This window comes from Euphorbia lathyris, chromosome 5, assembly GCF_963576675.1.
Source record: "Euphorbia lathyris chromosome 5, ddEupLath1.1, whole genome shotgun sequence".
Taxonomy (NCBI): Eukaryota; Viridiplantae; Streptophyta; class Magnoliopsida; order Malpighiales; family Euphorbiaceae; genus Euphorbia; species Euphorbia lathyris.
In genome coordinates this window covers 37,368,617-37,440,705 of record NC_088914.1, presented here as the reverse complement: position 1 = coordinate 37,440,705, position 72,089 = coordinate 37,368,617, and the positions used below count along the sequence as shown (strand labels likewise).

Sequence of the window (72,089 nt, the reverse complement as noted above, 5' to 3'; positions counted from 1 at the left end):
AGTATATTTATAGTTCATATTGTGGATGCTCTCAAGGTTCTAAGAGTGTGCACGAGTATACCTCGAGTTCTTAAGGCTTTTGGCAAGGGCAAACTTGTTGGAAACCGAAAGCTAAAAGACCTTAAGCTATCTAAAAGGTTTGAGGTACAACATTCAAGATTGCATTGGTACTTAAATGATTATCCGGGTACAAGATATTCGTATGGTGGAAGAGAAGCTTCCAAGGGGAGTGACAATGGGAAGAACATGGCTAGTTTAAGTGGGGTAAAGGCTCGTATAGTGAGCAAAGTGAAGAAAAATAGATAAGCCTAGGCGCATTGGAAATATAAAATTTTATCTATTTCCCTTTTCCCAAGATCCGTTAATCATTATTTCATACAAAGAGAGATTTAAAAAGTGTACATTTTCTGATGATCTATCTACCATTGCAAACAAAGTGTCCACTAACTTCAACCGTGTTTCACAAATAAAGAAAACAATAAAAAAGAAAAAAGTTAGTAATCAACCAATGAATAGCAATCTAAATTGATTGCCTCTAAAGAAACCGACACGAGATCAAAGAGAGAGTAAACAAAATGAGTAATTAGACGAGTGGAGGTCAGAAGATTTTTCTTTTCTTGTTTTTGTTTTGGCCAAAAATCATAGGCATATGGGGCTATTTATAGCCTTCCAAACATTAACCCTAATCACATTAAGTTAAAACTCTTAATTAGAATCATATTCCGAATACGTTTACTATTCGATAAATAAATACAATTATTATCTTATCTATATCTAATATAAATAAATAATAATCCTAATCCTAGTTAGATATTTATTTATGTTAGGAAATCAATTTAATTAGAGATATAATCACATTAAACCTTCTAATTAATATTATCACATAATAAGTTAATTTAACTATAACTATAATCTGATTATAATTATCAATTAAATTAATTAAGCCCCAATATATATATATATATAAATTTCGGCCCCTTATTCTCCACCCTCTCAATTACTACTTCGTCCTCCGATTCCAAGTCTCATGTGTGACCCAATAGGTTCTTACCGCTACTAGCCGTATATATTTATTATAATCTAGCCAAACTAATTTCAACTAAATATATAATGCAATGAGTTCGAAGATTGTTACTAGCAGAATCGTAAACATTTCCCCAAAGCGATAAGGACGTTTACCTTTCCATATTAGGTCTAGTATAATTCGATCCTTCATCAGCTATATCCTTAGACGAATCCGTAACTATGGGAATATGACTCTATTCTTTATTGCTGAAAAAATTGAATTGAACTGAACTGGACTGAACTAAATTAAACTGAATGTTACTGAATATGGAACTGAATGCTACTGAATTTAACTGAATGCTACTGAACTTAATTGAATGCTACTGAAACTTAACTGAATGCTACTAACTTAACTGAACTTAACAATAATTATGATATTAGAGTTTAAAATAATTTTAATGATAATATTAGACATTAATAAGCTTATAATAATAATAATAATAATGATTCTAATAATAATAATAATAATAATAATAATAACAATCATAAATAAATATATTAATAAAAGATAAAACTAAATTGAATATCAAATAAAAGTCTGGCTCGATAAAAGCTTGGTTCGATAAAAGCTCGGCTCGATAAAAGCCTATGAAATTAAATAAAAATGAGTCTAATTTAAACTAAAAATACAAATTACATACAAACACAAATTTATATACAATTTAAAGCCTATGAAATTAAATACAAATAAAAATTCCTATATGAATACAAACTCTTAACTTTTTATTACAATTAACTATCCCATAGATCTAGTTTTTTCCATTAATTGAAGGGAAAAAAGATACAGTTCCGTTCATAAAAAAAAATATGCAGTTCCTAATTTTTAAATATGGATGCATAATAATAATTATAACTACAATAAAATAAAAAGAATATGAAAAAATTCAAATCATACTGATATTTTATTTATTTATTATTGTAAAAAAAGGGTTAAGGTACAAGAATACTCTTAACATTTTGTATCAGGAGCAACTTTACCTCTAACGTCTACAATAATGCAATTTTACCCCTAACATTAGAAGCCAAAATCAATTTTACTCATAACGTTGATAAATTGGGTCAATTTGAGAAATAATTCATCAAACTGTCTTCTCAGTCATGAATCTTGTCATCTATACTTCACACGTGCATCATTTTATCACTAACAAATCACAAACTCAGATGTGAAAAAATAAAAAATATACTGTCTTTTGTACGAATTGGACAAAAAAATCTAAAAATTCACTGAATTTATAAATATTAATATGCAATTCTATTATTAAATTATAAAAAAAATATGAAATCTTTTTTTTAGAACTAACAGATATGCAATTGGTGCAGAATAAGGAATAAAAATATGTGTTTTATAATAGTGTCTGAAATTGACCCAAATTATCAAACGTTAGGGGGTAAAATTGCTCCCTACTACCAATGTTAAGGGTAAAATTGCACCATTTTAGACGTTATGGGTAAAATTACTCATAACCCAAAATGTTAGGGGTATTTTTGCACCTTAACTCTAAAAAAACTATGTTATAAATTAGAAAGGAAAAAACATTATATATATATATAGTAACCATAATTTGGAACCCAAGAAAAAAAAACCATAATTTGAATGGTTACTAGTAAACGTGGGTGAATTTATATGTGGGTGAATTTATTAGGAACTATCAGTATGCGTCCATAATTTTCAAACGTGGGTGAATTTATTACAAATTTACCCTAAATACATTTGGCAATTTTACTGAACTAATTGTTATATAAAAAATTATATATAAATAATAATAATTATAATAAATAATGATAAATTATTGAATGCTGAAACTGAATGTTAAACTGAATTGATTGTTACTGAAATTAAGTAATAAAAAGCAGGGCCTATGTCAAATTACATATAATGAGACGCCTGTTTTATTTGTCCAGGTAGAATTAACTCTAAGTAGATAGGTTAATTGAAATCTCCATTTATACTCTTAACCCAATCACATTGCAAGGATTTCCAGTTAATTCTCCGCAAGAGGCCATGGATATATCTCCTATCTACCAGGAGTGACGGATGCTCAATCTAACATTAACTACCATGCAATTACTTTATGAGATATCCAATGCCCCCTCGCACACCCCAGAGTCATCCCTATTATGGATCGTGTTTAAACAGAGTCTAAGTATCACACTCCATAATCCATAATCACTAATTGATGTTTAGTTAAGCCTGAAGATTACTTATACCTCTACTAATATCATTTGAGATGAAACGAGTGACATTTAGATAAATCCATCTTGTTATCTCAAGTTGGGTCCTCAATCCTAATGAATTCCTTCATCGAATCCATATAATTGCTTAGATATCTCCATATCTAAAGCTTGTGAGATCCGCTATCTGTTCACAACAGAAGACACTAGTACATGCAAGTCTCAATAACACTATGTTAATCCAATGAGCATATTACTTGACTTGAGACTGTTTTAAGTTTATTGACTTATTATAAAGTATAGTCTCACTTCATGCTTGTAGGAACACTTTATGATTACTTAAATAAACTTGGGATTTCTTTTATTTAACTTAATTAGTTCTAATAAAAGATTAGTGCCTTTATATAGTTAAGCATACTGTATCTCATAAAACAAATGATAATGAGCGATTAATTTACAAATAGTTTATCCTATGACAATTGTCTATAGGACATAAAACCCCAACATCTCCCACTAGGATGAGAGCCAATTGTTTCTAAAACTAATCCCAGAAGAATTCAAATGACGATCATGAACTCTTTGGGTCAAGGCCTTCATCAACGAATCTGTAACGTTGTCCTCTATGGGTACTCTTTCTGTTCTCACATCTCCCCTAGCTATGATCTCTCAGATGAGATGGTATCGCTTGAGGAAATGCTTAGATGCATTATGAGACTGTGGTTCCTTTGCTTGTGCAATGGCTCCATTATTATCACAGTACATAGTAATGGCATTCACAATGTTAAGCACCACTCCCAATTTTATCACGAACTTCCTAATCCAAACTGCCTCATTTGATGCTTCCACAGCTGCGATGTACTCTAACTCGGTCGACAAGAAAACAACGATTCCTTATTTGGAACTCTTCCAACTGACTGAGCCCCTATTTAGGATAAATAAGTATCCTATTTGGGATTTGTAATCATTCTCATATGTTAGATGAATAACATCTGAAAATCCTTATATTTTCAGTTCTCCACCTCCATATGTGAGGAACATGTCTTCAGTCCTTCTCAAGTACTTAAGAATGTTCTTGACATCTATCCAGCGATCGTTTCCTGGATTTTCTTCATAGCGAATTGTCATGCTCAATGCAAATGCTACATCAGCCCTGGTGCAAAGCATGACATACATGATTGAACCAACCGTACCAGAGTAAGGAATTACAACCATGCATTTCTTATCATCTTCCGTTTTAGGACACTGATGATTAGTTAATTTAATCCCATGTAGCATGAGTAAGTTACCCCTTTTTGACTCATGCATGTCAAACCGCTTTAGCACCTTATCAATATAAGTAGACTGGGAGAGTCCAAGCAGTCTTCTTGATCTATCTCTATAGATCTTAATCCCTAAGATTTAAGTTGCTTCTCCCAAGTCTTTTATGGAGAAATTACCAGATAACCAGACTTTCACCGATTGTAGCATAGCTACATCATTTCCCATTAGTAATATATCATCAACATATAATACAAGGAAAACGACCGAGCTCCCACTGACCTTCTTGTACACACAAGCCCCTTCGAAGTTTTTCTCAAAGCCAAATTGTTTTATGGTTTCATCAAAATGTTTGTTCCAGCTCCTAGATGCTTGCTTAAGTCTATAAATGGATCCCTGAAGTTTGCAAACTTTTGTTCAAGTTGCATCATGTATACATCCTCAAGTAGGTTTCCATTTAGGAAAGCTGTTTTCATATCCATTTGCTAAATCTTATATTCAACTCCTTATGTTTGACGATAAACTTTCACTACCAACCTAGCTTTATAGGTACTAACCTTTCCATCCACGTCTGTCTTATTCTTGAAGATCCACATGCATCCAATGGGTTTTATCCCTTTGGGTGGATCAACCAAAGTCCACATTTAGTTAGTGTACATGGAGTCCATTTCAAAATTCATGGCTTCAAGCCATGTTTTGGAATCTGGACTGATAAGCGCCTCTTCGTAGGTTTTAGGTTCATCGTTTAACACGGGAACCTCTTCATCATCTCCCACTAAAAATCCAAATCTCTATGGGAGTTGATGAACTTTTTAAACCTACGAGGTGTTAATGCCATTAGAGTCTCATCTAATGGGACTGGTTCGGGTTCTACTATTGCTTCCACCGTTTCAGCTGATGTTTCTTCTTGAACTTCTTCAAGTTCAATCATGCTTCCAACTTGTGTTTCCTCTAGAAACTATTTCTCTAAAAATACAACATGCCTGGATACTATTAGGACATCCAACGAAGAAACATCTATCAGATTTAGGATCTAACTTATTTGATATTATGCGTTTAATATATGCTGAACAACCCCAAATTTTCATAAAAGAGAATTTGGATTTATTTTCTATGAAAATTTCGAATGGAGTAGAACTTGCAGATTTGGTGGGTACTCGATTTAGGGTAAATAGGGCAGCTTCTAAGGCATAACCCCATAACGTCTTTGGAAGAGAGGCCATGCTTATCATAGATCGTACCATATCTAATAAAGTACAGTTTCTCCTTTTAGATACACCATTATACTGTGGTGTATATGGAGGAGTCCATTATAAGCGAATCCCACATTCGTTTAGATAATTGAGGAATTCATCTAAAAGATATTCTCTGTCTCGATCTGATCGAAGTACTTTAATAGTCTTTCCCATTTCATTTTCTACTTCATACTTGAAGCATTTGAACTTTTCAAAAGGTTTTGATTTATGCTTCATCAAATATATGTAACCATATCTAGTATGATCATCTATGAAGCTAATAAAGTATCTGAATCCTCCCCTTGCCTGTATATGACCACATACATCTGAATGTATTAATCTTAGAGTGTCTGATACATGCTCTCCTTTGTTGTTAAAGGGTGTCTTCACCATCTCTCCTTCTAAACATGATTCACATGTTGCTATTGATTCACAGTCAATTGAGTCTATATGCCCATCTTGATGTAGCTTAGGCATGCGCCTCTTATTTATATGTCATAGACGACAATGCCATAAGTAAGTTGAATTATCTATCTTTTGTCTTTTGGTATCGATTGTGAAAACATGAACCTTATCATTCAATACATAAATGCCATTCAATGATATTCTTGAAAATAGAAAATCCCATCTCTATAGAAACATAACATGATTCACATGTTGCTATTGATTCACAGTCAATTGAGTCTATATGCCCATCTTGATGTAGCTTAAGCATGCGTCTCTTATTTATATATCATAGACGACAATGCCATAAGTAAGTTGAATTATCTATCTTTTGTCTTTTGGTATCGATTGTGAAAACATGAACCTTATCATTCAATACATAAATGCCATTCAATGATATTCTTGAAAATAGAAAATCCCATCTCTATAGAAATCATAATTCGAATTCTTTATTGAAACAATAAAACCATCATCAGCAAGACAACTAACAGAAATAATGTTGTCAGACATCTTAGGAATATATAAAAAAAATTCCTTAATTCTATTACAAGTCCAGATGGTAAAGCTAAGACATAATCTCCAATGCGAGTGCAACAACTCTTGCTTCATTTCCAATCGATAAGTTTATGTCTCTTTTCTTTAAGTCTCTAGTTTGTCTTAGTTCCTGCATATTTGTACAAATATGAGATTCACATCTGGTAATTAATACCAAAGACTCAGACTGTGAAATTGAATTAATTTCAATATAGAACATACCAGATGTTGAAGCACCTCCTTTTCCCTTCTTGAGAGAATCTAGGTACTCCTTGCAGTTCCTCTTCCAATGCCCGTCTTTATCACAAAAGTGGCATTCTCCTTTGGGCTTATTGACTTGCTTTCCCTTGGCTTGATTTGGTTTCCCGCCTTTGTTCTTCTTGGAATCTCTAGAAGTGGGAAACTTCCCTTTTCTCTTGTGAGATCCCTTAACAACAAGCGGAGACCATGCCTTTGACTGACATTTAATGTCTATGATCGGTGAAACATTCATCAGCAACCAAAGCACATACTAGTCTTTAGTTTATTATCGTACACATGATAACAACTAACTAGAGATATTTAGATTGGTATATTATTGTCTCACGGTTTCACTTGCACGGATCCTAAACCCGTCAAACATGAGCATATCACTAATCAATGATACTCTATCAGGTTATTGCCTTAAAATTAAGGGTACTATCAATATTCCAACGTCTCGGAACTAGAGCATACATCAACACATATAAAGAAACAAAAACAATTCATACCCCTCTAAAATCAGAAGACATCGATGCTTTGTCAGTTTTCATAGAAAGATTAAAATAATTTCGATTAACTAGACAAGAAGAACTACATAAAACACAAAACTAAATACAAGAAAAAAAATTGTACGGGTGAAAAATAAGAAAATACATAAACTTGAAAAACTAGAACATAATACGAGAGAAATATGGAGAAAGTAAGAGCGAAAGAATGAGAAAATGCCAAATCTATCTATTACAATATACTAAAGCTGTAAACAAATTGCTGACGTGTCATCTTCTTACTCTCTAAACGTTGATCTATTGTTTTCTAATTTTTTATGATTATTTAATTTATTCCCCAATCTATGTCACAGATATTGATGGTTTACGGTTTCAAAACCCTTATCGTGTCCACCTTCTTCATTGACGGTTTCAAAACCCACTCCCATCAACTGTTTCTCCCTCTCTATCTTCTCTCAAATTCATCCAAAACTATCTCTCAAATATCTAATACTGCTACTTCATTTCTGATTTCATCGATTGCTCCAGTCTCCCTCTCCTCGATTGCAAACTCCCTCTCAATCCAAATCAGACGGTAATTTCTGATTCATCACTATAACCGCAAGTTCTTTCCGCCCTCACTCTCCTTCATCCGTTCATCCTCCATCATTGGTTCGTACTCCATCTTCATCTTCAGTTAATCATCATTGGATTTCTCTTCAGTTCATCATCATTATATTTTCTCAACTTTCGTTTTAGATTTCATTCTTTTGGGGTTAATTTTGTTTGCACTAATAAGTGTTCGTTTAGAAACGATCTAATTAAATTTTGCAGCTGCACGCATCGCAAACGACAACTTCATGGACATGAACTCTAATTGAGGAAGCCAACCCAGAATTTTAAGACAAAAATTCCAGGCCGTTTTAAGGTGCGATTTTATTATATTTGGTCTTTTGGTTGCTTCTTATGTGTGGTATTCTTATTTGGTCTTTTGGTTGCTTCTTATTTGTGGTATTCTTTAATTGTTGTCATTTATTGGTACATTGTTTTTTTTTTGTGAGAAAATTGAGTACTTTCAATTTCTATTCAATTTCCAACAATAGAGGATTCTTGTGGATTCATTCTCTCTCAATTTTTGTTATATATAATGCCCTTGAGTTTCTCGTGATGTCCTTCTATAGTATATACTTACTCCTTGTGCCGCTCTTTCTTATTAGTTTTCCCTATGCATGTTTCTGTTTGAGAAATTCATTTCTTATTAGTTTTCCCTAGGCATGTTTCTGTTTGAGAAATTCATCAGTGATGGTGTCTTCTCTTTCGGCACCTGCAAAACATCCAAGCTGATCGCATTGATAGAGGGAGAGCCGTAATGGTTTTTAGTTGACAAATTGATTGATGCGCAGACTACGATTAGTGTCTTCATCAGCTGGTTTTTCATTTTGACACGGTAAAGAACTGAAACCACCATTGTGATTGTATTTGTAGGAATTTGTATGATTATAACAAGATTTAAAAGATATAATTTTTTTGTTTAGGAGATTGTATCTGGGCTCAATTGTTTGATAAAAAAGTTGATCTGTTTTTTTAAGATGAAAGTTTGGCTTTGTTCCTTTTTCAATTTAATGCTTCTATGTTGTTTTTAACCAGCTTCCATGTTGTAATGTCCTTTGCCATTTAGGTGTTGTAGTTTATGCACCAATTATGTTTATTTGCAGATTCCCTCTAATCATATTTTCAATTTCCTAAGTCCTTATAGACTATTTAATGAGCAGTCCTAATGATATTATTATTAATTTTTGATTAGGATATGGTTGTTTTTATATAGGCATATTGTTTCATCGATCAATCAAAACTGTTTCATGGGATGGATCGAGGCATAATTAATTTCAAGGATCACTAACGTATTCTTTTTCAAATTTTAGCCTCTCATTTCTGAATTGCATGTTGGAATATCAAACAATTTTGAAATTCCGGATCATTTGTTTATTTCCTTCAATTTTGTTCTTACTTTTATCCCTTCATTTGATGTTCATAATTTATGCTCTATGCTTTTGGATCATATTTTTGCAATGAATGTCTTCATTGGAGTATAAACTGAAAAATGAAGCTCTAAGGTTTGTTCCCTTTCTTGATTTTTTCTTTCCTCTTTTGGTTATGATTTGGTTATGGTTCATGCAAGGAGCAGTTCCATGAACAGTAATGGTAGTATGTTCCTGAACCTGATTGTTTCTCCTTATGCCAATAATAAGAAGTTCAATTAGCTATATCTTAGTTTAAGTTACATATTTTTGATACAAGAAATATACAAGTTCATTGAAGCTGGAAATGATAAATATTATTGATAATAATGATAGTCATGATGGTCTTAATTTTACTCTTGATGCTTTTTTTAATTGGATTGCAATCATGAATCATCGAAGTTAATGCACATAACTAGTGTGGCTACATTTTGTGAGGAGCTCCCCTAAAAAGTATAATGCTAATATACTTATCAGCTTCAGGCTATTTTGCCTCTCATCTTGCTGCTAAAGTTCAACTTTTCATATCTATATTCCCTCACTGAATCTCCTGTATAGGTAAAGGTGGTCAAGGTAATGTTTCTCAAATAGACAACTTTGGAGAATCAAAGAAGTCTTCCAAAACAAAGTTGTTGCAGGGATATCAAGGTAAACACTAATGGTTAATATATTGTACATTTCCTTACTTCCATGAGTTTCAACATTAATTCATATATATTATGATTTTTTTTATTTCCCTAAAATTTGCAATTGCTTGGTTTTTTTTTTTTTTTACAAATCGTTTTGCTTATGAAATTCTGTTGCAATGCCTCTTTCCATGAGAAAACATTCTTTTATCTTTATGTGGCTAGGTAACTTTTCTTTATTATTAATTTCCCTGTAAGTGAGCATCTTTAGGAATCATATATTGTTGTTCAACCTAATCTGTTTCTTTAGAATAACCCAAAATACAAAAAAAAAAAAGTATTGTTCAACCTTCAACCACTTTGAACTTAGTAGAATTAATGGTTTCTGGAACATGTCACTTAAGCCTGTTCATCAGTTGACAAGTTCAGAATAAGAAAAGCATGGTTGAGGTAGTTGTTGCTAAAGAATTAGAGCTTCTTGCTTAAGATCGAAATGGAGCCGTTTCTCGACTTTGTATCTGATGTAGCATGTTTTGACAGGTCTGGAAATAAGTTTTATAGTTTAATCAAACTAGAATTATACTCATCTAATTCATAATTATTAGTTGCACCTCAAATAAAATAGGTTGATGTATAATTGCTTTGATATTTAATATTTTTTTTGTATTTGTGATTATAGTATGCATTAAATTAAATGGAATGTAATCAGCACGACAGCTGTTTTATGAATCTCGAGAAAACTTTAGCTTCTTGGATGCCATGATATCACGTTATACCCAAAATGGTATGATAGAAAGAACAATTTCTCTTTTACAGGAGATGCAAATGTCTAATGTCAATCCAAATCATGTCGCAGTTACAAGCAGTTTGAAATAATTGGTTAAAGAACTTTCATTATTACGCAAAAAATTATAATTTGAGATGTATTTGGCTTCAAGTTTCAAGTTTATATGATCTACAATTTCTTTATATGATCTTTAATTTACTTTGTAATCGATCTCTCCTTGCCACACTCTCTTTTTTCCAGTGGCTTTGTCTTCCTCTGTCTTTGTCTTAACTTATTTATTGGTTTATTTTGTTTACATTTGTTTATGTTGTCATTACCCATGCTTATGGACAACGCCTACGATAATTGAAATAATTAGATGTATGGATTTTTGAACTTTTGATGTATATGGATTAATTTAAACTTTTTTCTTCTTTCACATTTATTGTATCACGATAATCAAATTGTTTAGATATATACATTTGATTGTACTTATCATAATCGAGAACTTGGAATTAATATGAGAACAACTTTACAATTTAAGTTAATGTAAGCACAATTTTATAATTAAAGGTTAAATAGAAAAATGAGTGCATTACTTGATGTTTAATTATAACTAATGGTGATTATCAAAAAAAAAAAAAAATTATAACTAATGGTAAACGCTATGCTTCAAATGCTTACTTTAATGAAATGACGAATTTGTGGTTAATGAACAAATTTGGTAATTAATAACCATGCCGAGTTTTAAATTTAAGGCTTTCCCAGTATTTAAAAATATATCCATATGTAAACCTTAATTAGAAATATAAGGTAAATTATACTTATGATCTTGCTTTCATTTTCATTATGGTTTTTGAATTTTAAAATTGAAGATTGTCATGTTAGATAAAATGGCTTTAGTGTTGAATAAGAAATAGCTTTAAAAGTGTGGGTATATTTGTCATTAACCTCTTTGCTCTCAAGAGCATATTTACAATCCCACATGGGAAACAAACAACCCTTTGAGTGGGTATATATAGAATTGGGCTTTAGAAGCCTTTAAATTGTGTTAAGAAGGTTTTAGCAAATATACCACACGCGCGCGCTCGCTCGTTCGTTCGCGCGACGCCCGACTGGACTGGGCCCGAATTTTATTTTTATTTCTATCCGTTTTAACTTGTTTGAATTTTTCTTCAACGTTTTAATCAGTCAAAAACAGAACCTTATTTTTCTCCTGGTCTTACTCCACCTTCTAACGTGTAAGTGAACGTTCCAACGTTCTTATTTCAGAAGGCTATAAATACATGAGTTTCCAGTTTCTTGAACACACAGTTTTTTCGATATTCCTCTTTAATCAAACTTTCTGGGCACTTAAAATAACCTTTTGCTGTTCTATTATCTTCGACCTTGAGTGCACAGGTTCGGAGGCTTCTGTGTTAACCTTGGGGAGCGACCGGAATTACAGATTGCACCTCGGTCTGCCGAAATCGCTTTCAAGGCAGTGGCAACCGCCACGGCACAGCTCGATTTCTGTTCATTCCAATCGTATTTTCTGTAACCCTTATATATTTTCTCTCAATTTGAAAGCGAATTTCTATTTCGCAATCATGTCTGCTTTAATTGCGAAATCCCTTCCTGACCTTTCCAAACTTGAACCTCTGGACGGTCTTAACTATAAGAGATGGTCGCAGAAAATTCTAATTTTCTTTGAACAGCTCGAACTGGACTATGTTGTTGTCCAGGAACCACCCACTGACCCAAACGCTCCTGCCATGTCTCTGATTGTTCAGCAGTACGACACCCGTTCTGCAAAATACGAAAAAGACAACAAAACTGTTAGGGGTCATCTGCTGAATCATATGTCGAACCCACTGTTCGATATTTTTGTCAATAAGAAATCTGCCAAAGAAATCTGGGATACCCTCAAAGAAAAATACGGGTCTGATGATGCTGGAAAACGTAAGTATGTGGTTGGAAGATGGCTCAATTATCAAATGGTTGATGAAAAACCCATCATTGATCAGATTCATGAATATGAGAATCTTGTTGCTGAAGTTCTGGGTGAAGGCATGACAATGTCTGATTTGCTGCAAGCAAATGTCCTCCTGGAAAAATTTCCACCCTCCTGGAGTGATTTCAGAAACCATCTGAAGCATAAGAAAAAGGACTTCAGTCTTCAGGAGCTTGTCAGCCACATGAGAACTGAAGAAGCAAATCGAATGAAAGATAAGCAACTTTCCTCTAAGTCTGTTTCAATTAATGCTAATATTGTTGAATCTGCTGTGGTGCCAAAAGACAGGAACAAAGGACCTTCAACCAAATTCCAAAAAGGCTCAAACCAAAACAAGCCTTTCAAGAAGAATGGAAGAATTCAGAAGAAGAAAGTAGTGGAATGCTTTGTGTGTGGTAAACCTGGCCACAAGGCATTTCAGTGCTACCAAAGGAAGAACCAACAGAACACCAATCATAATCCAAACAACAGAGCTGCTCCACAATCCAATCTAGTAGAAAATGAAGAAATTATTGCTGCTGTTGTGGTTGAAGCTAATCTGGTGGAAAACAAAACGGACTGGGTTCTAGATACTGGAGCTACAAGGCACTTATGCTCAAACAAGGACCTGTTTAATCACTTTGAGGACGCTGCCGATGGGGAATGCGTCTACATGGGAAACACCACTACTGCTGGTGTTGTCGGTAAAGGAACAGTTTTAATTAAGTTAACTTCTGGAAAAAGCTTGTCTTTAAATAATGTGTTGTATGTGCCTGCTCTTCGTAGGAATCTTATTTCTGGTAGCTTACTAAACAAGGCTGGTTTAAAAATTATCTTTGAGGCTGATAAGGTTATTCTCACTAGGAATGGGACTTTTGTGGGAAAAGGGTACCTAGCTGATGGCCTCTTTATTTTGAACAATGTCCATGTGAATTCTGTTGGAATTAATGCAACTACATCTGCTTCCGTTTACTTGAGTGAATCCATTGATTTGTGGCATGGTAGATTAGGACACGTAAATTTTGCCTCCATTAAAAAATTGGGAAATATGCATGTTATAAATGTTACTAATTCTGAAATTAACTCCAAATGCTCTATATGTGTGGAAGCAAAATTTGCAAAGAAACCTTTCTTACCTGTTGAGAATAGAAGCACAGAACTGCTTGGTTTAATTCACTCTGATTTAGCTGATTTTAAAAATTCTGTTAGCAAAGGTGGCAAAAGATATTACATTACTTTTGTTGATGACTTCTCTAGATATACCAAAGTGTATTTATTGAAATCAAAAGATGAGGCTGAGCATATGTTCATTAAGTTTAAATCAGAGGTAGAAAATCAATTAGATAAGAAAATAAAAAGGCTTAGGTCCGATAGGGGAGGAGAATATGGAACTTTTTTCCTTAAGTCCTTTTGTGAAAATAATGGCATTGTACATGAGACTAGTGCACCGTATACACCTCAACAAAACGGTATAGCTGAAAGGAAAAATAGAACTCTTAAAGAAATGATGAATGCCATGTTAATTAGTTCTGGGTTATCTGATAACATGTGGGGGGAAGCTGTCCTATCTGCATGCTATATTCTGAATAGGGTTCCTCATAAAAAATTAGATAAAACTCCTTATGAACTGTGGAAGGGGTTTGCACCAAATTTGAATTTTTTGAGAGTTTGGGGTTGTCTTGCTAAAGTTGCATTTCCATCCTTTAGAAAGCCTAACATAGGACCCAAGACCTTTGATTGTGTTTTCATTGGTTATGCCTCAAATAGTGCCGCTTATAGGTTCATGAATCTGAACGACTATAGCATATGTGAATCTAGAGATGTAGTGTTTTTTGAAAACACCTTTCCCCTAAAGAAAGACAAACAGTGCGAGGCAACTAGTGCTTCTACTCCATTACCTTTTCCTACTCCAATTGTGTCTGCTTCATCTCTACCTCAGGATGAGAATGAAAATGATGTTGCTTTTGAACCTAGGAGAAGCAAAAGGAGAAGAATAGAAAATAGCTTTGGACCAGACTTCATTTCAGCCTTTCTATTAGAAAATCCAGATAACATTACTGATGAGATTATGTCTGCCTATCTAATAGAAGAAGACCCAAAAACATATAAAGAAGCTGTTACCTCTATAGATGCTGATTTTTGGAAAGAAGCTATTAAGAGTGAAATAGATTCCATTATGGCCAACCATACATGGGAATTAGTTGATCTGCCAAAAGGCTCTAGACCTATAAGGTGTAAATGGATATTTAAACGAAAATTGAGGCCTGATGGATCCATTGAAAAATTTAAGGCTAGATTAGTTGTAGTGGGCTATAGTCAAAAGAAAGGATTTGACTATTTTGACACATATTCTCCTGTTACTAAAATCTCTACTATTAGAGTTCTTATTGCAATTGCAGCAATTCATAACTTGGTGATACATCAAATGGATGTAAAGACGGCATTTCTAAATGGGGATTTAGAAGAGGAGATCTATATACAGCAACCAGAAGGACACGTCATACATGGACACGAGGACAAAGTGTGCAAATTGAAAAAATCACTCTATGGGTTGAAACAAGCACCCAAACAATGGTATGAAAAATTTAACAGTGTTTTACTTTCCAATGGGTATGTGGTTAATGGATCAGATACATGTGTCTATTCTAAATCTTGTGATTCGAACTATGTGATTATATGCCTATATGTAGATGATATGCTTATCTTAGGGACAAGCTTAGATGTGGTTAATGACACAAAATCCTTTCTTTCTTCTCACTTTGACATGAAAGACATGGGAGAAGCGGATGTAATTCTTGGCATCAAAATTACTAAGACAGAAAATGGGTACTCATTAGGACAATCACATTATGTTGAAAAACTGTTGAAAAAGTTTAACAGTTTTGATGTAGTTCCAGCTAGAACTCCTTATGATCCTAGTGTAAATTTAACAAGCAATAAGGGAGGAAATAGTGTCTCCCAAGAGGAATATGCTAAGATCATAGGCAGTGTAATGTTCCTAATGAATCATACTAGACCGGACATAGCTTATGCTGTTAGTAGATTGAGTAGATATACTCACTGTCCAAATAATGAACACTGGAGTGCACTTTATCGCTTATTGAAATACTTAAGAGGTACCATGAATTATTGTTTGCATTTTACTAAATTTCCTGCTGTTTTAGAAGGATATACTGATGCAAATTGGGTATCTAACAATGATAAGGTGAGTTCCACCAGTGGCTATGTTTTTGTTCTAGGTGGTGGTGCAGTGTCTTGGAAATCATCCAAGCAAACTTGCATTGCTCGATCAACCATGGAATCTGAATTTATAGCTCTTGAACTAGCTAGTCAAGAAGCAGAATGGTTGAGGGCACTAGTAGCAGATGTTCCATTGTGGGGGAATTCTTCTGCACCCATTTCAATGCATTGTGATTCACAGGCAGCTATCGGTACTGCAAAGAATAGTGTCTACAATGGAAGGAGAAGACCTATTCGCATTAGACATGGAATTTTGAAACAACTCTTGAAGAATGGGGTAATTGCCCTAGACTATGTGAGGTCGGAAAAGAATCTAGCAGATCCCTTTACCAAAGGATTACCTAGAAGAGTTGTACTTGAGTCGTCGAGGGGAATGGGACTAAAGCCTGTTGAATAAAGGAAATATGGTGGACACCATTCGTGGTCAAACGAAGCCATATTGTCCTCGATATGCACTATATCTCTCCCATTCCTATGGCAAATAATAGTGATTGTGTAATCCATAGCCCGATTAAGTGGTGGTTCATGTTCATGGACTTGATGGATGTGTTTTGAAGGTTGAGTTACGAGAAACTCTTAATGATCTCATTTTGGAGATCACCTACTTGAGTGTGGAGGTGGGCCGCCTTCTATGAAAGACTTAGGCAGTCTTTCTAGAGCACTCATAAGATCCAAGGTGTACGCATGGCCTTCAAAAGCGTTGTAAAGTTTTATCGCGGAACAACAAAAGTTTTTTTAAGGTTATTTACGTGTTGTGGGGGTCTCAGATGAAGTTTCAGAAGTTCAAGAGCAATTCACTTCCAAAACGTCACTCTGTTGCCTCATCTCACTACGTATCAATTCAATCGAAAGACATTGATACTTAAGTTTTCATAACCTTGTCCTACTCGTTTTATTTGCCCAGAAAATTATTTCCTTTGTACTATTTTAAATGTTTTTATAAAGCCATTTGTGGGGGATTGTTAGATAAAATGGCTTTAGTGTTGAATAAGAAATAGCTTTAAAAGTGTGGGTATATTTGTCATTAACCTCTTTGCTCTCAAGAACACATTTACAATCCCACATGGGAAACAAACAACCCTTTGAGTGGGTATATATAGAATTGGGCTTTAGAAGCCTTTAAATTGTGTTAAGAAGGTTTTAACAAATATACCACACGCGCGCGCTCGTTCGTTCGCGCGACGCCCGCCCGTCCTGACTGGACTGGGCCCGAATTTTATTTTTATTTCTATCCGTTTTAACTTGTTTGAATTTTTCTTCAACGTTTTAATCAGTAAAAAACGGAACCTTATTTTATTGAATTTTGTATGGGAGATGGCTACAATTTTAATCACATAAATTGTATGAACTTACATACGTGTGGACAGGGAAAATTAATTTTTAATAGTATGAAAGAAATTTGTTATTGGAGTTTAAAATTGGACTAAGTTATCAACATTAGATCTTTAATTGTATCTTTTCTAACGGTAGAGGTATTATGGCTCTTAGATGCTAATGTTAAGGGTAGTTTTTACACCTTATTCCATAAAAAATAATTAGGTCTCTTATAATATGCGTGAATTCATATTACACATAACAAAATATGTATGAGAAGTTCTTCATTTGACATAGAAAACTGAATTCTTCTAATAGTTTTCCTTATTTCACACGATTTGTAAGTTGTCCATATTAACCACCTTGATATTAAAGTTACTTGATTACCTATTAGGCACAAGTTGCCAACTACAGCAAAGTTGTCGATTTTTTTGTTACTAGCTAAATTCAAATATCCCGTGCATTGCACGGGTGTTCATGCTAGTACTATACCAATCAAAGTATATATTAAAAACACACAAGAAAATAAAATAATATAAATAAAATGATATAAATAAAGCCACAAAAAATGAAATAAAACTTAAAAAACAAAGCACATTCACATATGGAAATACCATTAATTATATGCTCAAATCTAATCGATAAAAATGACATTTCATATTGATTCCCCTAATTAGATTTGGTTTGATATTAACTCGAATGGTTCGAGCAATTCTAGGTTTTTTAAGAGGTTTAAAGTTATGATCTCAAATATATCGTTAATAGGTAAAACTGACTTTTATCATTTCCGTTAAAGCGGATAACGGTCAAATTGAACTCAAACGTTTTAGGGAAAGTGCAGATTTATCTATAACATACGAAATAAGATAAAGTTAATATTAACGTTTTCAAGTAAGATCAATTTTAATTCTACATTACCGAAAATTTAAAAGACTGGTTGCTTGTTATTTAACTATCAATTCATACATTCTTAAAATCAATTATGTCTAAGATATGTAGTATATTACCAACACAATTATAAAAAACTTATTAAAATGATAAAAATGAAGTCTGACACACATTAATCACAGTTTTATATATAAAAATGCGTAAAATATTTATTATGTTACTAATATAGTTACTGAATAACAAACAAAAAGTACACGAAACTACTTCAATTTAAATTTGTTTGGAAGGTTTAATGCAGAAGTTAAATAACAATCAAATTATTTTTTTTTGTCAAAATTTCGATAATATAAAACTAAAATTGATCTTATTTAAAAATATTAGAAATAAATTTATACTATAGGTTAGACTAAGATGCTGTTTGATAAAACTGAAAATTAAGTGCTGAAAAAATAAGTACTGAATTTTAAGTTAAACATTATCAACTGATATTTTTATAATAATAATATCACTCAATATTTTTAACACTTATAATATTCAACACTAATTTTATCGGCACTTAATTTTCATTTTTATAAAACACTATCTTAAACTACAAATTTAATCGAACAGGGGAAGAAAGCAAACAAAGGGTGTGGAATGAAACAGTGTCGACGTGATAATGAGCAAAAAGTGGGGAGGCATACCACCAAAATTCGGTTCCTTTATTATATTATATTATATATGAAAATTCCCTCCAAAATTTGAACTCCCTCCAAATTATTCTCTTCTTTTTGTTTTTCAAAAATGGAATCATTAAAAAGGTCACATCTCATTCCATTATATTCAAGCACGAATCTCACCTCCATTTATTTCTCTCTTTCCCTCACTCCAATCCATGGCTGCTTTTAGATCTGCTATTTCCTTCAACTCTATCGAGGGTCACCATAAGTCACCTGCCGGTGAAATTCACGTCATCTTGGGCCCCATGTTTGCCGGCAAAACCACCGCTCTTCTCCGTCGAGTCAACTCCGAAGCCAATAATGGAAGGTCTGTCATTTTTATCTTTCTTTTTTTTTTTTTTTGTGGGGGTTTGTCATCTGTTTTCACTATCTGATGTTGTTTGTAGAAATGTGGCAATGATAAAATCAAGCAAGGACAATAGGTATGCTATAGATTCAGTGGTTTCTCACGACGGCTTGAGGTTTCCCTGCTTGGCACTGCCGGATCTCACTTCCTTTCAGAAGAAGCTTGGTGATGATGCTTACCAAAAGGTATCTAATTTTCACTAAATAAATTATCTGAAGATATATTTTTCTCGTTCGGTTTTTTTATTATCATTGATCTGTAGATAGATAAGGAAGAAATATAGGGATACAATCATTTTTTATTCTTTCTGTCTCAACAATTCCGGCGCAATTTTCAAAATAGTACATTTATTTTATCTGAATTAGAAGGCAAAACACTGTTTGTTTGAGCAATTTAGGATTGGACTTGTTTATGTATTTCTACTCGCTATAGTGTTGTTGAATTTATGAGTCTATGATTAATTGGGTATTGATAAAGCGTTTATTGTAGTATTCTCAATCTTTTCCTGTTGACAGATTGATGTTATTGGCATTGATGAAGCTCAATTTTTTGAAGACCTTTATGATTTCTGCTGCAAGGCTGTTGAAACTGATGGGAAGACTGTAATTGTAGCTGGTCTTGATGGCGATTATTTGAGGTAATTTTTAAATTGAATATCCAGTAGTAGTTGAGTGAAATCCAGTTTATAGTCTATACAGCTATATGCTACATTTTGAGCAATTGGTATAACTTGTGACTTAGTTTTTGGATAATGATGGAGCAAGAAACAAATAGTTGAGTTGTCAATGGAGGAAAATATATAAAACACTACATATCTATTTCTGTTGGGAATTAGTATCAACGATGCTTAGTTTCGTCTCAAATTCTGTCGTGATGCCAAATTTAGTACAAAGAATAGGAGGGAATTATAGATGGAAATTATACATACATCGGTAAATAATTATATTTTATTTCTCCTTGGAGTCAAATAGTTCGAAAGAGGCTTTGTGACCCTGTGTTCCTCGGCCCTGGTTAAACTGTAATCTTTAAAGGAAGACATTTGTTTGGCAGGAGGAGCTTTGGTTCAGTTTTGGGCATAATTCCACTTGCTGACAGTGTAACCAAATTGACTGCAAGATGTGAACTTTGTGGGAAACGAGCCTTCTTCACACTGAGGAAGACAGAGGAGACCCAAACTGAACTCATTGCTGGTGCTGATGTTTATATGCCAGTCTGCCGTCAACACTTTGTTAATGGACAAGTAGTCAAGGAAGCTGCAAGAAGTGTTCTGGAATCATGCAAACTTCAGTCTGAGCTACCTGCAACTTGCAATTAATGCTGCCCCAACTTCTAATTCTTTAACTACTTAAGTTATTATGTTTCTCCTGCCAGGCACTTTCTATCTGATCTCTTCTCTGTTATATAGTATAGTTTTTTCTTTTTCTGAAATAAGTTATATAGTATAGTTATAGTCCGGTGTTTCATATGGTACTTTATGGTTGTTGCTGAACAATTATACTTGTGCTTTATGTATATTATAATTTATATATACAATGTTATATTTTTGTAAGGTAAAATTAAATTAATATGAAGATAGATACAAAATTTAAATGTGGATTCAAGTCCGTTTAACATACGTTGAAAGATTTTGCTAAATATTCGGATAACGCTCCAATTCAAAGACAGATCGAGGATGCAAATCTATCATGTGTTTCTTTGGAGTATGATGATCGGATCCTTGAATTTTTAACTTTTGATTATTCAACTCAATAATTACTATGTTTGTGTGATTTATCATTTGAATGAAAATCATTTTTCCTCGGCTTTCACTAAAAAATATGAGATTTCAGAAAATAAAATTTAAAAAGAAACAAGAAACTCGTTTCAAAGAATAAACTAAAGCATTAGAAGTAAAAAATGATCATTTTTTCATTGGGTTAAACATATCAAAAGATATTTGATAAATTTATTCAATTGAAACAAAAAAAATTAAGAGTTGAAACGAGGATGAAGGAAGTTGAAGCTATTGCAAATCATGCTTTTTGTGAATATATTATACAAATGCTCAATAGCCATAAATGCATTTGTTATTTGGTATTAACAATTATATCTGTCACAGATATAATTGTTAATACCAAATAACAAATGCATTTATTCCGTGAAAATAATCCGGAAGTTTGCATGATTCCATAACACTTCTGCAAAGATTACATTAATGTCTCTGTTAGTTTTGGAATAACAGAGCCATTCCTAGACCATGTCCTGGCTTGTGTCATTTTCAGCTGCTTTAAGAACAATGTCAGCTGGCTTCGGGGTCTTGTCACAAGTTAGGTATCTTAACCTTGTTAATATGGACACCTCTTCAACTTCACCTTCTATTTGGGGTCCACTTTCATCGTTAGAGCTAAACCATACATTAACTTATTTGTCACTCAATGAATTCTTTGAAGGAGTCTTCCCATATGTCTACCAAAATTGTATTGTCCTCATTTACCAAATTCATCATTTGTTCAACACTAAAAAGTTGTTTTGCTACAACAGGGGCTTGCTCATTTGTCAGAATCCTATAAGACTCAACTCAAGTTGATGATCATTTGTTTGATCCGGATCTCTTCTTATTCTACAAGATTTTTTTCCTTAAACGACCTCATTAACCCATCCTCAATACGAAAACCACGACATGTATATCTCTTAAAGTGGTACATCAAGTATCAAATAGTGTGCACCTCAATTAATCCTTAAAAAATTATGTATCAACCTTGCAAATTTTGGATAATCACAAGGTATGACGACACATGAACATTATGGCGGTTAAAGGCTTCTCGGGATAAATGACACTAATCACGTCTTAGGAGATTCACTGATTTAAATATTTTGAGTTTTAATCCTCCTCATAGAAAATTATGAGATTCACACATAGTAACGACTATTCTTAAAAAACTTATATCCTTTAGGATAGGTCATATCAACCTTACTTAGAAATTACCCTTATGATAGAATTGAAATCTCTATTGGGGTTTTCGTTTCGATTTTGGTATAATATGTCGTATCTTAAAAGACAATTCGTTTCATCTAGTATGAGTTGTACCAACCTTAGTTTTCACCTTCCTTCTGGACTTAGAAAATAAGAGGTGAAATCTCCTTTTTAGATGGATAGAAACTTCGGGTATAGCATGTTATACTAAAAGATACGACTTTCTATTCTTTTGACATAATTATATCAAGTTGAAACCTCAATAATAAAAATATTTTAAAGAAAATTAAATATTTATAAATTAACTTTTATAAGATAAATTTGTATACATTAAATGTTTAATACCTATAAATTTAATATTTTATTTCTAATGATCGTAAAAAAAGTTATATTATTTAATTATTTCATAATGCATAAAATGTATTATTATTATTTTTTAAGGATATTAGAAAAATAGTATAACTAATTAAAAGATTACAATCAAGAAGTATATTAGAGAATCTTAAATCTGCATTTCCAATATCATCCATCATGATAGAACAATAGTAGATTCCTGAAACTATTTTTGATACAACTGCGAGAAACACAATCCATCCAGAATCGACTTCAGAGTCTTTTTTTTCTTGGAATGACTTCACGATCTTTCGATGAGCCAGATCTATATGATGATAGTCAAAACTCATATGTTTTTCCATGAAGGAAAATATGATGATAACACTGATATAGAGAGACATACGACTGTTAGAGATAGTGTTACACATTATCTCTTAATTAGATTCCTATCTAGGTAGTTGTAGACACCGGGGTCGGAGGACCGATGAAGAAAAATGATAAAAAAGGGATCCAAATCAGTCGATTAAGATAAATAATGAGTCAATAAAAATAATAAATAAAAAAAGTTGTTCAAAGGAACCGTGCAGACCGGTTTGATCGAATTCGGAAATCGAATCGAGATGACGGGCGAATCGGTTCCGCGAATGAAATATTAAATCATTTTGCCAAATTCGGAGTATTTCATTATTAATAAAATCTCGGGTAGATAGGAGTTTTGTTTTAGAATTCGAACAATAAAAAATAGTTTTGTAAAAAGATCGATTTTATAAAAGCTAATTTTATAAAATCAGTTTTGGCAAAAATCTTTTTTAATAAAAATCAATTTTTTGGATTTTGGTTAATTTTAGGGGTTTTTTTAAAATATTTTTATATACAAACGCGGTCCCGTCGGGGGCCGCTATGTTCGTCACGGGCCGTTAGACGACCCGTGATAGGGGCTGGGCCGCCTAGGCCCAGCCCAATTGCACTTGGCTTTGGCCAAGTGCAATTTCGCTGCAATTGGCCAAAAGCCAAGTGCTTTACTTTTTTATTATTATTTGTTTTTTTAGTTTATTTTTTTTATTTTATTTTTTTTTGTTGTTTTATTATTTTATTTAAAAAAATATATAAAAGTAAATAAAGAGGAAATGAGGAGAGAGTTTCCTTGGCTAATTTAGCTAATCTTTGGCTCAAAGTTTACTTGGAGCCAAGGATAAAGAAAATTTGGGAGCTCCATGCCTATAAATAGGATGGAGCTCAATGCACAAGAGAAGGAGGAAAATAAGACCCGAACCTCTGGAAAAATTTCACGAGACCCGAACAAAGCAAAAACACAAAGAAATCCGACTCAAAACACTATCAATCGACTTGATTTGGCATCCCCATTACCGATTGAGAGGTAATAATCTGAGGAACTAGACCCGTTTAATCTTTATTGCAATTTTATTGTTTAGATCTATTTATTTATTTGTTTTTTTACACTTTTATGGTTTAGATTTGTTAAGTTAATTTTTTTGTTTTGCATTTGAACAAGTATTTGGTTTTGGTTTTGAAATAAAAACTTCGTTTGGATCCCAATACGAACCGTGACCCGATTTAAGGGTAGTTCGGGATCCAAACGTCGTAGATCCGTGTGTTTACAAGTGTTTTGAACCATTATTTTCAATAAAATGTTGTTTTAGAATCCTCCGTTACAAACCATGACCCGATTTGGGGTAGTTTGGGGGCTAAAATGATGAAATAGAGTAGATCTAATAAGTTTTGATAAATCTGAAATTTCAAAGGGACTGTTTCTGAGATTTTTCATTTTTCTGTCACTAAAATCAGATCAGTGACGAATTTTCCGTCACAAAATCTGCTGGAACTTTTTTAAAATACCATTTTTGAAATTTTGCTTTTGGTTTCACATTTGGGGCCATGGGTATAGATATATATATATATATATTTATTTAGTTATTTTAATAGTTTTAAAATTAATTTATTATATATATAGGTGTATTAGGGGATGTGGATATCTATATACAGGTATGTTGGGATATTATATTATGGGGTATTTTATTCTAATTTAGGGATTGTGTCCATATACGTCACTAGTAAATTATTCATTATATATAGTATTTAATTTATAGGCATATTTATATTTATGTGCTTTAAATAATTTTAATTTATATATATATATATACACACATGTATTTATAGGGTACTATTTTGGGCTAATTGTTTGAGGGTATATAATATGGTATCATTTTGGTTTATTTAGATAACCTAGGTAATTATTTTGGGGTATTATATAGAGTATTATTTTTGGCTATTTGTTTTGGGATTCTTTTTTGAGTTTCGGTAAGAGTACGGACTGTTTTGATATTTGGTGACTTTATGGGCTATTTTGGGGAGTTTTTGGATCATTAGTATATTATTTGTGTTTATAGATATATTTGGGTTAAATTAGAGGTCATATATGTATATAGGAGTATATTGGGACATTAAATATAGTCTTTATACCTTTTGTCTTTCTAACTATTTTTTAATAATAATCCACTTATTATGTATAGTATAATAGTTATTTTCTTATAAAAGTATATGTTTTCTAATTATTTGAATATATGTATATATACCTAACTATATTAAGAGGGGTCCTTTTGGGGTGTTGTATATTGGAAGAAGTAACCATGTTTTTAGTTAATAAACTTCAAGGAGGGGGTTAGATTGTAAAAGAGATGGTTTAATTTGATTTCTTAACTCAAGGTTTTTAATGTTTTCAAAAAGATAAATAAAGTGTTTTAATTTCATTTTCTATTTCAAACGGTTTCTAAAAGTGTCACGATTTTGAATTTCCTATATATATATGTTTTAAAAGTATTTGGGTTGGGTGAATTTGAGTTTAATTCATTAATTGTTGTAGTTATATTCAAACAAAGGTTAATTGAGTGAAAAAGGGAAAATAAAACACAAAAAAGAGAGTTCAAGTTGCTTATTTAAATTAAAGCTTTTCTAGATATTCCTAAAGTGTAAATAAGGTTTTTTTTGTCATTTTAAACTGTTTCCAAAATATCACGTTTTAAAACCTTAATTTGTTCCAACGACGGATTAAGCGAACCTTGTAATTAAAATCGTTTTCCTTATACATAATAGAGTTTTGAATCGTTTTCCTAATTAAACGGTTTTGTACAAAAATAAATGGACTTGTATGAGTAATCACGTTTTTTTTTTGTTAAAACTTTTTTGTTCAACGTTTTCAAACGCTCGAGTCGTTCCAACGGCGATTCGAGTGAACATCATGTAAATTAACGGGGTTTGAAACGCTCCTAAATCGTTCCAACGGCGATTAAGGTACGAACCATGTAAATAAACTCGTTTTGGGAATGAGATTAGCTTAGAGTTAGTGTATAGTTCAAGGCATAAATCACATTGTAAATAAATCAATTCTTTTTTCTATCCCCCTCTCTCTCCTATATATTTTAAATTATGCAAAATGGGTGATTCTTTACTAAAATGGCTTTCACTGACATGCTCAAAATGGTTTTCAAAGCGAGAAAGAAAAGGTTTCAAATGAATTTTAAACTTAAAGAAATATGCGATTTGTCCGTTATCGCCTAACACGCTGAGTAGGAGGCCGGTGGTTCATGACCCTCACCAGTCTCCCGCAAGGGATCGGTGTTCATTTTTCCATTCGTGGGTGGCGACTCTTCCATACTCCGAGCTCCGGTCATGCCGAGCAGCTTGATTCCACGATTGGTTGCTTTTGGCGCCAATCACCGCTTACGTCGCCATGAGGTGTCCACCCCCCGGTCCGCCCGGGCGAGGCCGTTCGGCACCTTGTCTAACAAGTGTCGACTCTACTGGGGAAGCGAGAAATTTGAATCCAGAAGGCGTGTATTAAGCCCTTAACGGGGACGGATCGTATTATTTCTTTTCGTATGCATTCATAAGCATTATTGCAAACCTTTTGGGTAATTTCTGTGAAACCTCTAGCGAGAGTCCATTCGTCGCTCGAAAGAGGCTAGTGTAAGTTCCCCCTTACAGTAAGGCGCCAAAGGGTCCCCATCCATTCGTTAGGGGCGAATTTGTGCGGTCCTGTGAGGTCCCGCGATCAGCCGTGTCAGCATATAGTAGCCTTAGAAGTTGCCATAGGATTACCCGTTACCATTTTTGATGTGATGAATGAATCAGTTCGTGTTTTCAAATTGCCATGATACGTGTCTAATCCTAAAATATGTAAAGAAAATGAAACGATACGTTAATATATACTCTTAAACCGATGTACAAACTACCCTAAAACATCGAAACGATTCGAACTAAAGACGACTTAGTCATCTCGTATGAATGAACTTGTGCGACCCGCCTGGTCCCTTTCCGTGTCCCGAAGAAGGCACATGTTCAGAAAATGCGTTATGACGTAAGCACGTATTAGTATGAATCGGTTTGGTATTAAGGATAGTTATATCTCGATTCAAAAGACTATATTAACAGTAGCCGTTATTCACATTCTTTAAATAGGTTGGGATAAAACGAGATTATGACAAAACGAAAACAAAGAACATTTCTGTTTCGAATGACCCCGTTGTAACGTAAAGAGTTTCGCAAACGTGGCCCGTCCCTTCCGAATAAAAGACGAGCTCTTACGTTATGCCTTGTGTTGTTCTTAAGAGAAATGGACGTGTCCGTAAAAGTGACTAAGAAAATAAAAGAAAAGCAAAAATAAACAAACGACCAAAGTCATTCTGTATCTACGATATATATCCATCCCGAGGGTAGTTAAAGAAAATGAACCAATGCCGTTAAATACGTGCCTCGAGCCGGTATGTACGCCGTTTAAAATCATAAAGCCGAATTAAGCTAAACTGCATAATTGCGCCATATGGACGAGACTGTGGGTTTGACTAATGGCTCGATCATTTCGACCGTTACCAAAACTACAAGAAGTATGGCCCGATCTGCGTGTTTGCTCGACTCGTGCCTAAATGAAAAAAGGATGGTAATATCCCTGCTTCGAATAAGCATGCAATTCAATGAAACGTTGACTTTCTATAACCACGTTAGGGTGATATATCCCGTAGATGGGAAGAAATAAAGAGTTGTTGCTAGCCGAAATATTACCATGCGCTCAAATAAGACTCGCCGTCTTTTCACGTAGAAAAAACGAGCAAACGAATTCTTAACGCTAAAAACAAACATGTTACGCGATGAGTCCGTTCCTTAAAAGTGCTTTCATCACTAAATAAACACGTGGTTATGTCTCTCGATAGATCCAGAAAGATCCCGTTGTAATCCAATAGTCGAGACACGAACCCACGCGAATAAAAGGGAACGAGTCATTGTCAATAACGAACGATTGAACCAGAAGAATAACTCGTACCACGTCTAAATCCGAGATACGCTCAAAAGGGGTGTCAAAACCAGAACTGATGCATCTCGCAAAATAACAAAAGACGAGTTATTCGAAAGGACAATCCATTTGGTCGATATCTTAGTCACTAAACGTTGGTACGTCAAAACGAACTGTATTGTCTGATGAATGATTTAATTTTTCGCAATAATCGACGGCATCACGCGTCCTCTAGACCACGATGTGAGCCCATGCCAAAATCCTAGGAAAGAGACTTGGACCAACGAGTGTGTGGAGGAATAAGGAGGGAAGAGAGATGATGTGATGATTCTGATTGTTATCTAACATTTTCTTTCTCTTATTGCGATCTAATTACGCGTTATGTACGATTTTCGTTAACTAGTTTGTTCGTATGGATTTATATCTTGTTGTACATCAGTCGAGTCAGATTTAAGTTATAATGCATTCTATGCTTAATGAATCACTGCAGTCATACCATATAGAGCGTTGCATGCTGACCAAATTGTGTGCAGCCATTTTAGGTTTCGTAGACTTAGGACGTGTTTATTAGGAATGTGAGAAAGAGTCGACCCCAGCGTCGCGTGTCCATCAGGAGGCATACCAGTTATGTCGTGACGTATCCCATACGTCTTTGCCTTGTCGTACCTATGTGTTGGGATGCATCTTATGCGTCCTTGACACGTCTCGTGCGTCTTCACCATGTCGTTTATATGCTAGCTAGGAGGCATGTCCATAATGTCGTGATGCATCCTATGTGTCTTCGCCTTAGCATGCTTTACGTATGGTAGCGTACCTCGTACATTTCTCTAGTATCCTAGGCGCTAGTCAGAAGGTACAACACTTATGTCGTGGCATATGTTGCGACACCTCCAATATGTCCTTACCCTGTCAAGAGGCGTACCGTTCTCTGGTGACGTATCCGCTATATCCTTGCTGCGTCGTGTCATCACATGTCCACCTGTCAGGAGGCCCACCTGTCATGTGGTGATGTATTCCTTGCATCTTTACTTTGTCATATTCCATGAGACGTAACACACCCCATGCATCTTCCATTAATCATTCAGACACCGATCAAGAGGCGTACCTGTTATGTCGTGACGTATCCCATATGTCTTTTCCCTGTGGTGCCTCGTGTATTATGACCCATTCCTTGTGTCTCTACCATGTCATTACACATCGGTCAGAAGGTGTACTATGTGTGTCATAACGCATCCTGTACATCTTCGCCTCATTCCTTGCACCAAGCGAGGGGCATGAGTTGCATGCCTCGTATGTCATGGCATATCAGGTGCTTGTTCACCATGTTATATACGTTAGACGAAAGGCATACCATTTGGGCCGTGACGTATCCCATACGTCCTTACCTCGTCCCATCTTCCATATCGTGAAGTGTCCCATGCATCTCCATCACGTCAGCTATAGACCAGTCAAGACGTGTACTCGATGCACCACCGTGCATCATATACGTTCGGGTATTGTCAAGGTCGTACATCGCGATAGGTCGCATATGCATCTTCCATATCAGATACACTAGTCCAGAGCCATATCCCGTGTAACAGAAGACATACCCCGCATGTCGTGATGTATCTCGCACATCTTTACCATGTCTCACATACCCGTCAAGTGGTCTACCTTTAGACCCTGAGGTGTTCTCTACGTCTTCGCCAGGTTATACTTTGTGTGAGATATGTCGCACATATCTTTATCGTCCTGTTTATACCGATAGGGGGTGTACCGCCTGCATCGTGACCTGTCACATGCGTCTTCGCCATCGTGTTTAAGTCATCCGGAGACATATCCCATATGTCACGACGTACTCCGCCTCCCTCTATCATGGTTAGGAATACTGTTCGTTAGATATGCATCCTTGCCAGGTCCAAACTTCTTGGGGGTCATACCTCGTTTGTCATAACATTCGCATCGTGGGGCAAGTTCCGTTCACTTTCCGCATGGTCGACTCGAGACGTACTATGTGTGTCGCCACGTCGCCGACAACTTATCGATAGTTCAAAAAAAAAACATTGTCATGGCATCGATTCCCCCGAGACTCGAATTAACCATTCATCACATGTCTCATACACGTCCTACTTATGTCTCAAGACATACCCTGTATGTCACTACGCCTTAGCCAACACATCTCAAGATTGTGACCGGTACCTTGAACTCAAATAGAACCATAATCTCACGGGTCGTTGTCACGTCTCTTTCGTATCTCAAGACATACCCACGTATGTCACCGTGCTATACACAATGCTCATGTGATTCCAAATTACGTTGTTATATTATCCGGACCTCTCATCTCGTAAGTCGTCATCATGACCTTCGTACGCTAAGACATGCCACATATGTCGGTGCACCGTGCACCTATGCTCCAAAGTTACGTTCGGTACCTTATGGTCGAGTCAACTATTTCACACAAATCTCGCTTACATGTCATCATTCGCATCTGGGGATGTAGTCCATACATAGCACCTCCGCATTTCAGAATTGTGAGCAATACCCTGAGCCCCAAAATGATCCCTTAACTGGTGTGTTGTCCACACTTCCCATTTGTACCTTTAGGTGCGCCATGTGGGTCGTCATAATGCCCCCTCGTATTTACATCATCCCACTGTCCGGACCCCAGGTTGACGTTGACCCTCGGACGCACGTTTCATACGTAGTCATCGCGTCACATCCGCACTTTGACTGGCGCCTTATATGTCACCTCGTCACATCTAATAAATCCATGCGTCATTGCACTAACCTCTTAGCTAGTAGGTCATCCTCATGCCCCATTGGTACTCTCGGCCGTACCTTGTATATCGACACGTCATTGTACTAAGGTAACCCATGCATCCTTGGCCTTCTTGAGACACCTTGTGGCATCTTCAAAAATGGGCAAATCGATATGAGACATACCAGGTGTGTCATCATATATCGTAACACGTCAGTATTCCAAACATGTGACACTAGTCCTTCGAACACGTATCAGCTTTCGGTGCATATCCCGTATGTCACCGCTTGCGCTTTAGTCATACGTTGGGCCTTGTCAAAATGTGCCCCACATGTCGCCTTGTCATCGGCAATATTTGTAGTCCACGAATATGTCATTAGGCTATCCAATTCTAGACCGACCTTTGATGCACGTTCTGTGTGTCATCCCTCGCACCTTACTCACATATCAAAGACTGAGTCGTTTATACCATCCAGTCAGGGTTAAGCTTGTGGCACACACCCCCATGCGCGGTTTGGTACGTCCTGTTCGCAGGTCAAATGTCGAGTCATTCATGTCATTGAGTTCAAGTCGAATCTGGGGCAAGTTCATATATGTCATCACGTGCATCTCGCTTACATCTCCAATATCGAGTCATTTGTATCGTCAAGTTCGAGTCAAACTTTTGACACATACCTGTTGTATAGGGTGATTCAGGTCGTCGAGTCCAAGTCATACCATTAGGCACGCCCCCTATGGTCCGTCTCGAGCGTCCCGCTTACACCTTGACACACTGAGTCGTTCATGTCATGAGGCTCCTGTCAAACTTTCGACGTATGCCCCGTAAGTCGTCACTCATGTCTTGAGTACGCCTCAAACGACGGTTTGTTTATATTGTCGAATCCTCGACACGCTCCCCCTACATCGTTGCTACCATTGTCCATGCGCCCCAAACTCCGAATTGCCTTATTTACGAGTCTGAGACATATGCCCTATGTGTCGCTATTTGGGTCTCGCTCGTATCGGTAGTATCGAATTGTTCGTACCGCGTCTAAGTCCAACATTTGGCATTTGCCTCGAAAGTCTTGGTTTGCGCCTTCGTTGCCCCTCAAATTGTTTATAGTGATAGGTTCCAGTCTACCCTGTGTGTCGTTGCTGGTATCTCAAATATCGATGATGGACCAAATACGTCATACATATCCACGTAAGATCTTTAGGGATTCTCATAAAACATATCGTCGTCGGGTTTGCGCTATGAAACAAATTGACCATTGACACATACCAGGTAAGTCGTCATTTCCGTCTCGTTGGTACCTCGATCGGATTAGGACACCTCTCATTCCACCAGACGCACCGATGTCCGCAAATTCATCGAGGTATTTATGTCTCTAGCTTGAGTTAATCCTTAGGCTGCACCCTGCGTGTCGGTATCGTGTGCAGCTGACACCTCCAATGTTGTTAGGAGGTACCTCTTGAGTCATTTTTGTGCTTCATCTATGCCCAAAGTTGGTCAGATAATACGTGTGTCGTATGTGTACCCTATTCGTGTCTCGTACATAGCATGTTGGGTTTCCCCCGCGACGGTCGAAAGCCCAAAATTAGGCCATCATATCGCTCGTATAAGTCAATCGTGGGGGCACATCAAGTTGGGACTCCCATCATGCCTTTTGGCTACCTCTAAGGCATACCATGTACGTCATCGTATTTCCTGAACGCACCACGTTTCAAACCACTATGTCAAGATACTAGTGAGCCAAGTAGGAGTTAATAATTGGCACATACCTCGTACGTTGACGTATGCATCCTATTCGTACCTCGAGTGTCGGGAATTCCGTGTTCGTTATCCCGTCAGATAATACCCATCATTGTAATAGTTGCTTTCCGAGAGAAGCTGACAATTGGCGCACATCACGTATGTCACTCGCGTCTTCCTTATGCCTTAACCTGTTTGAGGCACACCCCGTGTGTTACCATTTTCTGCATAGCACACCAAGGTTCCGTTGGTACGTCTACGTATTTGTATCTTGGGTTTAAACTAACCATTGACCCACGCCCCATATGTGGTGGTCTCGTCCCGCTTGCTTCTAGTTTAGGACACACCCTCTATGTCGGTTTGTTTCAGGAAACTTGTGTTTCTTAGAAAGGCGGTTCCCTGCTATCAGTATCGTTACCAGGTAAACTATGGACACATGCCCCGCACGTCTCCATCATGGTCTGTTTAGGTCTCGGACATACCATGAGCGTCACATCAGCCCGTGTAACGCCGCGTATCTTCGAAGTACGTCATTACAACCGATGATGACAATCCCTAACATACACCTCATACATAGTCGCTTATGTTGTTTTTTTTAGATCGTGAGTCATGTCGATGTACCAAGTATGTCATTCCCCCCACTCATGTCGCTACCCCTCGAATGTATCTACACGTCACGGATATCATCGGGGTACACTCTCATCTACCTAGCGTCCTAGGGAATTTTACTCATCAGGAGGGTCGTCTCAATCTCACAAGTCTCAGTCGTGTCGAGCGTCATTTAACATTATACAGCTTGTGAAGCATTACGAGGTAAACTCGTAGGGTTCATACTAATGTGTGCATAACAGTTGAAATGGTTTCAGGCATTCACACTTCCAAACAGGTAAGTTAGCACAGACGACCGAAGTGCTACCGACGACTCTGGTAAAAAAGAAAAAGAAAAAAGAAGGGGTTTAGCTCCAGTCAAATCGTGTTTATGTTGTAAGAAATAAAGCGCAGACCACGAATCATGCATAAATCATACATCCATCTATAGGAGGCATAAGTAGATAGCTTTAGCATTCGTATTGCACGTGCATTGCATCATCAAAATTCATAATGCCTAAAAAGCTCCACTCACCGATCCTTTCTCTTTCCTTGTTAGAAACCCAACTCATGGCCCAGTCCAGCAATTCAAACCACAATCTTGAGAGCCGTGTGAAAGGGGCTTTAGCCAAATACATCTTTTCTGATGAGTTCAAACGTGCTCTTAATGATCCGGAGAATACTAAGCATGAGGGGGTTGAAAATTCCCAAGAGATGATAGGAGATTTCAATCTCAGAGCAGAAATCGAGCGAGTTCTTCCCGTATCCTTGCTTCAGATGAATTCAAGATAGAGCTGAAAAGGTTGGTCAGGGAGGTCCTGAGCGAGTCACTGGTTGCGGAGATCCCAAAAGCTGCTGTGGAGAAACCTATGTTCCAGCTCGCGTCACAAGTTAATCCACAAACATTCACTCCACCAAGGGTAGTCTCACACTATATTTCATGAACACAACAAGATCCACACCATCGGGGACATGAGATTACCATGGTTGTTCGCCCTCCGTCGCCCACTCAGTATAGAAGGGAGGGAAGGGAATTCTCCACTTTCACTCAACCCTTATTTGAAGTGTTGGAGGGTCTACGAATGCATGACATACTTCACCCTCTACCAGCCACGGGAGGTCAAACCACTGAATTAGTCAAACGCAGGGGCTACTACCACTTCCACCAGAAATATGGTCACGAAACAAGCACTTGCATGAGGTTGAAGTATGAAATCCAAGATCTCATCGAAGCTGGAAAGATAAGTGATCCAGATCCTTCTCAACAGATGAAGCCTTCGACTTGTTCCTTGAATGGCGAAGTCTACAACGGATCAGGATAATCTAAAGAAGAAGTTCTCGAGATTGAGGACACTTATGAAGTGGGAGAATCTGAAGCTTCTTGAAGTAGCATGAGAGAGAGGAGTGCACTTGTAGTCTTTATCCTTGTCTTTTATTTTATCTTCTATTCCATAAGATGTTATTAACCTCCTTTTGAATTCAATGAAATTTCGTTTCCGCAAATTTATCCTAAACATACGTACTTACATTTGATATCTACTCAATTGAGATATTCCCGCTTCTATCATGGCACGGACGTAAGCTCTAGAATATACTTATTTCTCAGTACTTAACCACTGAAGAGAGAAAATTAAGAGAGTAAAAAAAAAGCAAAATAAATCATGAGAAGCGATTCCCTGACTCTACGATGATAAGTCGGGCGTAGACCCATCAAACGAAGGGTTCTCACCGGCTTTTGCCAGAAAGAAGATTGAGCGACAATCAACAAAGTCCAAAAGAGAGAAAAAGAAAAGAAAATATGGAGCAAGCAACAAGCCCTCAGAACCATGCTAGCACTAAGGCATCGACAAAAATTCCTCCCCCCCAAAGGGGACACCAGTGCATGAGTGCACCATTCAGAACAAGACGGGGGCAACTAACCTATCAACGATAAAGGACCCTGTTCCAGGATCAATGAAAAGGTTCAGATCTATGATGACTCAAAGTAAAAAAAATGAAAAAGAAAAAAAGGGCAATGCTGAAAAGGCTCAGTGGCAAAGTCAAGCCAATCAGAAGTAAGAGAAAATTATCAAGTAGACGTAACTAGCCGAGGGGCGTCAAGGGGACAAGAGCGGTTGACATTGCCCAGCAAATGGGTGATCAAATGTATGAGAAAAGCTCACTTTAACGAAGAAAGATCAAATGCGTAGGCGAATGAAGCCGAAGGCGGCGACAAAGTTTAGAACTTTAATCAATCTCGAGGGAACTGAGGAATCCTTCTCATGAAAAAAGAAAGAAAGAAAATCCCGATAGGTTGAAAATCCGCAAAGGACGACCTATGCAACAATAAGGGACACCCCAATAAGTGAAAACCCCACGGGGCGCTTATTTGAAAATTCCGGGGATAAAAGGAGAGAGTTAAAATAACAGAAATGTGAAAACCCGAAAGGGCATACTTCGGTGACAGTGGTTAATAAACTGAGCAGTAAACAATTCAATGTATATTTGCCAAGTGCTTTATTTAAGCTAGACGGTTGCATTTACAATGAAAACACCCGCATCAATAGACACCCCATCTCAACTAAAGTCGCCTCGACACCCATGAACCGATCCAAAATCTATAAAAAAAAACAAAAAAGACTATTCTTCTCTCTCATGCTCCATGAAGTTTTGTTCCTCTGCTCCTCTCTTGTCCTCTCAAGAGTCAAACTTCGACCGAAGCAACTACTCCTGAATGGCAGTATCCCTAGCTTGAGCGCACGCGAAATTTCACCTCGAGTTGGCAGGGGCATGCGCTCGCATCAACTTCTAACCCACACCAAGACGGTAACTTCAATCGCGGGCACGACCATACAATCAGATCACCATCCATCTCGCTCCGAAAGCTTCTCCATTAACGAAGGCATCAGGCATGAACTCATCATCAAATGCTCAGCATAGAAGTGGCCCGTGGATGTAAACCCCCTGCGCTATCAGGTATCATTCACAATCAAGAAAGAAAAAAAAAAGAAAAATTGAACAAAAAGGTTGGATTGAAAACCTCAAAAGAGGCGATCCAAGCAAAAGGAGAGATAGAGAAAATTGGTGAGATTTAGAAAAGATGAATTGAAAACCCCTAGGGGCAGTTCATGCAAAAGGAGAGATAGAGAATATCGGAGAGATCCCGTTGAGTTGAAAACCCGAAAAGGGCGGCTCAGGCAAAAATTAGGGAAAAAATGAATACATTTAACTCTGGTTAAAAGCGAGAGCCCTTTTGACACGAGCTCATCAAGACCAAATCCTCATCCTTACAACCCTTAGTTTCAAACTTAACCTCGCCCTCATCCTCGCACTCCTTGGGGACGGCCTGAAACATCATTTCTCGATCTGAAGCTACAAAAATCCTCCAAGCCTATGAAAAGGGAATCCATCCGAGCATCTCATCCACATGTACATAGTTTGCATTCTCACATGTCCATACATTCGCATAAAGCAAAACGCATAGGCCACACTTACATACATTCAAACATTCTTCGTCCTTACAATCCTTAGTTTCAAACTTATCCTTGCCCTCATCCTTGCACACCTAGAGGATGGCCTGAAGCATCATTTCTCAATCTGAAGCTACTGAAATCCTCCAGCCTATGAAAAAGGGAATCCATTCAACCATCTCATCCACACATACATAGTTTGCATACCCACGTGTCCATACATCCATATAAAGCAAAACGCATAGGCCACATGTATGCACATTCAAACACATGCACGGTCACCTACACACACACACATAAGTGTTTACACGCATCCATAGACTAGGCTACATTCACCCATCTATATGCATCACTACACACCTGCGGTCGATTTAGAGACTAGGGTCGCTAGAAAGAGCCATTTTACCTGCGGTCAATTTAGAGACCAGGGTTGCTATTGAGCCATTTTGCCTGCGGTCGATTTAGAGACCAGGGTTGATTTTGAGCCATTTTACCCACGGTCGTTAACCAGGGTTGCTATTGAGCCATTTTGCCTGCGGTCGATTTAGAGACCAGGGTTGCTTTTGAGCCATTTTTACCCGCGGTCGTGGACTAGGGTTGCTTTTGAGCCATTTTTACCCGCGGTCGTGGACCAGGGTTGCTTTTGAGCCATTTTACCCGTAGTCGTTGACCAGGGTTGCTTCTGAGCCATTTTACCCATGGTCGTTGACCAGGGTTGCTTTTGAGCCATCTTTACCCGCGGTCGTTGACCAGGGTTGCTTTTGAGTCATTTTTACCCGCGGTCGATTTAGAGATCAGGGTTGCTTTTGAGCCATTTTACCCACGGTCATGGACCAGGGTTGCTATTGAGCCATTTTACCTGCTGTCGATTTAGAGACTAGGGTCCCCAGAAGGAGCGTCCGTCGATAGCTGATTCAAAGGCAATGACAGGACAGCCAAGGTAAAGATTGAAGACGAAGAAGGAACTTGCGACATGGAGATTAGGTATTTCTCCTCCCACTCTATATGTGTCTTTTACTTTAATATGTTTTACATTGCATGTGTTGTATTCACGAAAAAGGTTTTCGAAAAAGCACACACGTCACTATCAAAATAGAAAAGTAGGGGCAACTGTAGACACCGGGGTCGGAGGACCGATGAAGAAAAATGATAAAAAAGGGATCCAAATCAGTCGATTAAGATAAATGATGAGTCAATAAAAATAATAAATAAAAAAAGTTGTTCAAAGGAACCGTGCAGACCGGTTTGATCGAATTCGGAAATCGAATCGAGATGACGGGCGAATCGGTTCCGCGAATGAAATATTAAATCATTTTGTCAAATTCGGAGTATTTCATTATTAATAAAATCTCGGGTCGATAGGGGTTTTGTTTTAGAATTCGAACAATAAAAATAGTTTTGTAAAAATATCGATTTTATAAAAGCTAATTTTATAAAATTAGTTTTGACAAAAAATCTTTTTTAATAAAAATCATTTTTTTGGATTTTGGTTAATTTTAGGGGTTTTTTTTAAAATATTTTTATATACAAACGCGGTCCCGTCGGGGGCCGCTATGTTCGTCACGGGCCGTTAGACGGCCCGTGATAGGGGCCGGGCGCCTAGGCCCAGCCCAATTGCACTTGGCCAAAAGCCAAGTGCTTTACTTTTTTTTTATTATTTGTTTTTTTAGTTTATTTTTTTTATTTTAATTTTTTTTGTTGTTTTATTATTTTATTAAAAAAAATATATATATATAAAAGTAAATAAAGAGGAAATGAGGAGAGAGTTTCCTTGGCTAATTTAGCTAATCTTTGGCTCCAAGTTTACTTGGAGCCAAGGATAAAGAAAATTTGGGAGCTCCATGCCTATAAATAGGATGGAGCTCAATGCACAAGAGGAGGAGGAAAATAAGACCCGAACCTCTGGGAAAATTTCACGAGACCCGAACAAAGCAAAAATACAAAGAAATCCGACTCAAAACAATATCAATCGAATTGATTTGGCATCCCCATTACCGATTGAGAGGTAATAATCTGAGGAACTAGACCCGTTTAATCTTTATTGCAATTTTATTGTTTAGATCTATTTATTTATTTGTTTTTTTACACTTTTATGGTTTAGATTTGTTAAGTTAATTTTTTGTTTTGCATTTGAACAAGTATTTGGTTTTGGTTTTGAAATAAAAACTTCGTTTGGATCCCAATACGAACCGTGACCCGATTTAAGGGTAGTTCGGGATCCAAACGTCGTAGATCCGTGTGTTTACAAGTGTTTTGAACCATTATTTTCAATAAAATGTTGTTTTAAAATCCTCCGTTACAAACCATGACCCGGTTTGGGGTAGTTTGGGGGCTAAAATGATAAAATAGAGTAGATCTAATAAGTTTTGATAAATCTGAAATTTCAAAGGGACTGTTTCTGAGATTTTCCATTTTTCTGTCACTAAAATCAGATCAGCGACGGATTTTCCGTCACAAAATCTGCTGGAACTTTTTTAAAATACCATTTTTGAACTTTTGCTTTTGGTTTCACATTTGGGGCCATGGGTATAGATATATATATATATTTATTTAGTTATTTTAATAGTTTTAAAATTAATTTATTATATAGGTAGGTGTATTAGGGGATGTGGATATCTATATACGGGTATGTTGGGATATTATATTATGGGGTATTTTATTCTAATTTAGGGATTGTGTCCATATACGTCACTAGTAAATTATTCATTATATATAGTATTTAATTTATAGGCATATTTATATTTATGTGCTTTAAATAATTTTAATTTATATATATATATATACATGTATTTATAGGGTACTATTTTGGGCTAATTGTTTGATGGTATATAATATGGTATCATTTTGGTTTATTTAGATAACCTAGGTAATTATTTTGGGGTATTATATAGAGTATTATTTTTGGCTATTTGTTTTGGGATTCTTTTTTGAGTTTCGGTAAGAGTAGGGACTGTTTTGATATTTGGTGACTTTATGGGCTATTTTGGGGAGTTTTTGGGTCATTAATATATTATTTGTGTTTATAGATATATTTGTGTTAAATTAGAGGTCATATATGTATATAGGAGTATATTGGGACATTAAATATAGTCTTTATACCTTTTGTCTTTCTAACTATTTTTTAATAATAATCCACTTATTATGTATAGTATAATAGTTATTTTCTTATAAAAGTATATGTTTTCTAATTATTTGAATATATGTATATATACCTAACTATATTAGGAGGGGTCCTTTTGGGGTGTTGTATATTGGAAGAAGTAACCATGTTTTTAGTTAATAAACTTCAAGGAGGGGGTTAGATTGTAAAAGAGATGGTTTAATTTGATTTCTTAACTCAAGGTTTTTAATGTTTTCAAAAAGATAAATAAAGTGTTTTAATTTCATTTTCTATTTCAAACGGTTTCTAAAAGTGTCACGATTTTGAATTTCCTATATATATATGTTTTAAAAGTATTTGGGTTGGGTGAATTTGGGTTTAATTCATTAATTGTTGTAGTTATATTCAAACAAAGGTTAATTGAGTGAAAAAGGGAAAATAAAATACAAAAAGAGAGTTCAAGTTGTTTATTTAAATTAAAGCTTTTCTAGATATTCCTAAAGTGTAAATAAGGTTTTTTTTGTCATTTTAAACCGTTTCCAAAATATCACGTTTTAAAACCTTAATTTGTTCCAACGACGGATTAAGCGAACCTTGTAATTAAAATCGTTTTCCTTATAAATAATAGAGTTTTGAATCGTTTTCCCAATTAAACGGTTTTGTACAAAAATAAATGGACTTGTATGAGTAATCACGTTTTTTTTTGGTTAAAACTTTTTTGTTCAACGTTTTCAAACGCTCGAGTCGTTCCAACGGCGATTCGAGTGAACATCATGTAAATTAACGGGGTTTGAAACGCTCCTAAATCGTTCCAACGGCGATTAAGGTACGAACCATGTAAATAAACTCGTTTTGGGAATGAGATTAGCTTAGAGTTAGTGTATAGTTCAAGGCATAAATCACATTGTAAATAAATCAATTCTTTCTTCTATCCCCCTCTCTCTCCTATATATTTTAAATTATGAAAATGGGTGATTCTTTACTAAAATGGCTTTCACTGACATGCTCAAAATGGTTTTCAAAGCGAGAAAGAAAAGGTTTCAAATGAATTTTAAACTTAAAGAAATATGCGATTAGTCCGTTATCGCCTAACACGCTGAGTAGGAGGCCGGTGGTTCATGACCGGGCGATGTCGGGGTGCCTAGTAGCCTTTCTCCGGAAAGGAGCTAGCCTTCTCGGCTCGTACCTAAGTTTCCCGAACCCTCACCGGTCTCCCGCAAGGGATCGGTGTTCATTTTCCCATTCATGGGTGGCGACTCTTCCATACTCTGAGCTCCGGTCCTGCCGAGCAGCTTGATTCCACGATTGGTTGCTTTCGGCGCCAATCACCGCTTACGTCGCCATGAGGTGTCCACCCCCCGGTCCGCCCGGGCGAGGCCGTTCGGCACCTTGTCTAACAGTAGTGTTTATAATTGTTCATAACACTTATTGTGTATCCTAATACTACACTAACTCATGTATTTACCACTATAAATAGAAGTCTTTATGCATAACCCTAATTAAGGGAATTCATTATATTTCTATACTTCTCTCTCTATCTCCATTATACATATATTCTCACCGTATATCTATTATACATTCAACATAGTATCAATAGTCTTTACTTCTGTATCATCTAAATCAACCGATTTACCAATGTCTACCTCTTATCATCCGGCATCCACCGCTCCTACTTCAACTTGTATATACTTACATCACAAACTCAGGTTCTTCCCTTCAACCGAGTTCCGGTTGGCGATTTGATTCTCCCTTCAATCCAAATCAAACTGCAGTAGCAAATCTCAATGAACCGACTGCACCATCGACATTGACTGTAGTTGCTCTTTCGCTCCCGGCGTCAGTCCTAAACGCCCATTGCAGGGCTAGTGAGGCCGCATCACAATGACAGATGGTGGAATCAGCAACAACCGCTCCCTACGCTCTGTTGAACCATGCGCCTCTAATGACACAACAACCTTCTACCGACAAGTCGCTCCACTCGGCTCCAGCGTCCGCTAACCCGTCGGAGTCGCCCATGCCTCTATCAACGCTTGTAGCGCTGGTAGCATATCGGGTCATCGAGTAGGCCACCGTCCGCCATTCCACTAATTTTGTTTTCCTCTCCGTTAATAACCAACTCCACACGGTAGATCGGTACACATCAATAGCAACCCCTCAATCAGTCGTTGACTCATATTCGTTTGTGTATCCTAATAAGGATAGGCCTAATTTTGGTCCATTGCCATCTTTTTTCTCAAACACGGTTAGAAATCCTTTACCAATCCCTCCCATGCAATTTCAATCTAACCTTGTACCTCTTCCAGTTTATCCATTTAATTACTCCAATACAATTCATTCTGTCTATACGAGTCCTGTTGCACCTCTCTTTAATTTACCTAGGGTTCCTCCAGCTAATATTACCATTAATATCAAATTAACCCCACATAATTGTAAAGCATAGAGGATGTCTATTGAATCTACCCTAATATCTTATCATCTTTTTACTCATATTACTACACAGTCCCTCCTCCACCTCAATTTATTTCCCGCATTAGCTATATGACATCTTCTGCGGATTTAATCTTAAATCCATATTTTACTACATGGGATGATTTGGGAAATGCGGTTTAGACATTGCTTTTAAATTCCATCACTAAAGAGATTTTTCCTTTTATTACTTATTTTACCTTTTCACATGATATTTAGGTGGCTCTTGAGCGCACCTATGACATTATATCAGGAACTCAACAGTTTCCGTTAATTTTTGGACTATATGAATTAGAACAGGATGGGTTGTTTGTAACTACTTATATGTAAAAACTAAAAGGTATTTTAGATGATCTGGATGCTTCGGGTAATCCATATCCTATGCATTTGTTACATGCTCTCCTCTTCAAAAATTTGGGTGAAGAATACTACTTCACTATTCAGAATTCCATCACTCAGAAGGTCACACATATTGATTTCTATGAACTCCTGAATAGCTTAAAAACTATTGAGTGCATGCTTCAAACTACAAAAAAATATGAGTTGATATCTTCTATTGGTATATCTGCACCTCGGGAAGCCGATGTTTCAATTATTGCATCACCTCAACCAAAGAAATAGAATTAGAAGAAGAGGAGGGGTGATACGTGCTTTAATTGTGGAGATCCTACTCACTAGGCTTACAAGTGCAAACATCTGAAGAATTTTTCTACTCAGAACTATAACCTAGGTTCTCAAGCACATATGGCATGGCAGCAACCTCAGAATCCATTTTATGGCCCTCCTCAGCCCTAGTATCCTGACACTGGTGCCACCAATCATATGACAGGTGATCCAGCTCAGCTCCAACAGATGCATCCTTATCAGGGTTATGACACTGTGCAATTCGGCAATGGTCAAGGTTTGAATTTTTTTCACTTTGGACATACTCGCATAAATAATCTTCAAATCAATGATCCATTTTCTTGTAAATGACCAAACTATTGGGGAAATCCTGTTACACGACCCGAGTAAAGATGTGTTATATGTACTTCCACCCACCCTAAAGGAGGTGCTTATAGGAGAAAAGGTGTTTTGAAAGGTGGCATGCATGGTTTGGACATTATTAGAATCAGACAGTCAGCACAGTTCTCAAAGAAAACAATTTATCCTCTTCAAGTCCAGTTAGTAGATGTTCTTTTTGTCCTTTAGGCAAGCTAGCTAGAACTTCTTTACCTTCCATTAATCGTTCTTAGTACATTTATTTTTGAAAATTTACACCTTGATGTTTGGGGGCCAGCTCTAGTGTTATCTTATCTTGGCTACCGTATTTTTTAATTATCATTGACGAATTCACTAGATTTGGATGGGTATTCTGTTTAAAAAATAAGAGTGAGGTTTTTTCCTACCTTTTGTGATTTTTATGCCATGATTTCTAATCAGTATAGTGCAAGAGTTAAAAACTTCTATTCTGATCTTTGGGGGGTGGAGGATTTCAAAACTTACAACCTTTCCTTAGAAGCCATGACATTGTGCACAAAATTGCGTATCCTTACACACATGCTCAAAATGGCATTACTGAAAGAAAAACCAGGCATGTAGTTGACACTTGTCTTACCCTATTAGACAATGTATCTCTACCATTAAATTTTTGGAACTATACCATGCTTCACAATATACGATTAACCAATAGTCTACCTACTAAAGTTCTAAAAAACAAATCACCATATCTCATGTTTTATAACAAACAACCTGATTATTCATCATTGCGTATCTTTGGAAGTGTAATTTATCCTCTACTTCACCCATATAACCAACACAATTTTGATTTTAGATCTAAGTTGTATGTCTATATGGGTCCCTCTCCAAATCACTCTGGGGATATATGTCTTCATTTTGCTACTGGTAGAGTATACATTTGCAAATTTGTTCAGTATAGTAAAGATGTCTTTCCTGCCTTGTTAGCTGTTTCATCAACATCATCTACTAGCATCCCGGTGGAAAGCACATCATGTCAACTTCCATCTTTACTCAGTCCGTATCTAGGTAATCTCTCTACTCCCAGTCCTACACCCTCTTCTTCTACTTCTTATTCTTCTTCTTCACATCCAACTACACCTGTGAACTACTCATCTGGTTCCGCTAAGGACTTCATCACCTGTTATGCCATCCACACTCATGCCAATCTATGGGTCGGATAACATGCTTGCCACACTTATCGATTCTCCAGACCTCACAGCATCAGCTACAACTAATTCATCTACAAACCAGAACTGAATACTTCAATCGCCCATGTGACACTTATCACGACACAATCTACAGTCCACAAAGTTGTACCAACTCCATCACACATTCACCTCCCTACTATTGGTACTCAGTCTAGTTCCACAACATTGACTGGTCTATTTTGTCAGCATAACGTGCAACTTTTGTTGAAACACCTTTCCACATGATTTTGATTTGACAAAATTATTTAACAAGAATTAAATCTCCATGATAAAAATATTCCAACACATTAAAGTTAAATGCTTTGATTTATTTGTGCTAATATGTTTGTTCAATGTTGAGTTATTTAAATCTATAAGACACCAAGTGATAAGGCCCAAAGGCCCATAAGAGAAAGTCAAGCCCAAGTCAACGTGTCAATGCCTCACGGCCCAAGCAGATCAAAACACAAGTCGTACTGAGTAAAACACAAGCCCAACAATGAGAAGGATCGAGAAGCCTTCGAACAAAAGCTTCAAGACGAAGCTGCTGAGTTAAGCGACAAGATAGTCAGGTCAGCAGCTGGCCTGAATAAACTTGGAGACAAAGTATTTCTACTTCGGGTAAAGCTCAGAAGACGCAGAAAGCTGAGGCTAAGTGGTCAGAGGATGACCTCAAGAAACTGCAAAATCATGCTGATGCTATAAACATGCTTCACTGTGCGTTAGATGCTGCAGAGTACAATAAAATCTCAGGTTGAGAGTCAGCACAGGAGATATGGAAGAAGCTGGAGGTCACCTATGAAGGAACCAGTAAGGTCAAGGAATCCAAGGTGAACCAACACATGAGGCTGTACGAGTTGTTCAAGATGAATGATGGTGAAGGAATTTCTGACATGAACTCAAGATTCACCAATAATATCAACGAAATCAAGAGGCTTGGCAAGATCTTCACTGAGGAAGAACAAGTGAAGAAAATACTGAGGAGTCTTCCCCAAAGCTGGCAAGCGAAGAAGACAACCGTTGAGGAAGCCCAAGACCTAACCACCTACAAGTATGATGAGCTCATTGGATCTCTCCTGACCCACGAGATATCAATGAAAAACTTTGAGGTGAAAGAAAAAGCCGAGGACAAGAAGCAAAAATCTCTTGTCATGAAAGCTGACTCCACTGATGGTGACTCATCTGATGATGAAGAAATGGCCATGTTTACAAGAAAGATGAAGAAGCTGTTCCGCAAGAATGACAAATACAGCAGAAAGCCATTCAAGAAATATGACAAATACAAAGCTGAGTCAAGCGACAACAAGTACAAGAAGGAAAGCTCAAAGCCTATCACATGCTTTGAATGTCATCAAACTGGCCATATCAAGTCAAGCTGTCCTACCCTGAAGAAGGACAATAAAAGTGGGAGAAAAGCAATGGTGGCCACATGGAGCGATAGCGATGAATCATCCTCATCAGGAGCTGAAGCCACTGAGTCAGCAAACATCTGCTTCATGGCAGATGAGTCTGCTGACCCCTGTCTTTCTGAGCAAGCTGACTTATCATGTGCATCTGACAATAAGGAACAACCAACTAAGGTAACAACTCTACCTCTGCTCAGAAATGAAATGATTAACGCCCTGAGTGATCTTTACACACTTGTCAAAAAGTGTAACAAGAAAGTGCGTGCACTCAGCAGGCGATGTGATGAAATTGAGGAGGTCAAACTCAGTGACCTTCGTCATCTTCTCCAGGACAATACTAGGCAAGATGAAAATCTCAAAATCATGCATAGTTATGTCACTGAGGTCAAATCAGACTCTAAGAAGCTGAGGAAAGACATCACATCTATTCAGAACCAGCTAAAGTTTCCGAATAAGAAAAATGTCCATCACTACGCTGAGTACTCAGGTACTAGTCAGTGGAAATGGACTCCCCAACGAAATGTCCAATGTGACTTTTGTGGGAAGAAAGGCCACACTACCAAGGTGTGTTGGCATGCTCAGCACAATGGTGCTGACCCGCCAATAAGGCGTCCACAAAGAAAGGTCCACTGTGACTTCTGCGGCAAGACTGGCCACACCACCAATGTGTGCCGTCATAAAATGAAATATGATGTATCACCTGCTGTGCCTAACAAACGAGGACCCAAAAGGACTTGGGTACCTAAAGACAACTAGTTATATTGCAGGTCGGCCTGAGGTGTGCGGAGAAGTCAAAGTTGTGGTATACTGACAGCGCATGCTCGAGGCATATGACGGGTGATGAAACTCAGTTCATCACACTTGAACTTAAACGAGGAGGAAGCGTAAGTTTTGGAGACAACAAAAAGGGTAAGATAGTAGAGTCAGGAACCGTTAGTGGTTATCCTACTATTGAGTCAGTCTCCCTAGTCAGAGGACTTGAATATAACCTACTGAGCGTAGCTCAGCTCTATGATAGCGGTAGGAAGGTTATATTCGATGCCACTGGACGTAAAATACTCGAGGGGAAAACGAATGAATTGATTTTAACCGCCCCTCGCGTTGACAATGTCTTTATGCTAAGTTTAGAAAAGAAATTTTCAAAAAATATATGCTTAGTGTCAAAGGAAGAAAATTCCTGGCTATGGCACAGGAGACTTGGTCATGTAAGCATGGACCTCCTGGCCAAATTAGCAAGAAAGCAATTAGTTGAGGGACTGCCCGAACTAAAGTTCGAAAAGGATCAATTGTGCAACGCTTGTCAGCAAGGAAAACAAACAAAAAAATCTTTTCACAGTAAAAACATCGTCTCAACTAAGCGTCCACTTGAGTTGCTACACTTGGATCTCTTCGGACCAGTCCAGCCGCTGAGCTTGGGTGGTAGAAGATTTTCCTTGGTCATTGTAGATGACTTCTCGCGGTACACTTGGATTATCCTGCTAAGTAGGAAGGATGAAACCTTTGAGAAAATGATAAAGACCTAAAACTAGCTCACATCCGAAGTGATAATGGTGGAGAATTCAAAAACCAACAGTTTGTTGAGTTCTATGAAGCCAGCGGCATTGACCACAACTTTTCTGCTCCTAGAACTCCTCAATAGAATGAGGTAGTTGAAAGGAAGAACAGAACCTTGGTTGAAATAGCCCGGACAATGCTAAGTGAGAATAGGCTTCCAAAGTACTTTTGGGGTGAAGCTGTCAACACAGCCTGTTATATACTCAATAGGGCTCTAGTCAGACCCATATTGAAGAAAACTCCCTACGAACTTTGGAAAGGACGAAAACCCAACATTGGATACTTTCGTGCCTTTGGTTGTAAATGTTTTATCTTAAATACTAAGGACAACCTTGCTAAGTTTGATTCAAAAGCTGATGAAGCTATCTTTTTAGGTTACTCAACAAACAACAAAGCATATAGAGTTTTCAATAAACGAACTCAGGTCTTAGAAGAGTCAGTACACATTGAGTTCGATGAAACTAACCCTGCAGGGAAAGTCAGTCAAACAACTGAGGATGATCCATACTCAACAGGAGCTGACCAAAGTGGAGCCTTTGAGTTACCACTTCAAGGGCTGACCAAAGGTAAGAAAGACACTCAAATTATTTTCACTGACCAATCCATACCTGCAGAGATTGTTGAAACACAACCATCTCAAGACATCACACTACCGAAAGAAATCAGAATCCCAAGAGGACACTCTGAAAGCGCCATTCTCGATGCTGCTGAGAACACCCTGATGACAAGAAATCAACTCAGGAGATACCTCAGCAATGTAGCATTCGTCTCAGTTCTGGAACCAAAGAATTTCTCAGAAGCTGAGAACGACGAGTACTGGATGGGTGCAATGCAAGAAGAGCTTGATCAGTTCAAAAGAAATGAAGTTTGGTACTTGGTGCCAAATCCAAGAAGTCAGAAGACCATAGGAACAAGATGGGTCTTCCGCAACAAGCTAGATGAACAAGGGAATATGGTCAGAAACAAAGCAAGACTTGTAGCTCAGAGCTACAGTCAGCAGGAAGGTATTGACTACGGTGAGACCTTCGCCCCAGTGGCAAGGCTTGAAGCAATTAGAATATTGTGTGCATATGCGAGTTTTATGAATTTTAAATTGTTTCAAATGGATGTCAAGAGTGCATTTCTAATGGAGTTATAATGAGGAAGTTTATGTTAATCAGCCTCTAGGGTTTGAGGATCCAAAATTCCCAAACCATGTTTATAAACTCAAAAAGGCTCTGTACGGTCTGAAACAAGCACCACGTGCTTGGTATGAGAGGCTGACCAGTTTCCTGCTTACTAGAAATTATGTCAGAGGCAAATCTGATACAACCTTATTCATTAAGAGAAAGGGTAAAGACACCCTACTGGCTCAAATATATGTTGATGACATCATTTTTGGTGCTACTAATGAATCTATATGCAAGGAGTTTAGTAAGCAGATGCAGACTGAGTTTGAAATGTCAATGATGGGAGAACTCAACTTCTTCCTTGGACTTCAAATCAAACAAGGAAAAAATGACATCTTCATCAGTCAATCGAAGTATGCTAAGGAGGTATTGAAGAAATATGAATTAGAAAATTGTAAGCCAATATCTACCCCAATGGGCACTGACACTGTCCTCTGTGGTGATGAAAGTGGTAAGTCAGTAGATAGCAAATTATATCGAGGTATGATTGGCTCTTTACTTTACTTAACAGCGAGTAGACCGGACATTCAGTTCTCAGTATTTTATTGCGCTAGATATTAATCTAACCCCAAGGAGTCTCACTATATAGCTGTAAAAAGAATCCTTAGATATTTGCAAGGCTCAGTGAATGCAGGCTTATGGTATCCCAACACTCATGACTTTACACTTCTCAGATACACTGACGCTGACTATGGACGAGATAAGCTGGAGCGAAAAAGCACTTCAAGAGGATGTCATTTCTTTGGAAGCTGTCTTGTGTCTTGGTTCAGTAAGAAGCAGTCATCAGTAGCCCTGTAAACCACTGAAGCTGAGTACATCGATGCTGGAAGCTGTGTTGCTCAAGTCCTTTGGATCAAGCAACAGCTAGAAGATTATGGTGTTCAGACCAAAATGATTGAAGTCAAATGTGACAACAAAAGTGCCATTGACCTATCAAAGAACCCAATCCAGGACAGCAGGATAAAGCATGTCAGCATAAGGCATCACTTCATTAGAGACCATGTACTCAAAGGGGAGATCAAGCTGACCTATGTCCCAATGGATGAGCAGCTTGCTAATATCTTCACCAAGCCACTGGCTCGTGAGCAATTCAACATACTTCGAGAAGCTATCGGTATGTTCAATCCTCTTCAATAAATTCTAAGTATAACTCATGCTGAGTGATTTGATTAAATGCTGAGTGGCTATGCATGCTGAGTGCTTTTACTATGCAAACTTATAAAACTGACCTATACACTCAGCACTTGAACTGCTGAGTAACTATGTTGCTGAGTAAAGCAACTCGCACAATTAGGGTTTGCACGCGTATTTAAGTAGCCTCTAGGATGACGTAAGCGTCATCATTAGTAAAACCACGCGCCGTTTCTCAAAATTAATGTCAGTAATAACTGACTATCGATGGTTCAAATTCCCATCGTTCTCCCCGACCTATCAAATCAACGCTTACCAGCTATAAATAGTGAAAGATTTCTCACTATTTACTTTCTACGCTTGATTTTCGCACTCTCTCTCTCTCTCTCTCTCTCTCTCTATCTCAAATCCCAAATCTCTAAGCATTTCCAAAGAAGTCTTCAAGAACACCATGTCTGATTCCCAGAATCTCTCCGATGACCAATACGAAGACAATCTATCAGATATCAATCCTGGCTCTCCAACTGAGCAGGAGTATGAAGAAACTTCTGATGATGAAAATCAAACCGGTCACGGTCAGCACGAAAAACCTATGGGTGAAGTCAGCATCCTCGGAATTGACCCCAACACGGAACACTCAACTCCGTCTAAGAAAAAGAAGAAGGACAAGGGAAAGAAGCCTCAGGAGAGGACCTTTCTATTTGTATTCTCTGATGTTGAGAACCTCGAAGTCATCCCTTCACGATGGTTCTCCAAGAGCTTCGTAGAAGCTGAGAAACCCTACAGCGACTGGATATCCAAGAACGGATGGACCAAACTCTTCTCTCTCATCAGCCTGACTTACCCAAGGCTAGTAACTGAGTTCTACACAAACCTATTGGTCGCTAAAGACAATGTTGATTTCATGGTCACATATGTAAACAAAAAACAAATCATCATCGACCCCTCATACCTGTCCGTTCTCTTAGACCTAAAGGCGGAAGGAGCTGAATTAAGGAAAACCAATGACTATAAATGAGTTAAGTACAAAGCTGAGTTCTGTAAGCCAGAAGGTCACGTCGGTGAAGTATCGTGCACCTCACTTAGTCAGCATCAAAGACATGCTCACTACCTCCTGACCAACTACCTGTTCCCAAAGGTCAACGCCACATCTTCCGCATCCAACTTCGAGCAGTGCTTCCTCTGGCATATGCTGAACTACAAACCTCTAAACATGCCTGTATTTCTGATCGGAGCATTTCAACGAAGCACTGGAGCTCTTCGAATGGGATCACTCATCACCGAAATCCTCAAGGATCATAAGAACAACTTCAAATGTGAAGAGAGCGTAGTAGAGACAGAAATCACCGTTGAGATTCTAGCTGGACTAACACACAGTCTTCCTTTCAAATCAAAATCAAAGAAAGGAAAGGAAACAATGATAGAAGATGAAGAGGAGGTTGAGCTTCCCCAGTAAAGGGAAGAAGAGAAAGGTAGACACATCAGCTGCACCAAAGACTATGCCGGCACTCCAAACTGCCAAAAGAATTAAAGTGGTACTAGCCAAACCCACTCAAGCTGAGCCTGCTAAGAAGAAAGCTGACCCTTCTAAGCCTTCCCAAAAACGACCCGCTGCTGTCCAAGAAACTGAGGATGAGCATGAGGAAACTGAGCCACCACTAAAGAGGAAGAAGGTCTCTAGAGATACACCATTGAACGCAATTCCTCTTAGTTTTGCTGTTCCAAAGGACTCCTTCTTCCTGCTAGCTTAGGAAACTGATAACATTGAAACCACCTCTAATACTCAACAAGAAAAGTCTGTCTCTGCTGAGAAGACAATGAAGAAAGCACCAACCAACTCAACTGCTAAAGAACCAGTTGCTGAGTCGGAAATTGAGTCTCCTGCAAATACCACGACTGTTGAAGAACAAGCTGAGGATGTTCCAAACATCATCACTGTTGATCAAACTCCGTCTCCAAAACAATCTAAAGATGGCAGCGAAAGGAGATTCAAAAAGAAATCACGCAAACCACCAGTGTTTGATATATTTGATGATTCCCCTCTGCATGATCCTATTGTTAATTTGACTGACTTGGAGTTCAATTTCTTCTCCAAACCTATTGCCAAGTCCTCGCTAGTCAAGGAAAAACAAGCCTCTGTTTCTCACTATCAGGAACATGCCGAAGCTGACGCTCCTCAAGGTCAGAAGTCTACCGACATCGCTGCTCATGCCTCAACTGAGTAAGTGATCGAAGAACCTACTGTTCAAGAAAATGAACAAGTACCTGAGAAAACTCCTGCTCAGGACAATCTCGAGATGACTCCTCCATAAGTCAATACTCAGCTCCAGAATGATACTGAGCAGGTAGATATTGCTTCCGTGCAAACCAATCCTCTTACTGAACAGTCAGCAAACCAGTCAGCGCCTATTGTTGGCCTCAACACTGAGTCTGCCACTCCAATTCCTCAACCTTCACATAATCAAGAGGGCACCTCCATTTCTGGTGAGCTACCCAATGTCCAAACACCCGCTGCCAACCAGAATTCAGTTCCTGAGATTCCATCAGCTGATCCACTCAAATTCCTTACTACTTCTGCCTCTGGAAAAAGAATCCTCCAAGCTGCTCAAGAACTGATCGCAGACATACAACGAACTCATGCCTCTGATGCTGAGTATCACTCTACTGAGCCTACTCAACTGAGCACCATAACGCAACTTCTGACTGAACTCAAAAGTCTTAAGGAGCTTTTGTGTGTGCTCACCGATATGGTTGCTCAGCAGCCAAAGTAGGAGTTTGCTACAAAAATGGCTAACCTTCATCTGCACATGGTCCACCACATGGATACCATTGAAGGAAAGCTGAACGCCTTATCTGCCGCAAACTCTGATGTGGCTCAGTCAGTACAAGTAGCCCAAGCCTTCACTCAACTCAGTGCTGAGCTCACTACCACTAGAGACTTGGTTTCATCTTCTTCTCAATGCACTATCGAGCAAATGGCTGAAGCTATTCGTATGCTCGGCTTATCCCGTGAAGAGATGAAAACCGACCAGGTGAAGTCATCTGAAATCTTTCAACTCACCAAGTCTACTTATCAGCATATCACCCATCAATCAAATCAGCGCCATCACTATTATGCTGCACTGCTCAAGATGTACCATCAGTCCTACGCCAAAATGACGGACTCCATTAGCTGGATGGGCAAGTCACTTCAGTTTATACTCAGCATCATCAGCTCCCATATGGACATTCCAGCGTCAAACATGGCTGGTGGGATCCAAGTATTTGACGGGCTTAAGCACAGTACGGCTCAACTCCAACAGTACTCAACCTTGCTAACTCGTGCTGTAGATCAAGGGAAGTTTTATGCTGCTGTCCCTCAGCCCGTTGATGCTGGAAAAATGGGGGGAAAAAACAAACAACCGGCAGAAGGAACTCAAAAGAAGATTCATCCTGGTTCCACTTCTGCTGTCCCTCCCAGCACACAACCTCAGTGACAAGATACAACGAAGTCCAGTCAGTAAACCAAACCCAAATCGAACCAAGTTTCTGTCAACATTAGACGATAAATGTTTTATTTTGTGTAAACTTAGTATTTGCTGACTACATGTTTCTTCCTCTGCTGAGTTAATAGATTATCGTATCTTCTATTAAGCATCTGTGTTATCTGTCTATCGCTCTATGCTTATCTGCTATGTTGATCTAGATTCATGACTTGTCTCATATATCTTCTTACTCAAACTCATTGAACAGAATAACTAAAGCCTGTAAACATAAAAAATCAATCAAGTACTTGGCCACTGAGTAAAAGTACTCAGCCTCAACTAACTCACTCAGCCTGCTTTGATATTTGAACTCAATCTTCCGCTTAACTCAATATCGAAAACTGAGTAAAGTGAGAATGATCCAAGTACTGACCTTACTCTGAAAACTGACTTTAGACTTACTTAATTAAACCTTGAAATGTTTAAAGCAAAACCAAGTCAGTAGTTCAACCCTTACGGGGGAGAATCTTAAGAAGTTAAGAAAAGGTCAATCATCATGGGGGAGCTCAACACTGAGTTCCTTATTGAATATTTTTGCCAACATCAAAATGAGGGAGTTTGTTGAAACACCTTTCCACATGATTTTGATTTGACAAAATTATTTAACAAGAATTAAATCTCCATGATAAAAATATTCCAACACATTAAATCTAAATGCTTTGATTTATTTATGCTAATGTGTTTGTTCAATGTTGAGTTATTTAAATCTATAAGACACCAAGTGATAAGGCCCAAAGGCCCACAAGAGAAAGTCAAGCCCAAGTCAACGTGTCAATGCCTCACGGCCCAAGCAGATCAAAACGCAAGTCGTACTGAGTAAAACGCAAGCCCAACAATGAGAAGGATCCAGAAGCCTTCGAACAAAAGCTTCAAGACGAAGCTGCTGAGTTGAGCGACAAGATAGTCAGGTCAGCAGCTGGCCTGAATAAACTTGGAGACAAAGTATTTGTACTTCGGGTAAAGCTCAGAAGACGTAGAAAGCTGTCTAGAAGACTTTACCATAAATGTCGAAACATTATTTTCGGTCTGACGAAAAGCTGCTGAGCACTGCCAAAGACAGAAGATACAAGGTTTTGATTGGCCGAAGACGCTGAGCACGTACTGAGTGAAAGCGACAGGAAGCCGTTTCCCTCCAACGGTTATTTCGAAATTCGAAATAACCAGTGCATCAAGTGTCACTATAAATAGGCCACTCAAATGCTTCATTCGATGCAGATCTTCAATTAAGTCGAAACGCTGACCAAATTGTTACTTGAAGTTCTCTGAGAAAAGCAAAGCAAATCTTACACCAATTCCAATTTTGTGTAAAAGTCTAGAGTGATCTAAATCATCTAAAGTGTCTTAGCAATTGTTGTTTAGGACAAACAAACACTTATCATTTTTAGAAGAATAGAAAGGAGAAGCTGAGTACTCGGTTATAGTACTCAGCGGTAGAAATAGGAGTGAGTAGAGGTATAGAGGAAGGTACTCTTGTATACTCAGCTTTCTATTGTAAAAGGTTTATGCTCTACCTTTAAAGAGCTCAGTAGAGGATTCCAAAAAGCTCGGAAGGATTTCCGAGGACTGGACGTAGGTGGAGAGGCCGAACCAGGATACGTCTGCTGAGTAACATCTTTCTAACCCTTATCTCCTTAAATTATTGCTTGCTATAACACTGCCTAGTTAAACGCTAAAAAGAACATAAGCTGAGTTGAGTGAACTGAGAAGCTGAGTTCAGGAATAGACTCAAGTGCTATCTCCTGACTCAAGGATAGATTCAGTCTTAGTCACCTGTTGACTAAGCTTGTATCTAAAACTTACTCAGTCTCACCGTGCTAAAAGACTTCGAGAAAGTCTAAGTTCGAAATTAACAGTTAGCCATACGTGAAAATTTTAAATAGTTCCTAACCCCCCCCTTGGAACTAATATTGTCACGTTACACGGGACCAACAACTTTGTCATTCCATATTACATTCCAGAGGGCGTTTTAAGGCTCTTCTTGCCACTCATCCTAGTGGCGCAGTTCATCCCACCTGTTTTAGCAAGGCTAACAAGCTACTAGAATGGTGCAAGGTAATGTCTGAATATATTCAAGCACTTATTGACAATGGCACCTGAAAACTAGTTCCTCGTCTTAAACATTAATATGTCATCACTTCATGGTGGTTATTTCACACAAAGAAGAATTCTAATGGAACCATTGATAAACACAAGGCTAGCCTGGTGGCACGAGGATTCACTCAGCAAGTAGACATCGAATACAAGGAGACGTTCAGTCCTGTGGTCAAAGCTACAACAATTAGATCGGTTTTTTTCCTTACAATAGCTCATGGATGGTCCATTAATCAACTTGATGTCTCAAAAGCGTTTCTTCATGGAAACTTGTCTGAGACCATTTTTATAGAACAACCACATGGGTTCAAAGATCATGACAACCCGAAAAATGGTTGTCTTCTCAATAAGAGTCTCTATGAATTAAAATAGGCACCACGTGAATGGTTTACTCGTCTCCAAATGTTCTTACTCTCACTTGGTTTCAAGATGTCATAGGCTGACACTCTCTCTTCATTCGATGTACGGAAATTGAGAAGACCTACCTTCTGTGCTATATGGATGATATCATCATCACAGGCAATATTCCTGCACATATTACCAGCACTATTGCAACCATTAAACGGGAATTTCCCATTCGCAATCTCGGTAAGGCAAAATTTTTTCTAGGCATTGAGATTCAATATGAGAAAGACGGCATTCATATGTGTCAGGCCAAGTATGTGGCTGACATTCTTGACAGAGTTAAGATGATTGACTCTAAACCCATATTAACACCAATGGCTACTACACCAACTCTCTCCAAAGATCTTAACACCAGCTTGACTTCAAGAGATGAATACAGAATCATTATGGGAGCACTTCTATATTTAACATTCACGTGTTCTTATATTGCATTTGCAGTCAACAAGTTATGTCAATTTCTTCACTGTCCCACTGATGAGCATTGGAAAAGGGCTAAATGGGTTCTTCACTACATTCAAGGAACATATAAGTTTAGGATATTCATGTCCATTAAACCAATAGATCAAATTCATTGTTACTTTGACATCGATTGGGGTGGGTTCCCTGATGGCAACAGATCAACGGGTGCATTTTCTGTCTATATTGGCTCAAACATTGTCTCCTGACACACTCGTATACAACCAACAATTGCTCGATCCTCAACTAAAAGTGAATATAAAGATGTTGCCAACGCCACAGCTGAACTTCTATGGTTTAAATCATTGCTCTCAGACTTGGATTTTCCACTAACTACACCCGTTCAACTTTGGTGTGATAACGCTTGGGCAATCTATCTCACTTCAACTCCAATGTTTAATACTCGAACAAAATATATTGAGCTTGATTATCATTTTGTTTGTGAACAAGTTCAAGGTGGAGTTCTCAGTGTTTGCTTCATTCCAACTGATGATCAAGTTGCAGATATTCTCACCAAACTGCTAGCTACTGTTACTGCTCGCTTTGTTATGCTCAGCTCTTGCCTTTTTTTTCATGCTAACCATCGGCTTGAGGGGAGAGGGTGTTAGAGATAATGTTACACATTCTCTCTTAATTAGATTCATATCTAGTTAGTGTTTATAATTATCCTCAACACTTATTGTGTATCCTAATCCTACACTAACTCATATATTTACCACTATAAATAGAAGGTTTTAGGCTTAGGGGGTGTTTGATTGCTCATTTTCAGGCTCCTTTTGCCTTTTCACTTTAAAAGGTGGAGTTTTAGGTGTTTGGTTAGTAACTTCCTGTTTGCCTTTTACAATTGAAAAGCAACATTACGTGTTTGGTTAATGGTCTCCTGTTTGCCTTTTACATCCGAAAAGCAGCCTTTTACAAAAGCAGAGAATCTCTGCTTTTTCGAAAAGCAGCTTTTTCTAACAGCAAACAGCAAACAGCAACAGCAACAGCAACAGCAAACCGTAACAGCAAACAGCAAACCGTAACAGTAAACAGCAACCAGCAACAACAAACAGTAGGTAAAACAAACGGGCCCTTAATCCTTATAAAGGGAATTAATTACATTTCTATATTTCTCTCTCTCTATTTCCATTATATATGTATTCTCACCATATATCTATTATACATTCAACAACGACAACCATCCATAAATTCCATAAATTGAGAAAAAACAAAAAATTAAGAAACTACCATATCTAGTATAGTAGATCAATAGAAAAAATAAATTCAATAAAGAAAAAATAAAGTAAAAAGAGACTTATCTTCTGGCTAAATTCGAAATAAAATCTAAAAAAAATGAATGAAAAAGATGAAAATTTGTTGGTGGTTAAATTTAGGTCTCAATTGTAGTATTTGATTATTGTTTACATATTTATTTTCTTTAGTAAAATTTTGGGGAGAGATCAAATATAGGAAGTAGGATGCTCAAAATATGCCACGTGTAGGCAAGCAGTTAGATAAAGCGGAAAGAAAAAGAGATCCGCTCATAAACGGTGAGCATCTGCACATCAATCGCTACGCCCTAATTAGCCGTCGTTTTGAGTTTTCCTGATCGGTAGAGAAATACCGATCTTTCCGTCGTCGTTTCGTTTGGTACTTTCTCCTCCTCCTTTCTACTACTTCTTTCATGCATCCGTTCTTCTCTTTCCGTCGTCGTTTTGCTCTGTCTTCCTCCGTTTTCGCAGCAAGCATAGCCAAGTTTTAAATCAGGGTTTGAATGTTAACAGTATCTTCATTTTCTTCTTTTGTTTAAATTGATGAGATTTTGTTTAAGTTTAAATAACATAATTGGATTCATCAGAGTTGAACACTGATGGATAATGATAGATTTGGGTAATGTATATGAATTCTATTTGGACATAAATTTTAAGTTTACAGAAATCTTTGGCGACTAAAAGAGATGATGATATCTGATGCCTAAATTTATTTCCTTTACATATTACCTGATTTTGGGTAAATAGTAGTGATTCATCCTCTTGTGTTATTCTGGTTATCGTATTGAAATTGTTTTTTTTTACTATTTCATGGACTTCACTTACATGGCTAAAGCTAAAAAAATTCTCTGTTTTGTTTTGTTTCCTTGCGATAGGAAAAGAGAAAGGTTTCCAATTGTGGCAGTGTTTACCTATAACAAGTGAATGGAGGCTAATCCTGGACCAATTGATGGCTCTATTCTTTATGATCAAGACAAACATGTTTCTGCTGCTGTTTGGGATGGTCAGGTGACTTGCAATCACTTAACTTCTCGTGTTAGTATGTTCACATACGCATATGGACAATAGAGGAATGAACTTAATGATTTTTATTTTAGGAGGGTGTTTTGATCTTATTCTTGTCTTCAAAAGGTTGTATAGCAGTTTTTTTTTTTTCTCGATTTAGTTTATTTATACCAGTTGATGTTTAATTGATGAGCAGGGGAGTGGTTGTGAGTTCATTTATTACTGTTAGAGAAAAATATTTATACTTGTAGAGGTTTGGGGGATATGCATCTCATTTTGTTTCATATTTATGAGCACTATTTTCCTGGTAAAAAATTTATGTAAAAGAAAAAGTAGGATAATCATGGTATATTTAGAGTAAAGCTCTTGATTATCCAAGTAACGAGTTTGATTTGAATTGTGTTTTTAGGAACGTGGTGCGCTTAGATGCCATGAGCACACCTCCAAATTGGGTGAATGGAAGCTTAATCCAAAACAGATAGAATTGGTTGAGAAAGCTGGATTTGGTTACTTAAGAAAGATTCCCGCTATTAGTCTAGACAATCCTCTCATTTCAGCACTAGTTGAGAGGTGGAGGAGGGAAACTAATACATTTCACTTTATTGTTGGTGAGATGACTGTGACTCTTCAAGATGTTGCATTATTATTGGGATTGGCGATTGATGGAAAGCCTGTTATTGGAATAACACATACTACTTGTATCAAAGTTTGTGAAACCTTACTAGGAAAAGCACCTGATTCGAACTATGCAAGTGGTGGAATGGTGAAGTTAAGTTGGTTGAAGGAGTTCTTTTCTCAATGTCCTGAAGACGCTTTGCCAGAAGAGATAGAGCAATGCACACGTGCTTATCTTTTGTACCTTGTGGGAAGTACAATATTCTCCACAACCACTGGGAATAAAGTTCCTGTTATGTATCTCCCATTATTTGAAAATTTTGAAGAAGCTGGAAACTATGCCTGGGGCGCAGCAGCTTTAGCCTTTTTATATAGAGCACTTGGCAATGCATGTGTTAAATCCCAAAGTACCATCTGTGGCTGTTTGACACTGCTACAGGTTATATTCTTAACTAGTTTGTTTATTTACTGTCTTGGAAAATTGTATACCCTGTCTTTCAGATGAAATAAGATGGTGGGAGATTTTCTTTTTTAGACAACTAATCTCAGGCTATGGTATAACCCTTAAACTAGAATGATGGTATTGGACTAAATTCTTGCTCCTTGCAGTGTTGGAGTTACTTTCATCTGAATATTGGTCGACCAAAGCTCAATCGGGATCCCATCCATGATCATTTTCCATTTGTTCTTAGGTGGAAGGGAAAACAAAGTGGGCCAACAACAAACCGAGATGTTGTTTTTTATCGTAAGGCATTGGATTCATTGCAACCAAGCGATGTAGGTTCTGGATGCTGCCTTTTCATTTTCTGTTCTTCCTTTAATTTCTTGTTCCTCTTTTACTGATCACGGAATAATATATATAATAGTTGGTATGCTGTTTATATGTAGGTGGAGTGGCTTCCATATAAACAAATGGATAGTACAGTGATACCAGAGACCATTAAAGATACTTTGATTTTGGGAAGATCAAAGACAATGCTTATATGCTTTGACAAGGCAGAGAGACATCTCCCTGATCGCTGCCTAAGGCAATATGGCATGTTTCAACCAATCCCTGAAGATGTGGTGCGATGGGTCCGAAAAAGCAGAGGAGTTGATGGCGGGGTGGATTTATCTGGGAAAATGGAGTCAGAACTTAATGAATGGATGGATCGCAGACTGCATATTGTGGATGTTGATGATGGTGCTGATGAATGTGAATACATGCAATGGTTCATAAAGATTACTCGAAAAGTTGTAGGAAGGCCTATATCTCTATCATCTGAGTTCCAACGAACAGTGAGGCTATGATCAAAGTTATATTCACATTTACTACCTTTTACAGTTGCATTACAAGCATTCTCTAATGATCTTACTGTTGCAGATATCTGGTTTAAGGGAAATTGCCTACTTAGCAGATTCATTTACGACAAAAGGATTGGATGGTCAGCAATTTGAATCCATTACGAGGATAAGGTTTATTGCACAGGACTGCTTGAGGGACCAATCGGAAAGCCCAGTTTCACCACCACCTGCCCCACAAATAGAACTTGGGAAAAGGACAAGGGGGAAGGAGAGGGTAAGAAGAAAGGGTGCCATGAAACGCCGGAGAAAGGATGATCTCCTGGAATATTATGAAGCTAGTGAGGATGACCAATCTCAGTTTTATGATGCAGTTATTGAGGTTGATCCACTGCACTTACGCCAGGGAGAAGAGGAAATGGATGAATTACAGTTGCATCAGGAAGATGATGAGGTTGATCCGCGACAGATGTGTCTTACACCTCATGAGGGAAATGCTATGGAGCTGAATGTTGTGATGAACAAAATCGATGATTCTCACCTTATTGATGCAACTAATGACTCTAATAACTGTTTGCCTTGTAATTCAAATAATGAGGTCAAGGACCCGCAATTTTGCGATGCTAGAACTAAAGAGATTGTTGATTCTGAGACTTGTGAACCAACTAATGCTGCAAATGACACAGATCTCTGTCAGGTAACTGCTGATGAGGGTTTTGATGCATCGAACACTGTCAATGACCAACTACTGCAAGAACCAACAATTAACAGAGCATATGAATCACAGGTCCCGGATGCAGCTAAAGAGGCAAACAGCTTGCTTCCCTCTGATTCAACTAAAGAGGCAAGGGACACTCAGCTTCCTGATGCAACTGAAGAGGCCAGTAAATCACAGGTTCTTGCCTCAACTGATGAGGGGAATGACTTCCAGCTCCATGCTGCAATGGAAGAGATGAAGGGCTTACAGCATCCTGATGCAATTAAAGAGGAGAAGGGCTCTCAGACTCCTGATTCAACAGGAGAGAGTAAGAATGTTCAGCCTCCTGATCCTACTGAAGAGGAAAAGGATACCCTGCTTCCAGATGCGGCTGAAAATGGCCAGGATTTGCTGCTTCCAGATGTAACAGAAAAAGGGACCGACTCGCAACTATCTAATACTACTGAAGATAGGAACAAGGCAACTCTTTTGTATGCAACTAAAGATGGGGGTGAGAGACAGCTTCCCGAGGCAGTTGAAGAGGGGAATGACTTGCAACTTCCTGATGCAACTCTGCAAGGCGATGACTTACAGCTTCCTGATGTTACGGATGAGGCAAATGACTTGATGCTCTCTCGTTCAGCTGATGATGGTGATTCTTCAGCAGCCAAAGAAGCAAACAAGGATGTCCCAGGGTCAACTCTTGAAATTGTTGACGATGTTACAAAACAGGCTGACAAACGTGTTAGTGTAAAATGAGGGCATTATCATGTCAATATTTTGAGGTAATTTTTGCTAATTGTGTTCATTAGCACATAATGGCATCATATAGATGTGTTTGTTGTCTTGCATCTGCTTGCAGTGTACTCAAGAAACAATATTTTCATTTTGTTGTGACAGGTATCTCAGGACTGACATCGTAAGTTTTGATACCAACAGAAGTAAGCAGTCCTAGAAGAAGAATCAACATATACATTTATTGATTTTACTATATGGCATCATAAGGAATGCAGTTGATGTTGGAAATTCATTTTTCATCTGAGACTGAAAGTTTTGTTTCAAAGATGCTTACCTACTGTTAGCATGCTACTGACAGTAATATATTAATTGGTTTATGGTTGGAAATTCTCAGGTTTCTTAAATGAATAAATTAACCAGGTCACATGGAAAAGCTTTTGATCGATCTCTTTAACTATAGGAATTAGAGTTAATGCACTTGATTCTTTCCTAGTTTAGGAGTCCTTCGAGTGTGTATGTGTGTGTGTGTGTATATATATATATTCCTTCTCAATTCAATATACAAGTATTCATTCATATTACAAGGTGGTCTATCGAACTGATCTTAGCTGGCAGTTTCCCAACCATAGGATAATTATTTGCATTGCAGTAGTATAATTTGAATTTAGGCTGCAGATCTCTTTGGTCTAAATGTATTTTGATTTAGTTTTTCAGATATTAACCTCCCCTTTGTCATTGGACAAAGAAGAAGATTGTCGATTAGCGGAAGTGCCATTTATTGGGAAAAGTGTGTATTGTGCTACTTTGTCACCAGCTCAGCCTTCTCATTGTCTTCCATAGAGAAAGATTGTTTAGTATAGTCATTAGTCAGGAAGATCATATGGAGGCTCTGCAAGCACTTGTAAACTGCTTGACAGTTATTACCCTAAATGCAAATTTCTAGCAACCCACCTCTCTATGTGCCCCCTTATATTTCAAAATTGGCTTTCAGATGCACAATATTTTATCTACAACCGCTCAGTTGGCAACACAAATTGAGTTTGTGAGAAGAGATTTTAGATTCGATTCTCACTAAATACATCCAGAGAGGGGAGTGGGAAGCTTTAACTGTGACCAAACCCTGAAAAGGATTTTCTCAATGAGGATACTCGTGGTTTATAAAAAAAGAAAGAAAGAAATATATACAATATTTTTGGTCTATAGATTCTTCAAAATTGAACTAATGGCTTCTGTCAAGCAGCTACTTTATGCTTGGATAATCTTTTTTCCACCCTTTAGTAAGAGGTACTGCACTTTACATGTATATATCATTTACTATCTTATTGTACATCTTATGTCTGGATTTGCTGCTACACTGGTTTGGTTGATATGCCAGGGGTGCCTGGTTTTCTCTTTGATTTTTTACTCCCAAACAATGTAATTCGGCGGAAGACTCGCAGTATCCTACTAACATACCTTCTCTGTGAAGCTAGATTCACAGAACTGATGCAACCCGTAACTTGTCCGAGTGGGTTTCTCTTGCTTAATGATCTACTTTCCATGCCAAATGATTTTGTGTTTTGTGATTTGGTTGACATTTCTGCCCTTTTTAAACTACTTTGCAAGTGAAGTGTCTTTTTCAAAGATGAGAGCTCTTGTTCAAGGTTCTGAATTCTAAAGCTTGTAGACTCGTATTCCTTCCTCGATAGCTCGTATCTCTGAGCTGCAACGTCTTTTTGCAGCAGGAAGCTGAGTGTTCTACTCACTGGCTCTACCCCATCACTATATGAGCTCTCAGCTACATTTAGGTTTCTGGAGTTTGGGCACCTTGAGCTTGAGAGGCTTCCGGAAAACTCTCCTGATGGCATAAATCTAAATGAGTCTGAACATTCTTTGAAAGCTTGGTGTGTGTTCAGCTGTTGAACGAATAGTGCCTGGACGATCAAGCGTAAAGGCATCAACTCGTTTTGAACTGCTTCAATGCATGCTTCTTGCGACAGTTTTTGACAGTTAAGGTATTTGCAGACTGCTCCCTTTTGTTCTTGCGATAAATCTACGCGAGCCTGAAGAAAATTAGTACAATGCTTGTCATTAGTCCGAATTTATAGTAAATAGGAAAAGTTAATCTTACTTGTCAAAGGCTAGCTTACCTGCAGGAATATGTTTACAGCTCGGTAGAGTTGATCATGGTTCTGTCTGCAAGATATCGGTACTGTTTCAATTAGTTTCATGAATCTTTTGAGCTCCATTTTCGGATCATAAGCTATACGACACAGATAGGTATCCCATAATTCTGCAACAACTGGGTTGCTGGGTGGAGGAGTATGGTTTGCATCCATGTTAAGTGTCACATAAGTGGAAAATATGCTTTCCATTACAGCTAACTCTATGCTTGAAGAAATTGGTTCTGTTTTGGGCATGAGAAAATCATCCACTTGGGCAAAGTGTAACAGGGATGATATCTGATCTTGCAACTTTGTCCGGTTTTCGCTTCTCAATCCTACTTCCAAAGATTTAGAAAGCAATGCAAAGTAGAAGCCAACAGGTATTACTCTTCTAGCCTTCTCTCTTGTTGGCAGCAAATCAAGAATACCTTGTAGTAGTACCGAAACTCTGCTGTTATCATCGATGTTTGGAAATCTGTCACCGGAGTTTTCCCAGAACTGTTTTGTCTTCTTAGAGAGTAGCCATTTATTCCCATAGAAAACAATTATTGGACTCACATATTTCTCTTTCATTCCTTGTCTCCTCAAAGATCCTATTATTCTTCTGAAGAATCCAAATGGTAGTGCAATGAGATCTTTGATCCAGAGATCATGAATCACCATCTCCTTCGACATTTCGCAGCTCCAAGCATGGGCAGCCAACGCGTCCAACGTGACAACCGGTTTGTCCCTTCTCCTCTCGGGGTCAAGAATCTCCATACAAGCCATGAAGGCCAGAGATTCGATGCAGCGGCCAACAATCAAAAGCTCTTCAGATAGTGGAATCAGAGTTTGACATCTCTGAAGAACAATCAAGGTGTCATCCCAGCTTTGCAAGACAACTTGGTTCAAATAGAGATCAAACCGGTCACAGAGATTGCTCGAACAATACTCTTCTGTCATTTGGAGGAAGTCTGCTGCGCATCGCAGAGCTGCTACGTTGAAAGGGTCAATCAAAGTGGAAGAACCATATATGAATAAAGAAATCATCTCAAAACTTTCTGGCCCTCCAGGGAATTCTTGTGGCAGCTCAACCTCGGATGTTTCGATCAATCTTTTCTTAAAATATCCACTCCTTGAACATAACAGATTCTACAAGTAACAGAAATAAATATGAAGGTCTACTCCCGACGGAGAGCATTGAATTGAAAAGTGCATTGAATTGAAAAGTGGCATATTTTGCCTTTGAATTTGATAATGTTACCTTATGAAGGTTGAACGTTCGATCAGCAATTCGAACACGAACAGTGACAGGCAAACCGGTTTCTTGACTCCTGAAATAAGATCCAAGAAGATGTAAGACATAGGATAAAAGTTAAGTTTGGTGAAAGAAAGTACTGACCATGATATGATCCTGATTTTGAGCAGGGCTCCGATATTGGGAGAAAGGAAAGGACTTGAAGCCACAGAACTATCTTTGGAGGTTGCAGCTTCCATTAAAATGAATAGCTTGTAAAATTGGTGAGGAGAGCAGGAGTGAGTTTGAGTAAATGAGAGATGATTTTACTGCATCTACAAACATATGCTTGAGATTTCATTTTTGTCATTCAATGACCATAAATGCTTGAAACCCATCTCCAAAATCCAGTGGGTACAAGATTGTGTGCATTGCATATATTTATATTAGAATATATACTAGTCAAAGGTCAAAATGCACACGAGTGAACAAATCGATTTCCATTTTTTAAGGCTTCAACAACGTTCCTCGAGTGGTGTAAGGTTCAATTCTACTGCAACATTTTTAACCTCGTCCATTACATTATGCATGCTACACTTGTTTTTATGTAAGAATAAAATTGATATTATTTAAAAACATTACTACAAATTATTTCGAAACTATAGAAATAGAAATAGAAAGAGAAAGAGAAAGGGGAATAAAATAGGCAGGCAGCTTGTAGATGAAGTGCGGATGAAGCTTTGGATTGAATTGGAACATATTATATTATGACTAACTCCCAACACGCCACGCCTTCTTGCCTTAATTATTCTTAATTTCCTCTTCCAATTTATTTATTTATTTATTAATTCCACAAAATGAATTTTATTAGGAAAAGTATACGCATAGTTTATGTTATCTATGACCAATATATATATTTTATATATAACACGTGTGTAGAAAAGTTAGTATATTCACACCCTAACTAAATCAAACTTGTATAATTTGGGAGTTGAAAAACTATTTAATTAATTTAAGTTTTTTTTTTCTTATATAGTTTGTGCAATTTCTCAGACCGAGATTCACTAGACACATTTTAGGTGGAATCTTTGTCTTTACGTACGCTAGGACTTGAACTCAAAACCTAGTTTAAGCAATTTGAGTTCTTTAACCATTTAAACTAACTTTAATTGGTAATTAATTTGCAGAAATATTTAATGGGATAAAGTTGTAATTATGAATGTATAGAGGTGAGGAAACAAAGGTTTTTAATATTAAGGCAGGCATAGATATTAGATAATGGGGTTTCTTAGATTAGAAGCAATGATATGAGTTCCTTCAGACCCGTAGAATGGTAACTTTTCCAGTTTTTTACAACTTTACTCTTCAATCCCAATTCGCTTTTTTATTTATTAATAACCTCTACTTGAAATACTATAATACTATTCTCTCTCTCTATATATATAATACTTCCTCTTTGGATCATCATATTTTTAGGTACACATTAATATGTGATAATTATAATTATTTTAACACTTACATCTACTAAGTCTAAATTTAAGAGTGATTAATTTTGTAAAAATATCCACATGCAATCATAATCATCAATAATTTCAGACCATATGGATTTACAATTAGGGCTCCAAATGAGCCGAGCCATTCATGAATGGCTCAATATTTGGTTCGATCAAGGCTCAATCATGTTCGATTCAATTTATAAAGGAGCCGAGTTTGATAACGACGAAATTTCGATCGAAAGTTCACGAGTAAGCTCGATTATAAATTCATGAACAAACTTGATTATAAATGAACAAGCTTGGTTCGATCTTACTTTTATATTTTAATAGATGGTTCTCCCTAGAATAGGTTGAAAAATGACTTATAAGTTCTAGATCGAATCCATTTGTTTTCTTTTTGCTAAAAAGAGTTTGAAACATAGAAAATACGTGCAATTCTAACATGTTAAGTTTGCACCCATCCAAACTCACAAATTAATACCATCGTTCAACATTTCAAACCAAAAAATTATGCATATCACAATTCAATTAACCCTTCAGGGTTACATTGGCATCAAATTCAACTTTAATACACCTAATAAACATTTCTTACCTAAGAGCACATTTTCAAACGTGGCAACTCAAGTCCCCAACTATTCACTAAACACACACATATATATATATATATAAGAGAGAGAGAGAGAGAGAGAGAATGATATGCAATATTCTAAAGACAACTTGAACGATCATTTCCATATCTTATCCTCGTCTTACTGTCGAATACCTCATTCAGTACCTCGTATTTCTTCGCCTAACAACATTAAAACATTTGAAAATATGATACAGAAATCTCAGTAAGCAACTATCAATTATAGAAACTAGTTTTACTTAAAATAGCTACACGTATACATTTATAAATAACATTAACCAAATCAAACTTTAAATTTTATAACTTGTAAATAACATTTTATTCGATTAACCCACTAAACCATAACTATAACCAATATCTTCGTATATAAAATATAATCAAAACATAAAAATTATTATACAAACACTTTATTAAAATTAAAGTTCAAATCAAACTTCAATATTGTATCCAAAACCGAGTATATGCCCTCATAAATCAATCCATAATACATAAACATATTCGTTATGTCTCTTTAACATTGCTTAATCCTCTATGGTCTTATGCAACACTTCGCTGCCATATCCGATAGGTCTTTAGACTGTGTCACATGACATGTGTTAGGAATTTATAAAATAAACGATCACAAAACCAAATTCCTCTTCCAGAACACAACGACAAAACGCGGAAATAAAACACGGAATATAGAAATGAACAAACAAGAAAGAACACAAGAATTTTTACAAGGTTCACCACAAAATAGTGGCTAATCATTAAAGCTACTGCAAGAAGCTCTTTGCATTATAGGAGAATGGAGTACAAGTATTACAACACTCAATCACTCACTCACTACCCAAAACCCAAGTACACCCTACTCAGTTTTGATCACACACACAATTATAGCGAGAATTCCTGCAATACTTCTAAGCAAACACTCTCAGCCTTTTACAACTCTTCTCCCTTAATTCTCCAGAAATATGGAGCCTCTATTTATAGGAACAAAGAACCCTATAAATAGAATGTGATGCTTCGTAATATTAATCTTCAATTAATGTGTTGTAGAGATCAAGGTAACCTTTTCACTTCTTGACTAGGTTCAAAGCATAATCCTCCATCTTCTTGATATTAAATGCTTCATTTATTATGCACATAAAAACATACATGCACCAATTTCCAACAACATGTTCCTCGCGAACATGGTCTTTTAATACCGAAACACCTGCCCGGACTACTCCTGATGGATATTAAACATTTTTTTCCATAATAAACATTTAAAGTATGAATATCAATTATAAATCCTTCAATTAAAATACCAATTAAACCAAGAATTCACCAAGAATCAAAGCCAACTTCAATTTATGTAAACCCTTCCATTACAATATCTATTAAACCAAAAAATCACCATAATTTCCTCAAGAATCAATTTCAACTTCAATTTCTATGAATCATTCCATCAAAATAACAATTTATACCTTTTTGGTATTAAAGACAACTGACCCTATACCTTGTGATATACATTTCTTCGATGTGCTGATTAGGGGTTTAGGATTAGCAACAGACCTTTTCAATGCATTCTTGCAAGCTAAAAACACTTCCTTGTGATCCATTATAAAGCAAGTCAAAGAAAAAAAGTGAAAAAGAAAAATAATAAGAACAAAAAAGGTAACTACTTACTATTAAGAGAACAAGTGTCTTTTTAGAGAATACAGAAACAAGGGAAGAGCAACAAACCATCTTTCCAAAAAAAATTCCAAAATGAGTGCACGATCATCTCACTAGGGAAAATAAACCAATGAAACGATCTATAATATATATGCCCTTCAAACCGTCATAATTTTTCTTAGTGCTCCATCATAATTACACCAACAAAAATGTTAGTACGACAAACCACGCGTCCCCATCTAGAAAAGTCACCTTTTACCCTCAAGCATCCAAGCTAACAAGTGGCATTTGAGTGACAAGAAACATGATGAGAGGAAATTATATACTAGTTATATCAAGTTATTTTATGGTTGTTCTATGACAATAGAATATTGTTCAGGGCATACTTCTTTTCTTTTCTGTTTTGCAGGATCAAAGACTGTTTGTGCCCATTTTAGATATTCTCATAAAAAATGAGGAAAATCGAAGAAAAATCATGGAATGGAAGCATGAATGTGATTAGTGCATTGAACTGATCCAAAGAACTTTGAAATTCAGACAAAACAAAAAGTAGATGCAACCCCTAAATGAATATTTTATTCATTTCATCTCAACTCATCTTCTTTCTTTGATAGCTTTGAGAATGAAAGATGACATTGCACCTGTTCCAGCACTTGAGTGAATGATCCACTTGCTCTAAGATTAATAAAATAATGTGAAAATTTGTAGCTTTTGTATCTAATTGGTGTTGAACCAAACAATGCTGCAGAAGGTTTGCAAAATGCAATCTCTGCAAGGAAGATCCTGATTTAGAAGCAGATTTGGATAGATTCAATTTACTTCATGTAAATTGTAATAATTTATTAGTTTTTCTTTACTTCTATATAAAGACAATTTCAGCTTATAAAGAACCATAATTAATTTGACCATTTATTTTCTTCAACTACTTTTTGTATCCTATTTCTTTATATATGGCTTATTGCTCCATTGATAACCGGTTCCACGGAGAAGTAGGTTGCAAACCAACCAAGGGCTATGCCATTCTCCTTGTTCTTAAATGCATAATTATTAGTAAAAGATTAGTTAATGATGAACTTAATGTACAAAACTGGCCCATTCATATCAAAGCTAATTAATTGCAAAGACACTTAGAGTAAGAAGTAGAAAACTTACTAATTACATTTATGCTAGGATTGGAGACATGAAAGAAGACTTAGTTGGTAAGTGATTAATGGATCATGGGAAAACATGAGACTTGACTCGGGTGAATTTTAATAGGAAGATACTTTTAAAAATCATGCTTTTGAACAAGTGAATAACTACGAACTACTTATTCTAACTGTGTTCTGCCAGTTCTATATATATTTGGTATTTCTTGATTACTTTATCAAATTGTTTTTCTTTTATTTCAATTTACTTAATAGTCTAACTGTTCAATCTAAGAAGTGTAATATTGTCCGATCAATCACGGTAGATACGAAGAAGAAGAAGAGAATGGTCTTTCGACTTTTCAATGTATTTTTTTTTACAAAAGTACTCCTGGCACATCAGCAATCTAACGGTGTCAAGCTATTTATCTTGATTTTGCTAACGGTGCAAACCACAATGTTATTTTTAGGGAAAAAAAAAATCACAGGTACGGATCTGAGAAAATGTGAAACCACAATTTTTATTTTTTATTTTAAATTAACCCTAAAAACAACTATATCTGAAACTAAAAAGCCTTAATGGAAGAAAAGGTAATACTCATCACAAAAAGAAATATGAAAATTAGCAGCAGACAATTACCGAGTGGAACAGATTTGCATTGAAATCCTTGTATTATCTACCCTCTCTGAAGGCATTACCACAGGTACTTATTTACACAGGATATATTTCAAAGTAGAAAAGTACTGGAAAGGGAGAATTATTAGTAGTATTTGCACTAATTCAAAGGCATGTTATGTCCACTAACCCACTTGAGTTATATGTAATGCATGGGTGATGTTAGATTGTTGTCAAGCATCTGGGTGTGTGACATCTGTCTCATTATCAATGAGTTCAGAGAAGAAGGAATCTCTGAGAAGATCAGATGCTGAAGGTCTTGCCTTAGGCTCACCTATGCACTTGTCAATAAAAGCCTTCACTTCTGGATCCTCTACATTGTTCAAGGATTGTGGCTTTACTCCTGTTGTTACTTTCTTGTATATCTTCGCTACACTGTCACATTCACTGTACGGTATCTCCATTGTAACCATCTCCAGCAAACACATTCCGAATGAGTATATGTCCACTAACTCAGTGTAATCTTCCTCATACAGCTCTGGTGCCATGAACTCTGGTGTGCCTATGATTGAATGCGCTGCGTGGCTCTTCCCCACTATTGTTGCAAACCCAAGATCACCAATTTTCACCTATACAAACAATCAATCCATAATAGGACATCAAATTTTTAAAATTCCAACTCTATTAGGACAAGTTATACTAGTGTGTATTTTCATTCCTACATTTGTAGATCCCAAAAGACTCTTAAATCCAAAACTAGAGACCATAAAATTTTGTTTAGTTCTAGATCCTAGGATATGCTACTCTATAGAAGCTGGCCAGAGGGACATACAATGAATCTGCAACTCAAATTTTTCAAAGAAACACCATAATTTCATTCTGCCTCATTGCCTCAACCAATAGTCTGCCAATTTCTGGAATCAGAAGGTCGCCTGATAATACAAACAAAATCCAAAAGACTATACTTGTCACTTCCAACTCTTATTTCTGTGATTCTACAACAAACTGTGATATGGTAGGCATAAATAATATAATTTCACTAGGTAAATATCAGTGCAGACCATTACATGGACATACGTGACCTCAACAAAATAATAAGATAATGCAGAAACACAACACTAACTATAGTTACCTGGCCGATGTTCCCATTGACGAAGATGTTACTGCAATTCAGATCTCTGTGAATAATGCATGGGTCATGTGTATGGAGATACACCAAACCTTCAAGGACCTGCTTTGACCACTTCTTCAAGGCTTTCAAGGAGACATGGCGATGCTTTCTCCTGTAGTTTCTTAGATTTCCAGACGTGCAAATCTCGGTAATGAAATTCAGTTTGCTATGCTCTTCATCCAACCAGACACTGTAGCAAACAATGATGTACTTGTTTTTTAATGATCTCAACAACTGAACCTCCGAGCGAAGCCTATTCATGAGAATTGGATCTTCACCGAAGTTCCTCAGTCGCACTTGATTCCAGGCCACTTCTATACCTTCCTCTTGATCAAACGCCCTGTAAACCTTCTTCACAGCACCAGCACCGAGCAAATCATCATACCGCCCAAACCGCCCAGTAGGGTCAACTTCAACAAATGGTTCACCATCCTTATCAGATACATTGGGCCTTGCAGCCGGCATCTTCATATATCAGTGCAACCATAAATTTTATGATTAGAAAAAATAGAATAATAATCATGAAATTTTGAAACAATGTCAAAATCCAGCAACATA

The 72,089-nt window shown here is 37.1% G+C and overlaps 4 protein-coding genes across 10 annotated transcripts in view; 2 read left to right on the top strand and 2 right to left on the bottom strand.

Annotated features, from left to right (window-relative positions):
- Positions 1-19,084: 19,084 nt before the first annotated feature.
- Positions 19,085-20,917, top strand: LOC136230175 (thymidine kinase). Its single transcript, XM_066019150.1, has 4 exons — positions 19,085-19,282; positions 19,362-19,506; positions 19,837-19,958; positions 20,372-20,917. Exons 1-4 carry the CDS (start codon positions 19,131-19,133, stop codon positions 20,634-20,636), a joined length of 684 nt encoding a protein of 227 aa, XP_065875222.1. The 5' UTR covers positions 19,085-19,130; the 3' UTR covers positions 20,637-20,917.
- Positions 20,918-57,400: 36,483 nt separating this feature from the next.
- LOC136229192 (protein MAIN-LIKE 2) lies at positions 57,401-62,071 on the top strand. 6 transcript variants are annotated; one of them, XM_066017802.1, is made up of 8 exons: positions 57,401-57,538; positions 58,035-58,167; positions 58,574-59,218; positions 59,389-59,556; positions 59,668-60,057; positions 60,143-60,757; positions 60,848-61,542; positions 61,658-62,071. In XM_066017802.1, exons 2-7 carry the CDS (start codon positions 58,084-58,086, stop codon positions 61,514-61,516), a joined length of 2,571 nt encoding a protein of 856 aa, XP_065873874.1. In that variant the 5' UTR covers positions 57,401-57,538; positions 58,035-58,083; the 3' UTR covers positions 61,517-61,542; positions 61,658-62,071. The 6 variants fall into 6 exon arrangements, with proteins under 6 accessions (XP_065873874.1, XP_065873869.1, XP_065873873.1 ...); XM_066017797.1 differs by having other exon boundaries at positions 60,143-61,542; XM_066017801.1 differs by having other exon boundaries at positions 57,444-57,538; positions 58,041-58,167; positions 60,143-61,542.
- Positions 62,072-62,623: 552 nt separating this feature from the next.
- Positions 62,624-65,501, bottom strand: LOC136229193 (BTB/POZ domain-containing protein At5g48130). The gene is made up of 4 exons (XM_066017803.1): positions 65,021-65,501; positions 64,883-64,952; positions 63,625-64,770; positions 62,624-63,537 (listed from the first exon to the last, which is right to left on the bottom strand). Exons 1-4 carry the CDS (start codon positions 65,113-65,115, stop codon positions 62,845-62,847), a joined length of 2,004 nt encoding a protein of 667 aa, XP_065873875.1. The 5' UTR covers positions 65,116-65,501; the 3' UTR covers positions 62,624-62,844.
- Positions 65,502-70,380: 4,879 nt separating this feature from the next.
- LOC136229628 (probable serine/threonine-protein kinase WNK11) overlaps positions 70,381-72,089 on the bottom strand; it is a 2,818-nt gene continuing 1,109 nt past the window's right edge. For both annotated transcript variants that reach the window (XM_066018539.1, XM_066018541.1), the window contains exons 2-3: positions 71,493-71,996; positions 70,381-70,989 (exon numbers count right to left, since the gene is read on the bottom strand). In XM_066018539.1, coding sequence (XP_065874611.1) covers positions 70,594-70,989; positions 71,493-71,996 — 900 coding nt within the window. In that variant the 3' untranslated portion in view covers positions 70,381-70,593. The remainder of the gene's footprint in view (positions 70,990-71,492; positions 71,997-72,089) is intronic.

Excerpts from the sequence above, each read along its gene's own strand:
- LOC136229192 (XM_066017797.1), top strand. The coding sequence starts at position 58,084 with ATGGAGGCTAATCCTGGACCAATTGATGGCTCTATTCTTTATGATCAA. Across the intron at positions 58,168-58,573 it reads CTGCTGTTTGGGATGGTCAG|GAACGTGGTGCGCTTAGATG; the intron begins GTGACTTGCAAT and ends TTGTGTTTTTAG. Across the intron at positions 59,557-59,667 it reads ATTCATTGCAACCAAGCGAT|GTGGAGTGGCTTCCATATAA; the intron begins GTAGGTTCTGGA and ends GTTTATATGTAG.
- LOC136230175 (XM_066019150.1), top strand. The coding sequence starts at position 19,131 with ATGGCTGCTTTTAGATCTGCTATTTCCTTCAACTCTATCGAGGGTCAC. Across the intron at positions 19,283-19,361 it reads TCCGAAGCCAATAATGGAAG|AAATGTGGCAATGATAAAAT; the intron begins GTCTGTCATTTT and ends TGTTGTTTGTAG. Across the intron at positions 19,507-19,836 it reads GTGATGATGCTTACCAAAAG|ATTGATGTTATTGGCATTGA; the intron begins GTATCTAATTTT and ends TCCTGTTGACAG.
- LOC136229193 (XM_066017803.1), bottom strand. The coding sequence starts at position 65,115 with ATGGAAGCTGCAACCTCCAAAGATAGTTCTGTGGCTTCAAGTCCTTTC. Across the intron at positions 64,771-64,882 it reads GAACGTTCAACCTTCATAAG|AATCTGTTATGTTCAAGGAG; the intron begins GTAACATTATCA and ends TGTTACTTGTAG. Across the intron at positions 63,538-63,624 it reads CTGTAAACATATTCCTGCAG|GCTCGCGTAGATTTATCGCA; the intron begins GTAAGCTAGCCT and ends AATTTTCTTCAG.